This window comes from Physcomitrium patens, chromosome 25 (assembly GCF_059467195.1).
Source record: "Physcomitrium patens ecotype Gransden chromosome 25, ASM5946719v1, whole genome shotgun sequence".
In the NCBI taxonomy this organism is placed as follows: domain Eukaryota; kingdom Viridiplantae; phylum Streptophyta; class Bryopsida; order Funariales; family Funariaceae; genus Physcomitrium; species Physcomitrium patens.
The window spans coordinates 11,853,634-11,925,722 of NC_143434.1; positions in this window are offsets into that span (position 1 = coordinate 11,853,634).

A 72,089-nucleotide genomic window follows, 5' to 3' on the forward strand; every position below is an offset into this window, starting at 1 on the left:
ATCTTCTATTGGCATTATTGGTTTTTGTCCATATATTGATTCAGAAGGTATATAATATGTTATTGAACTATGAGTTGTATGATCTGTCCATAGTGCAAATAATAGTAGTCTAGGCCATTCATGTGCTTTGCCATTGCATGCTTTTATTTATGCCTTAACAATAGGTAAATGTCCATGTTTACTTTTACTATTACTTTTTGAATTTATGTTGTTATTAAAGAAAGTTTAATTCCTATTCTACTAAGGAATTTTCATACTTCTTTTGTATCCAATTCATTCCTATCCGTTATAATTTTTTCAATATATCTATAGTAATAAATAACATCTTCTAATAGAAATCTACATATTCCTTTAATATTTTTTGTTCTTAATGCTTGTCTTTTAACCATATTTGATAAATCTTCTCATGCAAGTACCAAATATTTTATTTATCCAAGTCCTATAGACATTGCATATCCTCTACTTCTGAATGTATGTATTGAAGAGATGTTGGTATTGCCATTGAATTAGAGTAATGTTGAGGTCTACTTGTATGGTTTTCAAATCAAAATTTAAAAAGACGATTGTCGCACTTCACAGCAAATTCAATTGCTTGACTCAATGTTTGAAGATCAGATAAGTTGAGTATTAATTTTTTTACCTCATATTGTAATCCATAGAGAAATTGGCTAATAAGTAGAGCATCATTATACTTGATATCAGTTGCAAGTTATCAAAATTGTGAAGCATATAATATTATTGATCAATTATCTTGTCGTAAAATACGGATCTTATTGGTTGCAATACGAATTACATCATATTCTTCATACATGGATCAAAACTTTGCCAAAAAAACCTCTAGATTATCCAATATTGGATCTTGTTGTTCAAAAAAACATGTAAACCATGATAATACTGAACCTGAAAGAAGCATATCAATGAATCTAACTTGCGATCCTGGAATTGCATAGCTTTAGGATTGAAGTTCAATCACATGTTGTACTTGATTGATAAATCCTCTAATGTTTGATCTGGTACCATCAAACTTCCTGGGTAGAGTAATTTTTGGTTCTATAACATTGGAAGGGTGTTCCATTATAAGAGAAGGGACTTGATTTGATGTAGATGTTGAAGTAGCTCCAATCATTTCTATATCTTCACTTCTTGCCAATCTTGTTGCTCCTTGTGGTAGTAAATTGAATTGATGCATTACAAGTATTAATTCCCTCAATTTTTTTTGCATTTGTGCCATTACACTCTTCATTTCAACAAGTTCTGCCATGTTAATACTTAAAAAAAAGAAGATGTCTAATATTGCTCAAGACAAATAGAAGAGAAGACTTGAGTACAAAAAAGATACTAAGAATAATATCAATTTAGAAGAAGGTAATTTATAATTTGTAATATGTTTATAGCTTATCAAGAGAAAGGGATAATCCACTCTTAATCAAGATTAGACAAAGCTCTGATATTGTAAGTGCACTCTTATCAATCTTTCAAGGACAAAAACTTGATAGAAATAAATAAACAAGTGAGACTTTTTTCAAAGAAAGATGACAAAATAGAAATAATTAAATATATATTTTAAGAAGGAAACTGGAATGGCTATTGTCAAAAGACAAAAAAACTAAAGATCCTTGAAACTAGATTAGAAGCAAGAAAAGAGTTGACAAGAGTGAAAAAGACTTCACTCTTGCCTCTATATATACTATTTACTTAGGAGCTACATGGCAACACTCTATACGACCTCCAAAAATATGTTGACTTTACACAACATATATCTTAATTTACAAGGCAAGTTTTCTATGTGGGTACCTTATAGTTAGCTTGTTAGCTTGTTCCGCAAGCTACCAATGTGTGTAGCATGTGGTTAATTTGTTGACCAAGTTTCTATCCTACCAATTAAGTATAAATACATGTAAAGTCAAAGCAGAATCTATGAAGCTTCTAAAAAGCTTCTTTAGAAGATATTATGAAATTAATCGACTTATATCTATTTCTACCTATTCATATCACTTAGGTAACAATTATAGTAAATATATGTCCGTAACACTTTATAGTTGTCAAAACTTTACTTTGCATTGCCAATTGAAATTGATCATATCCTGAATAAAAATCATCAATTGAATAGATTGCTCTTCTAGCAAATGCTACTGTAAATTCATTTAGAATTTGACTCGAATCCATATTTTTAATAGTCACTTTTTTCATACGTTGCATGTCTTATATAAATCTCTTTGTTTCATTTTTCTTCAGCACTATAAACCATTGATTAAAATAAGGTACCATAGATGCTTCTAAAATTCTCATTTTTATCGTTTCATTGAATAAATCTATTAATTTAGATAAATTTGCTCTTGATATTGGTATTGGTTGCAAATTCCATGGTTCATGAAGAATAGTATAAATAACCATAGGTGCTATAATACTTGGATCAATACACCCAATTTTATATGCTTCAAATGCAAAAGCCTTTCTATGACGTGAAAGCATATCTCAAAAATATTTTTCTTTACATTTTAGTTGATGTTTTACTTATTCTATAAATTTCTTTCAAATTAAACCTATAGAAGGAGATTTAAACATAGGAAAAGACTAACGGCATGAACTTATACAATTAATCATACTCCAAACTATTAAAATACCAAAGAATACTATAATATTTTTTTTTACTAATAATACTCCTTCATCAATTAATAACAATAATGTACAATCCTACATTTTCAAAAGACTGCTCAAAACACAAAAATTCAATCCAACACAAGAAATAATAGTCTTCTATTTCAACCAATCATGCTTTACACAATTTTTGTAATCACAAACTTCTTCTATCAAATTACATACAATTGTCAATTAACAACAATCATAATCTTCTATCTAGAATCAATCTTTCATAGAATCAGATAACAAATTTTCAATATCTTTTCATAATAATTCAAACACATAGTACTCTAATTACATATCTAATATCTCATAAATCAATCTTTGATTTATTCCACAGATTCACTTCAAAATATTCAAAAACTATCCATTACTCTTTATTACAAAGAAAACAAAGAGAACAAAGAAGTAGCACCAAGCTTACTTTGGCTCATGACTATCACAGTCTAACTTCTCCAATATCTTCTTTAATTTACTTATGTTTTATTTTTGAAATTCTAGATTCTAACCATTATTTTTTATTTAACTATTTTTTACACTAATTCAATCATCCAACCTACTGAATTGACAATCCTAGGACTGATTAATCTACTTTATTCATATCTTACAAAAACAAAATTATCCATTCTACATAGCTCAATTCTTAACTAAACAGTGTCTTTCTAAACATAGAATTGATACATATTTTTTTTAAAAAAAAAACTACTTAACAAAATTCTACAAAATTATTATTCCTCTAGTCCATCCAATTGTTCAACTTCCGCATTATCCATTGTTGGTTCTACCAATTTTGGTCTCAAATACAAACCTTTATCTTCCTCTATTCCTTCCATTGCCTCCTTCCTCAACTAAGCTAAAAGATCTTCATTGTACTCTTCTAATTTATGGACTTGAACCTCTAATTTTAAAATTTGGACATCTTTCAATTCCAACTCGTGCTGATACTGACTCATCCTTTTAGGAACTTCAAAAATTAGTAATATTAATATTTGTGACTAACTATTATTGACTAAACCATTTGTCAATTTTATCACATCAACGTTTAAGGCCTTAACTTTAACCCTCAACTGCTTCATTTCACATCTGTATTAGTCACTCAATATCGCTTATTTTTGGACTAATAACTCTACCTTTTTCATGTTGTTTGCAACTCGCACTTGACTTTCTTCTATTTCAAATTTCATATCTAGCAATTTTGGAGCAATTCTTTAAATTGACCTTCTATGATCTCTAAGATGCATTCTTTACATTCGTCCAAACTTCCTATTTCTGTAAAAATCCCCACTCTAATATCAATTTGGACTTTGCATTCTCTTAGATGATCCATTCTTTCTATCCAATTCTTTGGTTTTGCTTTGATATCACCTTTTTACTTACCTCCAATTTCCATTTTACAATGCCTTCTACATCTTATATTCATACCATGTAATAAATTTACAAAATATACTTCAATAAAGCATTCTTAAGGTATACGTTGTCGTGATGTAATACAACTATATAATAAAATTATAATCAAAATTAAATTTCTAATTAATATCTAAATATATTAATTTAATTATAATTTGAAGTATCTAGACATGGCTTTTATAAAAGCCTCTTAGATTATTTTTTTATCTTAATAGTTCCTAAGTTGAAGGTTAGTTAGTAATTTTACCTTCTAGGTTGTAGAGACTCTTCTACTACCTTAAAAAGACCATAAATTGATAAAATCAAGTTAGAAGAGGTAAATAATTAATATAATTGATATTAGGATTAAATTGAGAGTAGAATTGGGCTAAGAAATCCTTAGGATAGGTTAGATTGATATCCGAGGGTCGACTGTTTGTGACACACAGTCGAAATCAAATCTTTGGCCACTAAAATGATCGCCTAGAGCAAAATAGGAATTCATTCAAAGATCAAAGGATAAGATTTGAGAGCTAGCTTGAAGTTCTTTTCAAAGACATAATGATTTTTTTTGGAGGATTCTTGAAGACTTAGAAATTATTATTCAAATTTAGAATTTGTATTAGTGATTTGGGTTTTATATAATATAATTAGGGCTAGCAATTTTAACTAATTCATGTAATTGGTATAACATCTATATTTAAAAATTGGAAACTATTTGGAATATTAGATGTGCTAAGTGTATACAAAATTTTATAATAATCTAACTATGTAGTTTAGAGGTATCTGGTTTTTATCACAAGAGGGTTTTGAAAGTTGGAAGTTTGAGGTTGGGTAGGATTTCTATGATATCTAGAGATCAACTAGTTGGATCAAGGTGAAATTTAATATGGTGTTGAAGGACTTGAAGATCAAGCTGCACACCAATTTTGAGTCAAAGTTAATAGTTGAAAAGGGAGAAATCATTGTTGGAATTTCTACCTCACTTTTCAAGTTACTGGCCGAGTGAAATCAGTGTAATTTTTGGAGGTTTTCTCACAATTTATAAGTTGGATTGGGCTAAAAATTCTTGAGCACATAGAAGACTTACATTTACAATTGCATGCAAAATTTTATATCAAGTGCGTGGTCAGATTGGATGTTACAACTTGTTAAAGCTCACTGATTAGGATTGGGACTTATAAGAAAAAACTAAATTACTTAAATATGAAAGTAAGAAGGTAATTGGGATTTATGTATGATTAAGGCTACTAAAAAGAGTATTTTTAGTACTTTTGAATCGAAATTCAGATTATATTCTTCTTCTATAAGTGAAACCTATTAGGATTTCTTGAATATTTGTGAAACACATCTTTACCTTCCACAGCTAGATATCCAATGCATTCCCGAGCAAGATAATACGTAATATGACATAAGTAGTGAATCCGACGTGAAAGTTTGGAGTGGAAGGAATTCAATTATATTTGTGGTTATTTGGAATTGATGGCTTAAGAAGGCAAGCAGGTTGAATTAGGACTTTTTGATGGAGCTTTGGATGGAGCTTCAAGTGGATGTTTAAGTACAACTTCAAATGGATCTTCAAGTGTAACTTCAAGTAGAATTTCTATTAGTGAACAACATATGTATTTTGATCCAAACATTGCAAAAATATTTCAAGCGTTTATATTATTTATGCAATAGCAAGAAGGCAATGATTGCAAAGAGGCTTCGGCAATCAAAGCATTGCAAGCAGTAGTTAGCAAGGTTGATCAATTTGATGGGAGGGATATTTTCAAAAATTTAAGATGTTATTTCAGGGAAATGAAATTGAATTGTATTTTTGAGAAGGAGATGATTCAATTTTTTGAGCTTGCTATGGTATAAGAGATAAGAGAGCATAAAAGGACTAATATAGGACAATTTAGAAGTTCATAGGAGGTATTTTCAAATGCATTGAAAGATGAGTATGCTTTAGAGGATATTGATCGAGTTACTCAGAAATCATTCTTGAAATGGATTGAATAAATTTACAAAAATTTGCAATGAATAAAATTATAAAGATAATTTAAAAAGAAATTTTTTCAATTATCAAAAATAAAAAAGTAAAGTAGAAATCTCAACAATGAGTTCTTCCTTTTCAACTGTTAACTTTGACTCAAAAATAGTGTACAGTTTGATCTTTAAGACTTTCAATACCTTGCCAAATTTCACCTTGATCCGACTAATTGATCTCTAGATATCATAGAAATCCTACCTAACCTCAAACTACCAACTTCTAAAATTCTCTTGTGCTAAAAATTAGATATCTCTAAACCAAATAGTTAGATTATTATAAAATTTTGTATACACTTAGCACATCTAATATTCCAAATAGTGTCAAATTTTTAAATATAGATGTTACACCAATTACATGAACTAGTTTAAACTGCTAAGCCTAAATTATATTATACAAAATCCAAATCACCAATACAAATTCTAACTTTGAATAACAATTTTTAAGACTTCAAGAATCTTCCAAAAATAATCATTATGCCTTTGAAAAGAACTTCAAGCTAGCTCTCAAATCTTATTCTTTGATCTTTGAATGAATTCTTGTTTTGCTCTCGGCGGTCATTTTAGTCACCAAAGGTCTGATTTCGATTGTGTCTCATAAACGGTCGACCCTCGGGTATCAATCTAACCTATCCTAAGAATTTTTTAGTCCAATCCTACTCTCAATTTAATCTTAGTATCAATTATACTAATTATTTACTTCTTCTAATTTGATTTTATCAATTTATGGTCTTTTTAAGGTAGTAGAAGAGTCTCTACAACCTAGAAGGTAAAATTACTAACTAACCTTTAACCTACAAACTATTAAGATAAGAAAATAATCTAAGAGGCTTTTATAAAAGCCATGTTGTGATTGTCATTTTAATTATTCTACAATTCCTTCCAGAATAAACATGTATAGGAGAATTTGAATACAGGAAAAGTCTAAGCGCATGAGTTTCACTTGTTAGGCTCATACAATTAACTGTATTCCGAACCACTAAAACTCTAAGAAATACTATAATGCTTCCTCCCAATAATAATACTCCTTCATCAACCAATAACCACAATGTGCAACCTTGCACTCTCAAAAGACCACTCAAAACTCAATAATTCCATCCAATACCAAATATATCAGACTTTACTCCAACCAATCTGAATTCACAGAATTCCTGTAATCATAGACTTCCTCTATCAAAATACATACATACAACTACCAATAAATAACAATCATAATCTTCCATCCATAATCAATCTTTCAATAACTTCTCATATAATTCAATCACTCAGTACTCCAATTACATCATCAATAACTCATAAATCAATCTCTGATTTATTCCACAGATTCACTTCTCAGTATTCAAAAACTATCCATTACTCTTCAACAACAAAGAAAATAGAAGAAACAAAGAGGAAGCACCAAGCTTAACCCCGGCTCATGACTATCACAGTCTGGCACCCCGACAAACTTCTACAACTCCTATATAATTACTATTGATTTCCAGATTCTAACCGTAATCCTATAATAACCGCTTTTAATAATTGAATCAATCATCTGCCCTCCTTAACTGATTATTCTATGGACTCTTAATCTATTTTACTAATACCTTACAAAAATAAACTAATATCTATTCTACATAGCCCCACTCCTATCTGTGCAGCGTCCTCGCAAACACACAATTGATTCCTATGAAAAAACAACTTAATAAAACTCTACAAAATTACTAATTCCTTTGGTCCACCTAATTAATCATTTGTTGCATTATCGAATGTAGGTTCCATCGATTCTGGTTCTAAATTCAAATTTTTCTCTTCCTCCAATCTGTCCATCGACTCTTTCTTCAACTGGTTTGATAGATCTTCATTATACTCACCTAATTCACGGACTTGAGCCTCCAATTTTAAGATCTGGGCATCACGGAGTTCCAACTGATGCTGCTGCTGACTCATCTATTCTGAAACATCTTCAATTGATACTTATGACTAGCTTCTCATTGTTAATTCTTTCGTCAATTTTGTCACCTCAGCTTGTAAAACTTCGATTTTGGACCTCAACTTCTCCATTTCAAATGTAGATTGGTCATTCAATGCTTCTTTCTCTTTCGTCAATAACTCTACCTTGTCTCTTTCTGCATGCAACTAGCATTTGAGTTTCTCTCGTTCCAAATCCCATGTCTTCTGATTTTGGATCAATTCGTCCCATTGTCCTTCCACAATCCATAAGATGTATTCTTTTTCTTTTGTCCAAGACTCATATTGGTGAATCCAGTTCCGCTCCAATACCAGCTTGGATTTTCCAATTTTGTTTATCATCTGTTCTTGCTCTTCAATTCTTCAATTTTGCTCTGATATCATCTTTTGATTGTCCTCTAAATCCCGTTTGCTACTACCTTCTACATCCAATGCTCGCACCATACAATATATTTGTGAAATGTACTTCAATAAAGCATTCTTAAGAGATATTCTTTTGGGCAATCGACCTTGTGGAAATGCCAAATGATTAATATCCATCAAAATTGGGATTTCATTCTCTTCTTCTACCACTAAACAAATTAGAATCTGTTCTGATTTAATAATTGGAACGACCCCTTGTGCCACTATACAACTTAACTCTTCACTTTCGTGTATTACATCCATTGTATTGACATTTTGTGCCAACAAATTTCGTTCTTCCTACGGAGGTACTAGCACTGGTACAGGACTTTCCTTTACTGGCTTTGTTTCATACAATGTGTGTGCAATCATAGCATACACATTATTGGAACAAAATAAATAAGTAAATTTTTCCAATTTCTACTTGGCTCCTATCTCCACATGAATACGAGTGGCTACATATGCTGCCTAGTTGAACACCATCCCTTCTAATGCCCCTATCGCTACAAACAATAATCGTTTGGACATATATGTAGGGTGTCGGTACAATCCTAACCGCCTCACCACAAAATGGAACCATTCCACGAGTTTTGGTGAAATAGCCTCAACAATCCGCCAACCTTGGGTCTTCTCAAAGGCCGACATACCTCCTGTGATTGTCGTTTTACTTACTCTAACTAATCTAATCAGAGTAAACCTGTATAGGGGGATTCGAACACAAGGAAAGAATACCGCATGAGCTTACACGTTAGGGTCACACAATTAACTATATTCCGCACTACATAAAACACCCAAAAAATACTACAATGCTTTCCACTTCCTAATAATACTCCACCATAACTGATAACAACAACAAGTAATCTCGCACTATCCTAAATGACAGGACATAATCATACTATAATCCAAACTCTAGAGTTCTTCACCATTAACTGCCTTCACATTACAGTGTTTCACACAAACACAGACTCATTCTCTCTGCTGAACTACAATCAGATTTCAGCATTCAATCTTTCTTCTTCCCATTTAATAACAATCATACTTCCATTCCATAATTCACTTTCACAATATTCAGAAACTCTTAATCTTCTTATTCAAAGAAAATAACAAACAAAAGAAAAGAGGTAGCACCAAGCTTACCCCGACTCACACTATCACAATCTGGTCCCTACTTCCTCTCTTCCATCCTCCTTATGCTACCACGAGATACCAACTGCTATATCTCTAATGAAAACTACTTTTCTTAACTATTTATCCATTTTACCTACTGAACTATCTTTTCAACAGTCATTTATCCCTGTTTACACTATAAACTAAGTATCTACAATTCAGCAAATAACTACTTATTCTACATAGCCCCACTCCCATCTGTGCAGCGTCCTCGCAAACATAGAACCGATACATAACTAAAAAAAACTTCTCCAAAATTTCTATTTATCTGATACACCCAATTGATCAATTACTTCATTATCCGTTATTGGTTCCACCGATTTTGGCTCTAGTGGTACGTCTTCATCCTCTTCCAATATTTCAAGCGACTTCTTTCTCAACTGGGCTGAAAGATCTTCATTGTATTCTCCCAATTCCCGGACCTGAGCTTTCAGTTTTAGGATCTGGGCATCGCGAAGTTCCAACTGATGTTGTTGCGGACTCATCACTTCTGGGACATCTTCAATCGACACTTGAGATTGGCTCCTCACAGTTAACTCTTTCGTCAGTTTTGACACCTCATTTTGTAAAATTTCAATTTCAGATCTCATTTTCTCCGTTTCACATCTCAATTGGTCACACAATAACGCTTTCTCTGTCGCCAATAACTCTGTCTTGTCCACTTCCGCTTGTAACTGGCATTTGAACTTCTCCCGTTCCAAATTCCATGACTTCCTATTCTGAATCAATTCGTCCCGTTGTCCTTCCACAATCCGTGAAATCTATTTTTTTTCTTTTGTCCAAGCCTCATATTGGAGAACCACTTTCTGCTCCAAGACCAACTTGGCTTCTTCAATTTCTTGAATCCTCAGTTCTTGCTTCCTAATTTTTCGATTTTGATCCGATATCTTTTTTTTATTGTCCTCCCAATCCCGTTTACTTTTGTCTTCTACATCCAATGCTCGTACCATATAATATATTTGCGAAATGTGCTTCAATACGGCATTTTTAAGAGATACTCCTTCAGGTAATCGACCTTCTGGAAACGCCAACTGGTTGATATCTATCAATAATGGGACTTCATTCTCCTCTTCCACCGCAACACCACTTAGAATCCGTCCCGCTTCGATAACCGAAACTACCCCTTGAACCACTGTACGACTTGATTCTCCGATTTCGTGTATTACATCCGCTGCATTGTGATTCTGTGCCAACAAATTTTGTTCTCTCTGCAAAGGTGCTGACACTAGTATAGGGTTTTCCTCTTCTGACGATGGTTGACGCAATGTGTGTGCAATGACAGCATACACATAATTTGAACAAAGCAAGGATGTGAACTTCTCCAATTTGAACTTGGCTCCTATCTCCGCATGAATACGAGTAGCTACATAAGCCGCCCAGTTGAACACCATCCCTTCAAACGCTGTCGGGGTAGAGAGAGTTTGCCTCAAGAAAGCGCTGGGCTTCTGGCTATCACTAAATACTCAATCAAGTTTGAAATATAAGGGTAACAATTTTATATATATAAACTCCTCTCCTTTGGAGCAATTACATCAATATACAAGCCTTAAAATCCAAAGAACACCAAAATACTTGATAAGGTGTTATAAAAAACTTATATATCCTTATGAGGAATTTTTCCCGAAGTTCAACAGCTCATAACTTACGATCTAACCGTCTAAACAACTCCAAATTTTACATGGAGTATTGATATATCTTTAAAAACTACCACACCAAAATTCAACCGTAAATTCGTCTTGGATCTTGTGATATCTTGAAAACCCTAACTGTAGCTTCAAACCCTAGCTTTTTTACACCCGTATACAACTTTCTTCATATCTCACAAAGTAATTATTTAAATATTATGAAACTTTGATCTAAAGCTTCTTAACCCAATTACACACACTTATGGAAATTTTGAGCCAAAAATTCGTCCAGAAACTCAAGATATGGCTTCACCCATAACTAGCAACAAAACGATATACTTACTGCCTTCAAATTACAAGTGCTATCTTCAACGCCTCATAACTCCTTCACCCAATCTTAGAATTCACTATACAGTAAGTAGAATGTGTAGCCGAGAAAATGCTCCCTCCAAATCCAGTCGCCGATCTTCCATTTCTCTCCGTATTCGTATGTGATGCCCAAAAGAAGTGACAGTAGGTATGAAATTGACACCTTATCTTTGAACATTCATATCTTTTCCATAAAAACTCGAAATCACACAAAATCTTCACCCAAATTATACCCAAAACCCTAAACCTTCTGACCCTAGCCTCAAAAGCTCGAATGGCCTCGAAAGAGGAACCCTAATTCCTAATATGGCCTCGGGCAGCCTCCTCAAAGCCCATTGGGCATGGTATTCGACCAATAGGGATGAAGTTCTTCACCCCTTGCCTTCATCCAACCATGCCTTACTTTCATCCTTCCCAATAAGCCTCCTTCTAGTTATATTTTCATCTTTTAACTCCTCCCTTCCCTTAATCTTTATACTAACTATCTAAATCCTATATAATATAAACTCTATGATCAAACTAGATTAACTTCCAAATAATTTTTCTTATTTCAATTCATTTTAAATTAACATACTAACTATTCTAACTCACATTAAGACTTATAAACATATTACATGTTTTTACTAATTTTTACATACTGTAAGTAATTACAGTACGACATCTACCCCCTCCAAACCTGCACATCCTCCGGTATGTGCCACATACTACTCTTCTTCATCCTCTTGAGACTTCTTGGAATCACTCATAGAGTTTTCTTCTTCATGTTCTTGGTCCAAATATTGAGGTAAGAATTCTTCAAGATCTTCTATTTGAAACCGCCTATCTCTTCTTTTGAAAGCCTTCACACTCTTCCCTGCTATTGGAATTCTAATGATAGCTCCATCTAACTCACGTAAGGTATATGTGGCATTATCATGGACTATAACCACCACATATGGTCCAAACCATTTTTTTGCAAATTTCTTTGCAGTACTATGTTGATGCTCAAGGCTGCTATCATAAACTAAAACCCAATCTCCAATCTCTATAGGTTTAGGCCTTAACCTATGAGATTTATCAAACCTCTCTTTATTTTTCAATCTTGCTTCCTTTAACCTCTCAGCTGCAATTTGTAGGTCCTCAGGTAATCTTCTTAACTGTTGGATTCAAAGCTCTAATAACCTTTCTCTATTAATGTTATCTTTCCAAGATAAAAACATCCATATAGGATAGGTTGCTTCAGCAGGCATTATAGGTTTTTGTCCTAGCATTAATTCCATAGGCATATAACCAGTGACAGTACTATGAGTAGTTCTATCAGCCCATAAAGCAAATGGAAGCAGTTTAGGCCATTGAATTGATTTACCCTTACATGCCTTAACCAATGTATAAATGATTGGAGAATGACCTCTTTCACTCTTTTTTGTCTTCAGGATTATAAGAAGTAGTCAACTTCAATTGAACTCCGTACCTTTTGAAAAAATCTCTTGCTTCTATGGCATCCAATTCTCCTCTATCAGCTCTCATCCTCCCAATATAGCCATATCTGCTGAAGATGTCTTCTAATATAAACCTGCATATTGCTTCCGTGGTCTTGGTTCTCAAAGCCCTTCCTTCAACATAGTTTGATAACTCTTCTCTTGCTAAAACCAAATATTTCATATCCCATAATCCTGAAGGCATAGCTATCAAATCAATTACCCATTGAAAATGTATAGAAGGTGGATAAGTAGGATGTAATCCATCTCAATACCTAACCTTAGATTGTAGTTGGCACTCTGTGCATGAACTCACAAAGTCTTCTACATCTTTGTATAAACCCTTCCACCAATACCTTTCTTTGATCTTAGTATATGTGGCCCAAACTCCTCTATGTCCTGCCCAAAGTGTATCATGATATTCTCTTAAAACCTTAATTTTAGTTTCAAGATCTCTTATAACTCTCAATGGGATTTTGTCACCTCTTTTTGGCCTCTTCTATAGAAATCCATCCCTGAGTATATAACCATAGGATTGGTGTCTAATATCTTTGAAGGTTTTGTCCATCCACCCTTCTTGTTTTTTCATTGTGCTTAAATAAATTCCAATATCCTTCAACTTGCCTTCATACGTACCTTCATAGAAATTTTGAACCTTGTCACCAAAATCCATTCCACCAGTAGCAAATGAACTTCTATAATTCTTCTCTTCTTCATCTTCACCTCTTTCATATGCCATCATCTCTTCTTCAAATGTATATCTAGCTCTGGACAACATATCTGCCACGAAGTTCTCTTTACCAATAATATGTACCAAAACAGGGTTTAATGTCCTTATATAGGCTATCCATCTTAGCATGGCAATATTTGGAGTAGTACAGTTAATTATCATTCTAAGTAATGGCAAACAATCTGTTTCCAAAACCATACTTGCTCCAATCAAATAATTTCTCTCAGTCTTTAATGCTGTAAGCGCTCCCTAAAGCTCTCTTTTAACTTGTGGATAAGCCCTTTGTCTCTTTGTAAGAACCCTAGCTCTAAACCTTATAGCAAATCTTCTTCCCTCTACATCATTTTGTCCAATAGCCCATCCAATTGCTATAGGGCTTGTATCCACTGTTACAACTACTGGTCTTTCACATTGATAATCCACTTGTTTAAGCACAGGTGATGAACTCAACATTTTTTTTAGATTTTCCATAGCTGTTTCTTGTTCTTCTTCCCATACAAATTTCTTACCCTTCCTTAATAACTTATATAGTGGCTCTGAGATATGGGCAAAGTGTGGCACCCAAATGTGATAGAATACACATGCTCCTAAAAACCTTCTGGCTTCTGTAACATTTTTACAAGCCTTAATTCTAGATATAGCATCAATCTTATCAAGGTTTGGTTTCCTACCATACCTGCCACACATGTGCCCCACCACTAGAATCTCATCAATTCCAAAGCTTGATTTCTCCAAAGATAACGTGAGATTAACTGACTCCAATCTCTCTAATATCTGAGCCACATCTTCAATATGTTTCTTCACAAACTTTCTACAATCTTCAACCTCCATAGTCTCATCTTTGTCTTCTTCTTTTTCTCCTTTTATAGGTATATCATCTAGAAATGGAATGGTTTTCTCAGGTACAAATTCTTTTAATATTTGGTTCATAGCATTTTGCATATGAGCCACTGAGTTGGTTGCACCTTGAGGTAGCGTACACATCCTCATTAAATCCAAAGGAGTCTTTATGGTAGTTAAATCTCTACTCTCTTTAGCCAATTAAAATTGGTCATATCCAGAATATAAGTCTCCAATAGAATAAATGGCATGACCTGCAAATTGTTCAGCCACTTCATCTACTATGGGACCTGATCCCATATTTCGAATAGTCACCCTGTTTGCAGGTTGCATATCCTGAATAAACCTTAATGTCCCTAACTTCTTGGGTACTGTGAACCATCTATTAGAATAGGGAACAATTGAAGGTTCCAAAATACCCATCTTCACCTTCTCTTTTAATAATTCTATCAATTTTGGAAGTAAAGCTCTAGGCACAGGTATAGGCTTTAAATCCCATGGAACATGTGGCACTGTAAAGATTACCATAGGTACTATAATACTAGGATCCACACATCCGATTTCATCAGGAGTTAAGGCAAATGCCTTACCATGTCTAATAAGCATTTCTTGAAACATATCTTCCTCCGTTGATGTTAAGAAGTCACCCCCTCCAATCTTCAACTTAGCTAATGATTCTTGTGTAAATTGATGTCCAATTCGACGCCTCTCTCTTAGACTTGGCTCCATAACTGCTTATTTAATATGCTCCATATTATCAACTGGTAATTGTGTAGCTACAGGCTTTACCTTTCTTGCCACAGTTTTATATTTAGTTTCTACTCTAGCCTCATGCTTCAACCCATAATTTGTAGTAAGTCCACCATTTGCTACCATCCTTTCTAATCCTTCATAAGTCCTTCTTGAATATATTTCTACTATAGCATCTCCATCTATGTTTATAGCCAGATTTTCCAAAACCTTTATCAAATCATCTTCCAAACCTATTTCTTCTATTACTCCAACTATGGCTTCATCACTTGAAACTAAATCCACTCTTTTTAAGTTCTTCTCTTATTTCTTTACCCTTTTTTTATTTATAGAATCTAAATCTTTAACCTTTTGAACACTCACAAATCCATTACTAGATAAGTTCAAAAATCCAAAACTCATATCATCTACACTGGGGTTTGTAGATGATTCATTTGCACCCATGTGCCCCCATCTTACAAGGGTGTTTTTTAGAAATCCACAAAGTTATTTCCTGGCTCCAAGGGCATCCCTCTTAATTGTTCTCTGTGTCTCTCATGGATAGGTTTCACAGTAATAAATTGCACAGCTTTCTTCCCATCCCAACTCCAAATTCTGGCATAATGTGAACCATCATTCAAGACTCTAGTCTCCATTCTAGCAGCTGTAATATAAGGTTGACCAAGTATTACCGGATATGTAGCAGAGTTTTGCACAAAGAAATTTTGCTCCACTTCTACATCTCCAATTCTAGTCTTTACAGCTGGACAAGCTCCATATAAATCACCTTGTTGATTGTTTGCAGCTCTGATTACCCAACCATGGTTGATATCAATTGGCCACTTATTCTTCTCATATATCTTCCTTGACATGATGTTGATTTCAGATCCATGTTCAACCAAGGCCAAAATTGGATCTTTAAAGTCCCCCAATCTCACATATGTTTCTGTAGTAGCTCTAGTCCAATAAGGAACTGAATAACTACTACTCTCTATTCCCTCATTTTTACATTTGGAGCAAGTATTAACACTTGCTTCTTGTGCATCCTTCCTTATCCCTGTAAATCCCAAAGGTGTGCATTCCACTTGATGCTCTCTTTTACCTTCAACATATTTAAATGAAACCTTGTTTTCCATATCAATCTTATTTCTAGTTTTAGACATTGCAAATTGTGCAAATACTTGTCCTATCTCTTCTTCTTCATCCACAGTTACCTGAGTATTCAATGCCTCTACCATAATAGCTTCTGCTGTCATTTGCCTCTTCCTCTTTATGACATTGATGATTAATTCATGAAAATCCTTCTTGGCTATACCTAGAGCCTCTCTTAGAGTGAATTCAATCTTTGCATCTAAGATCTTCTCCTCTAAAATACTCTTCATATCTGTAGATGATTCAATCTCAGATTGAAGTTTATAAGCAGGAGTTTTACCTTTAGGTTTGCTTGTATCTTCTTTCTCCTTTTCTTTGCCCTTCTCCCACCACTCTTTTGGTAATGGTGCACTACCAGGATGAGTAGAAGAAGATACCTTCTCAGTTTTTTGCTCCTTAGAAGCTTCTTTATTTCTTGGAGACCTCTTGTTGTTTTCAGGCTCAATAACATCCTCTTCATGAATAGTTCTACCTCTTTTTTCCTCAACCATAGCATCATGCATATCATCATCATGCTTGTCTCCACATAAATATGCTTTAATGCTAATAGCATCAACTAGATCATTCCACCCAGTTTTCTTTCTGATAGCTTCAGCTCCTCTCATCATGACTCCTTTAGTTGGCAAAGAAACAGCCTTAACTCCCTTTTGTTCAACTGTAATAGAATAAGACTCAGCTCCTTCTTCTTTTATGGCACTATTCTTTGATGTTTGCTCCTCTACTAATTTTTTCATGCCACCCTTCCCAAAATTAGTCTTTAGAGGCTCATCTGACCCTGTGAGTCTTATCCTGCCCTCTTTGAAATACACAATACCATCCTTGATTGCAGCCTTACAGCTATCACACTCACCACGCTTATGGTTTGGATTGTCACACCACATACATCTTTCTATAAATCCCTTTGAGCCTTCAATTGTCTTTGATGAACTTGCCATCTGGGATTTCTTCAATTCAGTCATTTCCACCTTCAAGTCTTGTATGCCCTTAATTAGTTCTTCAAGAGTACCATCCTTAACAGTCTTGATTCCGTTTTGAGGTGGCATTAGATTTTGAGATGCAGACATTGGCTCCAACCTTGGTAATAATCCACGAGTCTTAATCTTTTGTGGCCTAGCCAAAAGCCCCATTGTCTCTTTTACTAGCTTCCAAACATTAGTAAAACCACTCTCAGATGACTTGTCTGCTAGATAAAAGAGTAGCTTATCCTCCAAATGTTCATCAGCTGCTTGTAAAAATAATCCAGTCTTCCTTGTTTCCAAAAGCTGCCTCTCTTGTCGTGGTAATTGTCCAAACTTAGCCTCAAATTCCCTGATTAATTCATTGGGAGCCATTTGATTCCCTGGCCTTTGCTCAATCCAATCCAAAAAAGTTTGTTTTGTCATTCTTTCTGAATCCTCCTCAAAAAACTCATCTTTCAAGAGTTCTTCAAATTTCTTCCATGATATAGTCTCAGTATGCAACTCTTGCACCCTCTCTCTGATTTCTGGTACCACTGCCAAATCAAAGGTAGAAATCATCTTTACTTCTGAAACCTGATGCACTTCTATTTCACATGTATAAACCCTGAGGAACTTAGTGATGTTCCTCCCATCAAACCTCCCAACCTTATCCACCACTACTTGTAAAGCTTTGGTGGTATTCTTATCCTCCCCATGCACCTGTTGCCTTTCTTCCATAAATTGAGCAAATGCCCTGAATAAATCATGAGCACCTACTCCACTTGGTAATCCAAACCCTGGAACTTGATCTCCCATTCTAACTTATTGAGAATTTTAGTGCCTTAAGGCTCTCTCAGTGGAAGCACCAAATATGTCGGGGTAGAGAGAGTTTGCCTCAAGAAAGCGCTGGGCTTCTGGCTATCACTAAATACTCAATCAAGTTTGAAATATAAGGGTAACAATTTTATATATATAAACTCCTCTCCTTTGGAGCAATTACATCAATATACAAGCCTTAAAATCCAAAGAACACCAAAATACTTGATAAGGTGTTATAAAAAACTTATATATCCTTATGAGGAATTTTTCCCGAAGTTCAACAGCTCATAACTTACGATCTAACCGTCTAAACAACTCCAAATTTTACATCGAGTATTGATATATCTTTAAAAACTATCACACCAAAATTCAACCGTAAATTCGTCTTGGATCTTGTGATATCTTGAAAACCCTAACTGTAGCTTCAAACCCTAGCTTTTTTACACCCGTATACAACTTTCTTCATATCTCACAAAGTAATTATTTAAATATTATGAAACTTTGATCTAAAGCTTCTTAACCCAATTACACACACTTATGGAAATTTTGAGCCAAAAATTCGTCCAGAAACTCAAGATATGGCTTCACCCATAACTAGCAACAAAACGATATACTTACTGCCTTCAAATTACAAGTGCTATCTTCAACGCCTCATAACTCCTTCACCCAATCTTAGAATTCACTATACAGTAAGTAGAATGTGTAGCCGAGAAAATGCTCCCTCCAAATCCAGTCGCCGATCTTCCATTTCTCTCCGTATTCGTATGTGATGCCCAAAAGAAGTGACAGTAGGTATGAAATTGACACCTTATCTTTGAACATTCATATCTTTTCCATAAAAACTCGAAATCACACAAAATCTTCACCCAAATTATACCCAAAACCCTAAACCTTCTGACCCTAGCCTCAAAAGCTCGAATGGCCTCGAAAGAGGAACCCTAATTCCTAATATGGCCTCGGGCAGCCTCCTCAAAGCCCATTGGGCATGGTATTCGACCAATAGGGATGAAGTTCTTCACCCCTTGCCTTCATCCAACCATGCCTTACTTTCATCCTTCCCAATAAGCCTCCTTCTAGTTATATTTTCATCTTTTAACTCCTCCCTTCCCTTAATCTTTATACTAACTATCTAAATCCTATATAATATAAACTCTATGATCAAACTAGATTAACTTCCAAATAATTTTTCTTATTTCAATTCATTTTAAATTAACATACTAACTATTCTAACTCACATTAAGACTTATAAACATATTACATGTTTTTACTAATTTTTACATACTGTAAGTAATTACAGTACGACAACGCTCCTACTGCTGCATACAATAATCGTTTTAACACATAAGTGGGGTGTCGGTACAATCCTAACCGCCTCAGCACGAACCGCAACCATTCCACATATTCTGGTGTAATCGCCTCCTGAGTTCGCCATCCTTGGCTCCTTTCAAAGGATGACATTCCTCCCTTGAAATATCTACCTGGGCTGAAATCGCTTGACTCATGAGTCCCTACTACCATCTCTCCAATGGGAAGAAACAACACCTTTTCTAGGATTGTTTCATCAATCTCAATAATTCGCCCTTGAACGACACTCGATCCATCCTCGGGGTCATAATTCTTAATGTATTCCTCCACTAATGACACATTGATTGATGGTAAATGCTCTGAATGGTGCAAAAATTGGAACAGCTTCGTAGTCCAAAAATCCCTTATTTTTCTCTGCGTCCAACAGATTTCTAACTTCATCGGCTCCATATTGGTAATGATTATCACAGACGGTGGTTTTGCTATGCGTTTAGCTCTCACATTCCGGCCACTTTCATCTCTGTCTACAACTCTCTTGGTACTTTCAATCGCCATGACTCAAACGCTTATAGGTCCTAACCGTCAATGCGACTCTCCAGTATGCCCGAAACACTAAAATGAAACACAAATAAGCAATAATAGAATATAACACCACTGAATAAACCTTAATAGGAGCCCCACTCCTATTCTATTACCTAGTGATGAGAACGACAACATGGTACCCATACTGTCCATTTCTCACTTCCTTCGCATCTGACACAATAGTGATTTCTAAATATCCTTGCAGCCGCCTCTACGCCTTATACCATAATTAGGTCCCTCCTAAGTCCATTCGAAGTTTCCTCCCCTCAAATGAAATAAAATCCATCTCGGGTTTTAGGTATTATATAACCATAAACGATTCCCATTAATACGGATATTGAAACGATGACCCGTGAAATCCTCCAATAGAACAGACCCATTGGAAAATCCTTCAATTACGCGATATGGCCCATGCCAGCGAACTTGAAATTTTCCCGGAAAATGATTGAATCGGCTGTCATACAGCAATTCCAAATCATTGGACATAAAACACTTTGGCCGCAGTTTACTATCATAGTAACTCTTCTTCCATTTTTGAGTGGCTTCCATGTGAAATAGAGCGACAACCCGTATTTCATCCAATTCCTCTAATTTCATCAACCGAGAGTGTAATGACTCGGTGTCACTGAGGCGTTCGTCTAAGGTAATACGTAAACTGGGAACCTCCAATTCGATAGGTAAAATTGCCTCTTGACAGTAAACTAATTGAAACGGAGTAGAGTGGGTAGTTACTTTATAGGCGGTATGATAAGCCCACAAAGCTGCAAAGAGTTTGGTCTCCCAATCAGTACTGGCCCTTAAAATTGTCTTAGTCAAGACTTTGCACAAAATGTTGTTGGTCTTTTCCGTTTGCCCATTGGCGCGAGGATGATAGGGAGTGGTCTTACGATGCTTGATCTCATATGTGGTCGTCAAGGCGGCGATGGTAGCATTGATGAAATGGGTGCCTCGATTGCTGACCAATTCCTTGGGACACCCAAAGCGAGTGATAATATTCTCATACAGAAAAGTTGCCACCGTACTGGCATTATCGGTGCGGGTAGCAATCGCCTCTGCCCATTTGGTGACATAATCTGTGGCGACTAAGATATACCGCTTTTGACCAGGTTTTGATGTAAGTGCAATGGGACCAACAAAATCAATATCCCATTTTTTAAACGGGACCTGGGCCAAGATTGGGACTAACGCCATGGCGGAAGTACCCGTAGGTCGACCAATTCGTTGACAAGGATCACAACGACGAACGAACTGGCGGGCATCAGAAAACATTATAGGCCAACAATATCCGGCCATTAAAGCCTTGCGAGCAGTGTTGTCTCCCGCGAAATGACCACCACAACTATCCAAATGACAACTAATAAGTATCGACTGTACTTCACTGCGAAAGATACAGCGTCGTAAAAGACCATCTCGGCCTTGTTTATACAAAGCATCACGAATCATCGTGTATGGGGCACTCTTCAGAATAAGGCGCTTCTTAAGCTTATCAGTGAAAGTCGGCGAAAAAGTATGGAAGGTCAGAAACTGAATAATTTTGCTATACTCGGGGGATATCACATCCACCACAAATAATGCGGCGTCGGAAAGATCATCGGGAACAGGCTTGTTGCCGAGAATATTAGACAACCAGGATAAATGATCCGCTGTCGTGTTGTAACACGAGTATACAGTGAAAATAAAAAGAAAGGGGAATTTTATTAATATTCAATTACCTCGAATATTGGGATCAACGACCAACTCCTGTACAAATACTGAGTGGCTAGGTTCAGTCACCCCGTTACAGTCAGCCGGAGCATACTGAAATGCTCCGTTCAATTCTAATAACAGGAGTCAGTATGAAGAGAAGGACCAATTCACACGACGGGTTCGAAGAGCCAATTGGATCCAATTTCGAGAATCCAATCTAGGTTACTACTGGACTCTTATCCAATATGAGATTTGAATTGGCCGGTCAACCCAATGCAATCAAATTACGGGAAATCCAGGTCTTAGTACGGGTCTTAGCTAATCTGACGTGAGGACCAATTTGACCCAATTATGTGAACATCTAGGTTACTATGGGCATCTTTCCCAATATGGGACCTGAATTGGTCGGGCGACTCAATGAGGACCCGAGTACGGGGTTTCAATTTTGTTTCAGGCTGTCTTGTTTTCTATGCCGTTTCAGGGAACGTTATTTGTGATAAATGGATCTCTTAAAGGTAAAAACGGAGGAGAAGGCCTTGGTGACGTGAGCCAATTTCAGATCTAAGCTCTGACGGCGAGAGCCAATTTCAGATCCAAGACGAAAGATTGAAGGAATTCAAGAGGATAAGGTTAGGGGGAGAATAAGTTTGAAGGGGAATCACGGGAGCGGCAGAAAGCTTTTGCAAGGTTACTAGTTCGGTTTTCATTGGAGGTTTTTTGGAGATCAAGGAGATTAGAGAGAGGAGCTTCATGCTTCGGGTTGGGGAAGGAAAGACATAGAATTTGGATTTTTTTCTTCGTAGAGTTTTAGGAAGACTGAGGCAATCGCTGCTGAAGTCAGTATTGTAATGGTGAATCGGGATTTTTATTGAAGTGGGTTTGAATACTCTTGACTGTTTTGTGAAATCGAGTTACGTCTATGATTGAAGGATTAAAAGGGTGTCTATAGGATTGAGTATGCGGAGTGAATGAAATTTATTGGGTTAATCTAACAAGACAGTCAGTGGATACAAGATCGTAAGTACAAAGCGGTATTGAAGATTAACAGTTTGGGTTGTTCATGGTTCTCTGTAACATCTACAGACCTATCGGCTGGGACAAAAAGGACTTCGACAAGCAGTCGAAGAGCACCCGTATAGATTTACGGTACATTGTTGCAGTCGTTTATATTCCAGCAGTCAAAAACTGATAGACTGCTTGACTATCAGCGAATCTCCATACTACCTTCTATAGCCAGATACCCGACGCGTTCTCGAGCAGGAAAGCACGTAATACGACAAAAAGTGGTGAACCCGACGTGAAAGCTTGAGGTGGAAGGTATTGGATTTCGGTTGATTTTATCTTTATTTTTATGAAAAACGAAAATAAAAATTTTTAAGGATTTTTGGGAGGAGTTTCTGGTGGGGAGTCTTCTAAAGGACAAGATATGCACATAGATCCGTCTATTGCTAGTTTATTTCAAGCCTTCTCATTTTCAATGCAGCAACAGCAAAGCAATGATCGAAAGGAAGCTTTGGCAACCAAAGCATTGCAAGCAGTGGTCAATAAAATTGATCAATTTGATGGGAGGAATATTTCAAGGTATTTAAGATGTTATGTGCGTGAAATGGAATTAAATCGAGTTTCTGAGAAGAAAATGGTTGCACTATTTCGACTTGCCACGATACCAAAGATAAGGGACCACATTACATCGATTACGGATCGTTATGGAAATTCATGGGAGGATTTTTCACATGCATTGAAAGACGAATATTTCTTGGAAGATGCTGATTGCGTTACTAAGAAGCTATTTCTGGGATGGATTGAACGGCCCAATAAGAATTTGCAAGCAACAGAGCTACTAAGAGAATTTGAGAGGCAATACTCTCAATTATCGAAGGTAGAAAAATTGACATTGGAGCCGAACAAAGTTGATCTATTTCTTCAAGCTGCTGATAGAGAATTGCAAGAGAAATTAGAATCCCTTCATGAAGACAAAGAAGAAGATGAAGGATTGACAACGAAGTGGAAGAACATTGAAGATGCGGTGAGGTTGCTTACAAAAAAAGAAAGGAGGAAGGATAGGAGTAATATTCCGAAAACAGTACAAGCACCCAAAGCTCCAGTACGTACAACACCACCAACAATGCCTACACTTCAACCTTCGACATCCTTGTCAAAGAAAGCAGATATGGGTATGGAAGAAATTATAAGAAGAATGTGAGATCTTCAAATCAAATTAGCAAGACTTGAAGAGAATACTTCTATAAACAATTCGAAGAATGTTTCAAAACAAGGATTTGTACAAAGATGCATTTGGTGTGATGATGCTTCACACACTAGAAAAGATTGCAATGAATTTAATAATATGATACTGCAGGGAATTATTTGCTAGAAAGATGGGAAGATAGCATTGAAAAATAGAGAGGATCTTCTTCAAACCAATTTTGGCAAGGGAGGAATGAGAGCATTGGTTCAAGATTACTTAAAAGAGCATGAAACAGTAGCACGAGAAAGTGCAAGTTATGGTGCTAGAGTAGATGATAAAATTGGTGGAAGTACGGAAACTAGTGAGTTTTGGGCTTCTGCCGTTTCTACAATGCAAGAAGGGAAATTACCTCGAGAAGCGCTATTGAGAACTGCAGCTACAATACGAGGTAGAACAGGTTGGGAGGATCTTGTTGAGTCTCTTTCAGTTCATGCATATATTGCTAAGAGCCAACATGAAGCTTTGATGGAAGAAAAAAGACGAGGAAATTTTGATGATACGAGAGAAGGAAATTCTTTTAAGAGGAAAACTCGAGGAGACAAGGCTCGGGAGGCAGCTTCACAAGAATTGCCTGTAAAAGATACCTTAGTATCATTGAGAGAAAAAACAGCGGAGACAAAAGATAAAGGCAAATCAATTGCTTATAAGCTACTTTCTGACATTGAAGCGGCAACAAATTTGAAAGGGGTGTTGGAAGAACGTATATTAAACGCTAAGGTGGAATTCACATTGAAAGAAGTCTTGGGAATTGCAAAGAAGGAGTTTCATGATGTTATCATTGACAGCATTAAGCGAAAGAGGCAATTAATGGGTGAAACTGGAATGAGTCATGCTATTGATGCAAGAATATGTAGAGATGAAGAAAAGGTTGATATTGGTTACAAGCAACCAACAAATGAAAAGAATGGGTATAATCAGCGAGTACATTTCGAAGATTCTAGTGACAAGGAAATGGAAACTTTGAGCCATTATACTCGAAAGCATTGGGCAAAGGCAACTCCTGAGGTATTGGTGAAGGTAGGAGATATAGAAGAACCAATAGTCGCTTTGGTCGACCATGGTTCTGAAATAAATCTCATGTCTAAAGATCTTTATAAGAAGCAAAAATGGCCAATTGATATGGAACATGGATGGGCAATACGAGCAGCTAATAACACACGGGGCAAATTATATGGAGCTTGTCCAGATGTCAAAATTCGGATTGGGGATGTTGCGACGGAGCAACTTTTCTTCGTTCAAGATACAACGTCTTATCCGTTGATTTTAGGACAACCTTATATCACAACAACACGGATGGAAACAAAAGTACTTGACGATGGTCTGCTTATACAAGGATACAGAGCGAAGATGGAAAGAAAGCTGTACAATTTCTAATAGTACCTCTTAACCATGAACGGAATCGAGATAGGTTGAGGGAGAAACCATTGCCAAAGATTGTTAAAGGATTTAAGGATTTTGGGGAGGTACCACTATAAAGCGAGATTATGGAGGTACAAAAGAAGAGGTACTCTCGCGAGATGAAGGTGCCTTTGATGTGAGTTTTATTACTATATTGGAGAATGGAAATATTATGTATAAGAAAGTTGATGATTTTAAAAGAAAAGAAAGAAAAAGATTATATGATATTGAAGGAGAATTATGCAAGATAGGTACATTGCAAGATGATGAGAGGATTTTGGGTGTTTATGAAGAAAATGGACTGGAAGATTCATTGGAATTGATTACATCTATTGGGTTAGGGGATAATGATAAGATTGTTGAGATTCATTCAAGAGAGGTTTATACCATGCTTGAATCTTTTCAAGCACCAGAAGTCACAATAGAGACGAGATATAAAACGGTAGATAAAAAGGTAAAGCCTGTTGCCGGACCATTACCAGAGGATTCTAAAGAACAAATGGGAGAAGCATCAAAAGAAGCAAGTTTAAGAGATCCAATGAGTATTGGACATCAGTTTACTGAAGAGACTTTTGAAGAATTGAAGATTGGTTCTGATGGTTCTTTATTGCCAGAGGAAATTACTTGCTTCAAAAAGATGTTGGCTAAACAAGGTAGATCGTTTTCCTTCGAATGTCATGAAATTGGGTGTATGGATCCAAATATTATAACACCTATGGTTATCTTCACTGTACAGCATGTACCTTGGAATCTAAGACTGATTCCAGTACCGAGGGCACATTTACCTAAATTGGTGGAACTATTGAAAGAAAAGATAAAGATGAAAATATTGAAACCTTCATTTGCGCCGTATTCTAGTCGATGGTTTACGGTACCTAAGAAGAATGGGTCACTACGGTTTATTCAAGATATGCAGCCGGTGAATGCTATAACTGTCAGGAATGCAGGAATTGGACCTATTGTGGATAAATTTGCTGAGGCGTTTGCTGGAAGGGCGATCTATTCAATGGGTGACTTGTATTCAGGTTATGATCAATTTCAACTTGCCAAAAGAAGTAGAGATATGACAACGATGAGGACACCGCTTGGATTGGTTAGAATGTGCACTCTTCCTCAAGGCGCGACCAACTCAGTTGCGCATATGATGAATGGGATGAATAAGGTATTAAGAGATTTTATTCCGGAAAAGACTATGCCTTTTCTGGATGATGTTCTTATAAAAGGGTGCAGAGAAGGAGACAAGGATGAAACTTTAGATACGAGGGGGTGTCGCAGATATGTTGTTGATCATATACAAGATTGTGAAAAGATTTTAACTCGGCTTGGAGAAGTTCATCTTACATTATCGGGTATGAAGTCTGTATTTGGGATACGAGAGGTTGTGATTGTTGGACATTTATGTGGATCTTACGGAAGAAAACCAGATCTGACTAAAGTTGATGCAATTGGAAGGATGAAAGAGGATTGTGATTCTTTAACAGAGGTTTGCAGGTTTTTAGGTGCATGTGTATTTTATCGAATCTGGATCCCTCATTTTGCTCACATAGCGGATCCATTACATGAACTGTTACGCAAGGGTTACCGATTTAAATGGAAAAAAAGGCATATTCAGGCAATACAAAGATTGAAGAAATTATTCATGTCACCTCCAATATTGAGTAAGGTTGATTATAAGTGCAATAGACCAGTGATTCTTACTGTAGACGCTAATCCAATTGCCATTAGATGGGCTGTGGGTCAAGATGATTCAAATGGGAGTAGATTTGCAGTTCGATTTGGGGCTAAAGTTTTAAGTATTCGTCAGCGTGCATATTCGCAAGTCAAAAGAGAACTTTGGGGAGTCGTTTCGGCTATGAAAGCTGAAAAGGACTATTTGATTGGGGCAGTAGTAGTAATTGAAACAAATTGCTTGCCATTGCTTGGAATGATTACTAATTGTTCAACGCCAGATATTGCAATGTTGAAATGGATTGCTTATATTAAGTCATTAAATCCAGAATTTAAGCATATCACTGAAAAGGACAATTTAGTAGCAGACATGCTATTCCGAGCAAGATACGAGACGGAGGACGAAACGGTTGAAGACATTGATGATGTCGGATTGAAATTCTATTCAATATCAAATCTCACCAAAGAAGACAAGCTATTTCTTGAAGAATCTTATGAAGGAGAATTATTGGATATTGGTCATTATTTGAATACCTTGACTAAGTAGGAGAATTGGTCTACAGAAAAATTCAAACAAATAAGAAAAAAAGCATATGGATTTTTACTTCGAGATGGATTCTTATGGAAGAGACCGAAGAAAGGAATTGGGATGCCACAACGAGTGATAGGCAAAAGGGAAGAAAAACTAAAATTATTAAAGGAGTTTCATGATAGTTTATGGCCAGGGCATAGAGGAATCTGGGCTACTTTTGCTAAACTCAAGGAACGATATTGGTGGAAAAATATGTATCGAGATGTGCTCTCATTTGTAGAGTCATGTGAAATCTGTCAATCGTATTCTAATATCCGACATCGAGATGGTCTTCATCCTACGTATCCTCTGGCTATTCATTTTAAATGGGTTGTTGATTTGGTTATTATGTCGGTTGGGTTATGGCAGATGAGATATTTGGTTTTAGCTCGTGAAGATTTATCAAATCAAGTAGAAGGAAGAGCATTGAGGACAAAATCTACAGAGGGGATTTGTAGGTTTTTGCTTGAAGATGTCATTTGCCGTTACGGGTGCGTAGGAAAAATCACTGCAGATCGTGGAGAATTAAATGCACAAGAAGCTCGTAAGTTCTTTGAAAAATGTGGAGTTAAACTATCACTGACTACTGCTTATAATCCGGAAGGGAATGCAAAAAGCGAACGCGGTCACCCGCCGATTGTGAAAGCATTGGTTAAAGCTTGTAATGGGAAAGTTAAAGAGTGGCCACGGCTTTTGTTATTTGCATTATGGGCTGATCGAACAACACATAGCTCGTTGACAGGATATATGCCAGTAGAACTTATGACAGGTCAAAAACCAATTATGCCAATTGAAGAAAAGGTACTTACTTGGAGTATGCTACCATGGGAAGATGGATTGACAAGAGAAGAACTTCTGGCTATTAGGATTCGACAATTGGAGCAAAGAACGGAAGATGTCCAGATAGCATTGGAAAGGTTAAAAAGAGCAAGGTTACAAAACAAGGCGCGATTCGATAAGCAACATCGATTGAGACCAAAAGCAATCGAGGAAGGTGACTGGGTACTTGTTTATGATAATAGTCTGGATAATCAACATAGTACTTTGCGGAAATTTTCAAAACGTTGGTTTGGACCATATGTTGTAACAACTGTTCATGATAATGCGACTTACTCATTACGGAAGTTAGATGGTACAAAATTGAAAATACCAATTGCAGGGAAGAGAGTAAAAATATTTAAACGAAGACACTCAGAGATGGATATGGAAGACCTTAATGAAGATACAGAGATTCCGCAGCAAGAAGATGAAAGTGATATGGATAATGAAGGTGACGAAGACGAACTGGACAAAGACGTAGGGGATATATTCTGAATCAAACAGCAATTGGGTAAATTGGTGCATACCGGAGGATGCACAGGTTCAGAGGGGGTGGATGTCGTGTTGTAACACGAGTATACAGTGAAAATAAAAAGAAAGGAGAATTTTATTAATATTCAGTTACCTCGAATATTGGGAGCATCGACCAACTCCAGTACAAATACTGAGTGGTCAGGTTCAGTGACTCCGTTACAGTCAGCCGGGGCATACTGGAATGCCCCGTTCGATTCCAATAACGGGAGTCAGCAGGAAGAGAAGGACCAATTCACACGACGGGTTCGAGGAGCCAATTGGATCCAATTTTGATAATCCAATCCGGGTCCTCTTACCCAATATGAGACTTGTATTGGTGGGGCAACCCAATGCAGTCTAGTTACGGGGAATCCAGGTCTTACTACGGGTCTTAGCCAATCTGACGCGAGGACCAATTGGACCCAATTACGGGAACATCCAGGTTACTACGGGCATCCTTCCCAATATAGGACCTGAATTGGTCAGGCGACTCAATGTGGTCCCGATTACGGGGTTCGATTTTGTTTCAGGCTGTCCTGTTCTCTGTGCCGTCTCAGGGAACGTTGTTTTCGGTAAATGGATTTCTTAAAGATAAAAACGGAGGAGAAAGCTTGGCTGCGAGAGCCAATTTCGAATCTAAGTTGAGGTGAGAGCCAATTTCGGATCCAAGCTTGAGGGGGGAGCCAATTCCGGATCTAAATCGGAAGATTGAAGAAATTCAGAGGATAAGGTTAGGGGGGATATAGTTTTGGAGTGGTGGGGGTTTTTTTTTTTTTTTTTAAAGGGGAAATCGGGGGGGGAAGCAAGTTTTTTTTTTTCAAGCTTCTGCAAGGTTACCAGTTCGGGTTTCATTGGGGGTTTTTTTTGAAGATCAAGGGAATTAGAGAGAGGAGCTTCATGCTTCGGGTCGGGGAAGGAAAGACATAGAATTTGGATTTTTCTTCTTCATAGAGTTTTGGGAAGACTGAGGCAATCGCGGCTGAAGTCAGTGTTGTAATGGTGAATCGGGATTTTTAAATAAAGTGGGTTTGAATACTCTTGACTGTTTTGTAAAATCAAGTTACGTCTGTGATTGAAGGATTAAAGGGGTGTCTATAGGATTGAGTATGCGGAGTGAATGAAATTTATTGGGTTAATCTAACAGGACAGTCAGTGGATACAAGATCGTAAGTACAAAGGGGTATTGAAGATTAACAGTTTGGGTTGTTCGGAGTTCTCTGTAACGTCTAGAGACCTATCGGTTGGGGAAAAAAAAAAAAAAAAAAAAAAGACTTCGACAAGCAGTCGAAGAGCATCCGTATAGATTTACGATACATTGTTGCAGTCGTTTATATTCCAGCAGTCAAAAACTGATAGACTGCTTGACTATCGGCGAATCTCCATACTACCTTCTACAGCCAGACGCCCGACGCATTTTCGAGCAGGAAAGTACGTAATACGACAACGCCAGAGATCAGAACACCATCAATCGAAACATCAATGGTTGGTGCACCTGGATCAGGGTTCAAATTAACTTCACAAACTTTCATATTACGATGCTGATGTCTTATTAGGGATGAATTCAAGGTGGAACGACACTGTGGTGCAACTGCTAGAAGTTGCTTTATAGAAATTGAAGGCCGAATAGCGTCAAAATCCTTTAAAATATCATAGGATTCCATATTTAGGATAATTTCTAATGCCCTCTTCCATTTCATGGGTTTGAGTTTAACTCCGTGAGGTAAATTATTTTGCCGCCGTGGCCTTGGAATTGGAACAGCAGCTTGAGCTTCCTTGGGACTACCTTTCCCATGGGGATCTTTCGACGGGTATGATGCTTCTTGGAACTGTGGTAGGAACAAACCGGTTCGAGACGGAACTGAAAACTCCGTAATTGGGACCTCATTGGGCTTCGCAACCAAATCAGGGCTTAGGACTTTTCCAGTGTCAGGACCTGAATGGGATGGATCCATAATTGGGTGTGATTGGCCCTTCGCTTTAAGATCTTCCAAATGTTTAATTGAGCCTTTTTCTTTTTGCTGACTCCTACTAAGAACGGTATGGACACATTCCACCCGATTTACTGGAGAGTCTTGAGGACCTCGATTTATCCCCTCCATTTTTTCTGGACTTTGGATCTGCTGATCCCGATTATTGAAATTGAATGGAGCATTAGATTGCTGATACGTATGCCCTGACTGCTTGCAATTCCCACAAACTGGCGCATAATCGTCACTGGCTCTTGGATTGGGACATTCATTGACATAATGACCAATCTGTCTACAACGGAAACAACGCAATGGCCTTTTTGTACCCCCATCAGGCATATTGGGTGTCTCCACCGGTATATACCTACTAGGTTTGTTCCATGTAGGTTGAGAAAATGATCCTGGTTGTCTCGGTTGTATTTGGTTCAATGGCATCGATGGAACATATGGCTGATATACATGCTGCTCCTTACCATAGTTCTGAGGATTTGATACAAACCCCTGATTATAAGTAGAATTCTGAAAATGATTGAGTGCTCGATTTTATCGGTTAGATCGATTTCCATGCCATCCAAACGTATTTCCTGTTTCAACTTGATTGACATCCCATGGAGTTGGTGGAATCATGGTCGGATTACTGAATTGTTGTTGTCTTTGTAAATTCCAACAATTAGCGGTTAAGTGCTTGCCTCCACAAAATGTACATTTACCCAACACTTGTGAAGGTGACGGGCATTTCGTAACCAAATGACCGTGGCCTTGACAATTACTGTACCATACATTGGTCCTAGTATTGGTTGGCTTTTGCCTCTTCTCTTTATCTTTGGCCATATTAATGGCTATTTCTTCCATTTTCTTCGTCAAGTTCAATAACAAGGCTTCATTGGAATCTTTTGAAGCTGGTATTATTTGTTTTTTTGCCAAAGTTGACTCTTGTGTTTGATATGGAAAATATGGAGCATACGTTGTTGTGACTTGCGGTGGTAAAGCTTGCAATGGGGTAACATTAATTGGCCCCTAAGTATTGGCACTTGAATGGGCCACTGTTTTGATCATCTGTGGATAACTACCCACTGATCCGTTCAAAGCCGGATATTGATAATTGCTTTGAACTGGTATCATCGTGGCACTCGCAGTTAAAAACTGATCATAATGGCATTCCTCCCAAACCTTCGCTCTATCAAGGGATGTAGATACCATAACTGGTTGAGCTTCTTTTACAAATATTTTTAGCTCTGGTGGGTGCAAACCATTTATTAATATAGATAATATAAATACCTCTGGCATTTGGTGGTTCTGCCACTTACTAAGTATATCAGCCACTCGGCCATAGTACGATTCTACCGCCTCTCCTAGGATCATTTTGCTGTTCATTAATCTTCCTCCAAGACGGTCTTCAAAACCAATTGGTCGAGAATGGGTCAAAAATGCATTCTTCAATGCTTCCCAGTTCGAAAATTGACCAACTGGTTGACGGTTATATCATTCAAATGCCGTATCCTTTAAAGTTGCTGACAACCATCGTAACCAAATATCCTCGGTTCTCCCATTATTGGTGACACATGCTGTCAAAAACTGCGACAAATGTTGATCTGGATCCGCACCTGGAAAGCCCCTAAAGGTAGGTAATGGAGCCACACTAGTTGTGCGATCACTCACAGTACCCATTTGTATTGCTATGGGAACCGCTGGACCTCCCATCATCATTGAATTTGACAACGTGACACTTAATCATTTGTTAATATAGTCTGCGTCTCTCCCAAATATATTTTCCAAACTTTCCACCCTGCTCAATTTATTATTATTATCCTTGAACAAGTTTATTGGTTGAATAGGAGGTGAGAATGACGGATTTTGAAACACATTGAATTGGCCCTTATTGACCAATAATTTATGCCACTCTATGGAACCAGTTTTGATGGAATCGACAGTTTCCGCTATTGGAAACGTACCCAATGGAGTACCCAACTCTTCTGTGATTTCCCCACTCTCAGTTAACGGTCTCAGAAGAAACCCTGGCCTATTGACCAAATTTTCCGCAAGTGCTCTTGGCAATTTCTCTAACGGTATATACTTTTGAAATATTAGATGTCGATTAGTCTCTAGGTATGCTCGAATATGACGACAGGCATGCAACCATGGCTTAATCCAGCTTTGTCTATGATTCCTTTTTAACTTTCTTTGTTACTCATTTCGCAACAAATTTCTTGCTTGCGATCTCTCTATTCTTTCTCTTGACTGCCGTATTTTCTTTACTGTTAAGTTCTCATTCTTAATAACCATACTCTTTCATTATATTCTTCTGCGACTGCTACCTATTTTCCATCTACTTCAACCGACAGTTAATACCTAACACTCCATGCTATTATCAATTTCTCTAGCAGCGGCGCCAAAATGTGATTGTCGTTTTACTTACTCTAACTAATCTAATCAGAGTAAACCTGTATAGGGGGATTCGAACACAAGGAAAGAATACCGCATGAGCTTACACGTTAGGGTCACACAATTAACTATAATCCGCACTATTTAAAACACCCAGAAAATACTACAATGCTTTCCACTTCCTAATAATACTCCACCATCACTGATAACAACAACAAGTAATCCTACTCTATCCTAAATGACAGGACATAATCATACTATAATCCAAACTCTAGAGTTCTTCACCATTAACTGCCTTCACATTACAGTATTTCACACAAATACAGACTCATTCTCTCTGCTGAACTACAATCAGATTTCAGCATTCAATCTTTCTTCTTCCCATTTAATAACAATCATACTTCCATTCCATAATTCACTTTCACAATATTTAGAAACTCTTAATCTTCTTATTCAAAGAAAATAACAAACAAAAGAAAAGAGGTAGCACCAAGCTTACCCCGGCTCACACTATCACAATCTGGCCCCTACTTCCTCTCTCCCATCCTCCTTATGCTACCACGAGATACCAACTGCTACATCTCTAATGAAAACTGCTTTTCCTAACTATTCATCCATTTTACCTACTGAACTACTTTTTCAACAGTCATTTATCCCTGTTTATACTATAAACTAAGTATCTACAATTCAGCAAATAACTACTTATTCTACACTTCCCTTAAAATATCTTCATGGATTGAAGTCGCTTGAGTCATCAACTCCTACCACAATTTCTACAATGGGAAGACACAACATCTTTTCCAAGATTGTTCTATCAATCCCGATAATTTGTCCTTATACCACACTCGATCTATCCTCCGGGTCGTAGTTCACGATATATTCCTCGACTAATCACACATTAATTGATAGTAAGCAATTTGATAGGTATAAAAATTGGAACAATTGTACATTTTAAAAGTCTTTGATTCTTTTCAGCGTTTAGTAGATATCCAACTTCATCGGCTCTATATTGATAACAATTATCACAGAAGGTGGTTTTGATGCACGTCTACCTCTCACATTTTAGCCACTGTCCTCTTTGTATGTAGCTCGCTTTACACTTTCAATTGCCATGATGCTCCCTCTCTCAAACTCTTAATTGGAACTACTACGCTAAAAAATATAAGAAATACTAGAAATAGCAATCTCAAAAAACAACCAAGAACTACAACACAAAATCACCTCTAATTGGTGCCCCACTCCTATTCTCTTACTACCGGTGATCATGACAACATGTTACCCATACTGTCCATTTTTCACCTCCATCCCATCTAACACATTAATAATTAATAACTATCTTTTCAGCCGCCTCTACACCGTAATGCACTTATATCATATTTAGGTCTACCTTGTGTCCATTCGAAGTCACCCCTCCAAAAAAATGAAAACCCGTCTCGAGTTTTATATATTATATAACCGTAATCGGTTCCCATTAATGCGGATACTGAAGCAATAGCCTATGAAATCCTCCAATTGAATAGACTCATTGGAAAAACCTTCAATCACCTAATATGGTCTATGCCAACGAACTTGAAATTTTTCCAAAAAATAATTAAATCGGCTATCATATAGTAATACCAAATCATTGGGCATAAAAATCTTCAGATGCAGTTTACTATCATAGTAACTCTTCTTCCGTTTTTGAGTTGCTTCCATGTAAAAAAGAGCTGTAGCCCATATTTCATCCAATTCTTCCAATTTCACCAACCAAGAATGTAATGACTCTTTGTCACTCAATCGTTCATCTAAGATAATCCGTAAATTTTGAACCTCCAACTCAATGGATAAAATTACCTCTTGACCATAAACTAATTGAAATGGAATAGAGTTGATAGTTACTTTATATGCAGTGCAATATGCCTACAAAGCTGCAAAGAGTTTAGTCTTCCAATCGGTACTCGCCCCCAAAATTATCTTAGTCAAGACCTTGCACAAAATTTTGCTGGACTTTTTCGTTTTTTCATTAGCACGAGGATGATATGGAGTGGTTTTCTGATGCTTAATCTCATATGTGTTCATTAAGACAGCTATGGTACCATTTAGGAAATGGGTGCGACAATTGCTAACCAATTCCTTCGGACACCCAAATCGAGTTATAATATTCTCATATAGAAAAGTAGCCACCATATTGGTATTATCATGGTGGGTAGCAATAGCCTGTGTCTATTTTGTTACATAATCCGTGGTGACTAAAATATATCATTTTTGGCCAAGTTTTGACGCTAGTGTGATGGGACCGATAAAATCAATATCCTATTTTTTGAATAGTGCTTGTGCCAAGATTGGAATTAACGGCATGGCAGAAGTACCTGTGGGTTGATCCATTCATTGACAGGGATCACAACAACGAACAAATTGATGCGCATCAGAAAATATTGTAGGCCACCAATATTCGACCATTAAAGCTTTGCGAGCAATAATATCTCCCCCAAAATGACCACCACAAGTATCCAAATGGCAACCTTTGAGGATCGATCGTACTTCACTTGGAAAGATACAGTGGCATAAAATGCCATCTTTGCCTTATTTATACAAAGCATTGCGAATCATTCTGTACTGGGCACTCTTCAGAATGAGTCGTTTCTTAAGCTTCTCGGTGAAAGTCGGCGGAAAGATGTAGAAGGTGAAAAATTGAATGATTTCACTATACTTAGAAGAAATCACATCCACCACAAATAATTTGGCATTAGAATTTGCATCCAGGACATGCTCGTTGCCGAGAATATTAGACAATCGAGATAAATAATCAATATTGGCATGTTTCTTCCCAGGTCGTACGACAATTGTAAAATTGAATTCTTATAAGAATAAGATCCATCGGGTAATGCGCCCACTCAATTAAGCCTTATTAATCATGTATTTGAAGGCATCATGATCCACATAAAAAATAAATGGATATCCAAGCAAATAGTACCAAAATTTTTGAATCGAGTATATCATATCCAACGCTTCTTGTTTAGTAGTAATATAATTGCGTTCGGCAGCCACCAATTGCTGACTAGCATAATAGATAGAATGATCCAGATCCTTGTCATTTTTCTGACTTAACACTGATCCAAGAGCCACATTGGATGCATCAACGTACACATGAAAGGGCTCCGTCCAACGAGGAGCCACCAATATTGGTATAGAGATCAATTTTGACTTCAACGCTTCAAAGGCCACGATACACTCCATAGTCCAGTTGGGACTAATTCCATCTAACGGAGGTTTTTCTAGTAAGTTTGTTAAAGATTGACAAATAACTATGAACGAATGAATAAATCTTCGATAATAACTGTCATGGCCCACAAATCTATGAACACTGCAGACCGTCTCTGGGCAAGGCAAGTTCATTATATTCTGTACTTTGTTAGGATCTGTAGCAATACCACGGCTGGAGACGATATGTCCCAATAATTTACTGGACATAATACCAAATTCATACTTCTCTGAATTCAATGATATTCCAAACTTAACGCACCAAGCCAAACATTTGTCCAGACAATTAAGATGATCATATTTTATACTGAATGCACAAAAGTCATCTAAAAAGATCTCCATAAATAGCAAGAGATAGTCTTGGAATGCCTGAGTCATCATTCTCTGAAACATGGCTGGGACATTATATAATCCAAAAGGCATCACGCGATAAGCAAATGTGCCCCATCCATACTAAAGGTCATCTTAAGCTGGTCTTCCATTGCAATTTGAACTTGATTATATCCAAAAAATCCATCGAGGAACAAATAACATTCTTGATCAACGATGGCATCCAATATACTATCTGTAAAAGGCAATGGAAAGTAATCCTTCTCGGTGGCCTCATTAAGTTTTTGGAAATCCTGATAAATGTGGATTTTTCCATTCTTTTTCGGCACCATGACGATTGGAGAAACCCACTTGCTATTTGGCATCCAATAAATGAAACCAATCGCAAGAAGCTTGTCCAATTCTTCTTTCACCATGAGGGAATATTTAAGATTAAGGCAACGTTGCCTTTGCCGTATCGATTTAGCATTCTCCTCTACAATGATACGATGCTCACAGACGTCAACGAAAATATCCTTTAAATCAGCATAAGTTCAAGCAAAAGCGGACTTATGATGTAAGAAAAATTCTATCCAATAGGTCAACTCTTGGTCTTTAATATCTTCATAGATCTTAATTTTCCGTGGCTCTGCTGTGGTCACCAAGTTAATAGTTTGATATAAAGGTGCAACGGCGATGTTCAGTTTCAACCTCCATGCTAGTTGAAAATCAGTCGGTAAGTCTGACATGTACGAAGTACTAAATCTTGTGTCCAAGATACTAACATGGTGTACATTATATTTGGTCATCTAATCAATACTAACATATTCAAAGTTTTCTGAATCCGTCGGATATATCAAGATCTCCCTCGGACCTCCTCATTGGTATACCACTCCAAAGTGTTGCACTGCTTCCACGGATGCCTCCGTAATCAGTGTGACTACGTCATCATCGGAGCTAAGCTCATCGTCTAATGTCAATTTAGATGTTGACAATTGAGACTCTCCGTGATAGCGTATTGGGTACATTTGTAATACCATTTTGTCGCCACCCTTGCTAATTATCAAAGTACCTTGATCCCAATCATTCTTGGCCTTCGCTTGATAAAGTCAAGATTGTTCTAATAAAATTGGATATAATAAAGTCAAACGTTGTAGCCAAAAGATGATATAGTCAATTGCATATGTAATACTAGCAATTATAGCTTGAAGACTCCATAAAATATCCATTGGTTTAACCTGGCTATGATCTACCATCCGTAATATCAATGTCGTGGGTACTAAGTGTTCTAAATCTAAAGCATCTATTGTATCAGCGTTCATTAAATTGACACTAGAACCACCATCCACTTGAACACTCGAGATCATAACACCGCCAATTGAAACATCGATGGTTGGTGCACCTGGGTCAGGGTTCAAATTGACATCACAAACTTCCTTATTACGTTGCTTGTGCCATGTTAATGATGAATTCAATATAGAATAATACTCTGGTGCAACCATTAGAAGTTGTATTGTAGAAATAGAAGGCCAAATAGCATCCAGATCCTTCAAAATATCATAAGATTTCATATTTAGGATAATGCCCAATGCCCTCTTTCTTTTCATTGGTTGGAATTTAACTCCTTCAGGTAAGATATTCTTCTGCCCTGGATTCGGAATTGGAACAGCAGTCGGGACTTCCTTGGAATTCCTGCCTTCGAGAGGATCTTTCAATGGATAGGACGTTTCTCAAAACTGCGTAGAAATTGGAACTATTTGGAATGGAATCAAAGCCTCCGAAATTGGGACCTCATTGAGTTGTACCATCGAGTCAAGTTTCATACTGGATACAAAGTCCGTAACAGGACCTAGATTGGATGGTCCCCTAATTAGGTCAAATTGGTCTTTCGCATCGAGATTATCCAAATGTTGAATTAGTCCTTTTCTCTTTTGCTGACTCCGGGTAAGAATGGCTTAGACACATTCCACCCGATTTACCGGAGAATCTTGAGGCCCTTGATTTATCTCCTCCATTTTTCCTTGATTTTGGATCTGTTTATCCCGATTATTGAAATTGAACAAAGCATTACATTGCTAATAAGTATACCCCGACTCCTTCCAATTCTCACAAATTAGTGCATAATCGTCACTGGCTCTGGGATTGGAACATTCACTAGCATAATGGTCAATCTATTTGCAACGGAAATAAAAAAGTGGTCTTCTTATACCTCCATCAGGCATATTGGGTGTCTCCATCCGTATATACCTACTAGGCTTGTTCCATGTAGGGTTAGAAAATGATCCTGGTTGTCCCGTTGGTATTGAGGAAACTTGGTTTGATGATGTCGGTAGAGCATATTGCTGATACCTTTACTGTTTCTGACCGTAGTTTTGGAGGTTTGATGCAGATCCCTAATTAAAATTGGAACTTAGAAAGTTATTGAATGCTCGATTTTATCGATTAAATTGATTTCTATTCCATCCAAACATATTTCTCGTTTGCACTTAATTGACGTTCCACTGGATTGGTGGGATCATGGTCTGATTACTAAATTATTGTTGTCTTTGCCAATTCCAACAATTTGCTGTTAGGTGCTTTCCTCCGCAAAATGTACATTGACCCATTATTTGTAAAGGTGAGGGCCATTCTGTTACAGAATAACCGTGGCCCTTATAATTACTGCACCATACATTGGTCCTAGTATTGGTAGGCTTTTTCTTCTTTTCCTTATCCTTGGCCATATTCACGGCCATTTCCTCCATTTTCTTGATCAGGTTCAACAACAAGGCTTCATTGAAATCTTTTGGGACTGGTATTACTGATAACTTTGCCACAGTTAACGCTTGTTGTTGATATGGAAAATAGATAGCATATGCTGTTGTCACATTTGGTGGTATAGCTTGTAATGGGGTGACATTAATTGGCCCCTGAATATTGGCACAGGAATTGGCCTTTGTATCTAACATCCGTAGATAAACACCCACTGATCCGTTCCAAGTCAGATTTTGATAACTACCTTGAACTGGAATCAACGTAGCTCCCACAATTAAAAATTAATCATAATGGCATTCCTTCCAAACCTTGGCTCTATTAAGGGATGCAGACATCGTAATGGCTTGAGCTTCCTTCACAAAATTTTTTAACTCTGGTCGTTGTAAACCATTGATTAATATGGATAAGATAAATGCCTTCGACATTTGGTGATTTGGCCACTTACTGAGTATATCAGCTACCCAACCATAATACGATTTCACTGCTTCTCCTAAGATCATTTTGCCGTTCATTAACCTCTCTCGAAGACGATCCTCAAAACCTATTCACTAAAAATGGGTTAAAAATGCATTCTTCATTGCTTCCCAATTCAAAAATTGACCCACTAGTTGGTGGTTGTACCATTCAAATGCCATGTCCTTTAAAGTTGCTGGCAACCATCGTAACCAAATAACTTCGATTACTAAGCTAGCTCTCTGACCCTTGAAACCTTGATTCTCTCCCTTCTTTATTTCTTAACCTATCCTCCCCTTTAACCTTAATTCTCCCTTCTTTCAAATCCTAGCCTCTGAATTTTTTCAATCTTTCGTCTTAGATCTGGAATTGGCTCCGTCGTTAGAGCTTTCTCCTCCATTTTTTGCCTTTTAAAAGGTTCTTTTTCCGGAAACAACGTTCCCTGAAACGGCACAGAGAACAGGACAGCCTGAAACAGAATCGAAACCCCTGTAATTGGGACCACATTGAGTCGCCCGACCAATTCAAGTCTCATATTGGCAAAGAGGCCCGTAGTAAGACCTGGATGTTCCCATAATTGGATCAAATTGGTCCTTCGCATCAGGCTCGCTCAATCATCGATTTAATCCTTTCGATTCTGTTGACTCCCACTATTGGACTCGAACGGAGCATTTCGTTATTGGTAAGTATGGCCTGACCAATTGTGACGGGGTGTCTGAACTGGCCCCTAAATATTGGCACTGGAATCGGTCGTTGCTCCCAATATTCGAGATAACTGAACATTAATAAAAGTCCTCTTTCTTTATATTTTCATGGTATACTCGTGTTACAACACGACACTGTCCTCCTAAACTGATTATTCTATGGACTCTTAATCTATTTTATCAATATCTTACAAAAATAAATTAATATCTATTCTATACATGTTTAAATACTTCAAATTATAATTAAATTAAGATATTTAGATATTAATTAGAAATTTAATTTTGTTTATAATTTTACTATATAGTCATATTACATCACGACATCCACCCTCTCTTAACCTATGCATCCTCCGACATGTGCCAAATGAACCATATGTCATAATTGGCATCACACAATTTCTTTATTTTCTTTATGAAATCCTTCATTTCTATTTTCACCATCCTCTTCAAAATAATTATCTTCATAAAAAATATGGATATCTTTAGCCTAATCCTCTATATTGATTTCTCTATCTAATCTTTTAAAAATCTTCACTTGCTTGTCAACAATAGGTATTTTAAACCTCGTACTATCAAACTCTCTTAATGAATATATTGTATTATCTATTATGGATATATATATTTATCTCAATAGTTACTTATATGATTATGTAGAAGTAAGTAAATATAGAATAATTTCATAAAGTCTTATAAATAAGCTTCTTAGAAGCTTCATAGATGCAATGCCGGGGTAGAGAGAGTTTGCCTTAAGAAAACGCTGGGCTTCTAGGTGTCACTAATTATTCAATCAAGCTTGAAAATAAGGGAAGCCCTAAGTTTATATATAAATTTTTCCTTTTTGAGAAATTACATCAAATACACAAGCCTCAAGTAACCAACAACATCCAAAATATGATAAAATCCTCTAAAACCTAATATATTCTTATGTGGAGATTTTTCCAAACTTCAAAACCTCATATCTCCTAATCCGATCATCCAAAAAAACTCAAATTTTACATGAGGTACTGATGTATTTTTATTAACTTCTACAACAATTTTTAATTACAAATTCATTGCGGATCCTGAGATATCTTGAAAATCCTAACAATCACTTCAAACCCTTGTCTTTATATACCCGCATGCAATTTTCTTCATATCTCACAAAATATAAGCTCAAATGACACGAAATTTATATGTATAGCTTTTAAACTCAAAAATTTACATTCTCTATAAGGTTTGAGCTAAAAATTCGTCCAAATACTCAAGTTATGGCTCCAATCATTACTACAACCAAAACCGCTTACTTATTGCCTTTGATTTGAAAGCACCATCTTCAATTCCTTATAACTCTTTTATATGAACTCCAAAAGCAATAATTCTTTTGTGAAAGATGTAGGCTTTATAATAGCCGTTCTATTCACACCTTCCGATCTTCAAAAGCTATTGTAAAATTCCTCGTATCTTCAAAAGAGTAACAATATGTCTTAAATTAACACCTTAACTTCAAACGGCTATAACTTCTTCATCCTAATTCCAAATCTTCTAATTTTGGACACAAATTGTACTCCAAATCCTAAAATTTAAAATCCTAGCTTATTATCTCTAAATGCCTTCGAAAGAGGAACTCTAATCCCTAGTAAGGCCTCGGACAACCTCCTTGAAGTCCATTGGGCATAGCCTTCGACCAATAGGAATGAAGTTTTCTATTCCTTGCCTTCATCCAACCATGTCTTGCTTTCATCCCTCCCAATTAGCCTCCTAATAGTTTAGATTTTCATCCTTAAGCTTCCACCTTCTCCCAAGGCTTTATACTAAATATTTAGGTCTTATATATTTTTTTTAATGTCAAAATCAAAACAAGTAAAGAAACAAAGTAAAGTTTCTTATACCAACTCCCTTTAATTTAATCTACTAGCCACTCTAACACACATCTAGATTTATTAACATATAATATGTTTTAATTAATTTTTACATATTGTAAGCATTTAAAGTACAACAATGGTTTTTACTTTAGATGTATTTATAGGTTAGAAACTTGGCCAAAAAGCTAACCATGTATTGATAGCTTGTAGAAGAAGCCAACTACGTGGTGCATACATAGAAAACTTGCCTTACAAAATGAGACATGTGGCTAACAAAGTCAACACATGTTGGAGGTCTTATAGGACATCGCCACGTAGTTCTTAGTAGATAGTATATATGGAGGCAAGAGTGAAGCCTTCTTCATTCTTGTCAATGCCTTTCTAGTCTTAGTCTTGTTTCAAGACTTTCTAGTCTTCTTATTTTTGGCAATTGCCATTTTAGTTAATATTACATCACCTTTTGAGTGACTTTTTAGTTCTCTTTAGTGATAACAAAGTGTATTGAGGATTTTCTTTTTTCGAGATTCATGTCTTTGATAATTTGACATGAGTGCTAACATATTATTTCTATCTTGTTTAGAAGTGAGTAGATTACCCCACTTCTATTGTTGTGTTTTGAATGTTGTAAACTACCCACCTTTAAACAAAAAATCTTGTTTTCTAATACTTATATTTTTCTTAAAAAGAGTAGATTATCCCTCTTTGTGAGATGTTTTTTTAGAGGTTGCAGATTACCCTCCTCTAATTTAACTTTTGAATTCATTTGAGTTTTCTATAGAAGGAAAGATTATGAATGCTACTTTCAACGGAAGTGAGAATTGATTTGTAACTATGGCAAATCTTCATGAACTTGTGAACACTTTAAGAGTGGAAATTTCATGTATTTTCAATGTGAATCATGGAAGTACCATGCCTATGCCTATAGAAGAAGTTCAGAGTCTGCGACAAGAAGTTTTGCAATTGAAAGAAGCAAGTAGATCATCATCACAACCAAATCCAAGGAATTTTGCTTCTACAAGTATGATGGGGACAAGGATTAGTATGCTTGAGAAGTTTGATAGAACAAGATCAAAATTTTGAGGATTTTTGCAACAAGTCAAACTCTATCTAAGGTTGCACCCTTTCTAATATCTTGATGGATTTATCCAAGTCAGATTTACAGGCACACTACTATCAGGAAGTGCTCTTTCTTGATTTGCACCTTTAATAGTAAAAGATTTACAACTCTTTTATGATTTGAATTCATTTCTAGAAGTGTTGACAACCACATTTGGATAAAGTGATTGAGAACGAGTAGCAGAGACCAAGCTTTTATCCATATAGCAAGGATCACGATCAGCCACTACATATGCTGCCAAATTCCAAAATCTTTCTTGTGACATGCATTGGAACGACAAAGCACTTATCAATCAATTTTGATATGGATCGAAGGATTCCATCAAAGATTTATTATTAATAATGCCGAAAGTAGAATCTTTTGAATAATTTATTACTTAAGCCATTGCATGCGACAATCGCTTATTTGAAAGGCATCAAGAACAAAGATTTGATTGGAGAGGATCAAGTCAAGTAATAGCAGAACCTCCCAAATTTTTTGAAACATATTCGTCAAAGCCAAAACCAATGCAAATTGATATGATCATTATTAATCTCTCATGAAGCAGAAAAAGACTCGACGTTGCCAAGAGAGTTTATATTTATATTGTGGAAAAGCTAAGCACACTACTTAATATTGTCCAATGAAGCAACACAATTACAAAATGAAGAACACAATTACCAAAAAAGATAATGTGTCAAAAAACAAGTTTCTCCAACTACAATAGGGATCGTGCAGCTAGAATCATGTACAACACCTAGTAAAGGTCCTATCTTCTCCTCATATCCCTCACCTTGTTTTATAATAGAAGTATATTTAGGACCTAATAATCACAAAGTCTTTGTCTTATTAGATTCAAGAGCCTTAGCATGTTTTATAGAAAAAGATTTTGCCAAAAATCAAAAAATACTTTTAGTAAAGAAAGTTAAATTCATACATGTAGAAGTCATAGATGGTTGTTCATTGTCTTCTGGGAATGTTACCTATGAAACTATTCCTTTAGATATAGCAATTAAAGATCATAATAGCGTAGTAGTATTTAATGTAATAAAATCTCCCTCTAATTTGGTTATTTTAGAATTATCATAGCTAGAAAAATATAACCCTCAAATAGATTGGATTTCTCGTAACCTTAACTTTTTTGATAATATAATCTAAGATCGTATTAGCAAAGTAGAAGTACATAAGTCCAATACATCCAAACTTTTACTAGTAGGTGCAAAAGCTTTCATGCATGTTACAAAACAATGATCATCTTTTGCTATATAAGCTACACCTATTTTAAATGGTGAAACAACGCCAAGTGGTATTCCTAAGCAATATCAAGAATTCTAAGATATTTTTGAAAAGAAAAATGTAAATATTCTCCCTAAGCATTGACCTTATGATTGTTCAATTGATTTGCAAGAAGGAGCTCAACCACCATTTGGACCAATCTATAGCATATTAAAAAATGAGTTGGTTACATGAAAGGAGTAAATTGATGAAAATTTGGCAAAGAACTTTATACACCATTCTAAATCTCAAGCCAGGACTCCTATCTTATTTATGAAGAAGAAAGACGGATCTCTGCAAATGTGTGTGGATTATCGAAGATTCAACAAGATCATCATCAAAAATATGTATCCTTTGCCTTTGATTTCAAGACTTCTTGATCAATTCAATCAAGCAAAGATATATTCTAAAATAGTTCTATGAAGAGCATACAACTTAGTTCTTATCAAAGAAGAAAATGAATAAAAAACTACTTTTCAAACTAGATATGGATATTTTGAATATAATGTCATGCCTTTTGGACTCACAAAGGCACCAGCCGCTTTTCAACATCTTATGAATGATGTTTTTTGTGAGTTTTTAGATGAATTTATTGTTTGCTATTTAGACGACATTCTAATCTACTCTAAGAACATAGAAGAACATGAGCTTCATGTCGTCGCATGTTATAGAAACTTAGAGATGCAGGATTATATGCCGAGTTAGAAAGTGTGTATTCTACACTACTCAAGTTGACTTTTTAAGGTATATCATTTTCAACGAAGGCCTTATGATGGATCTTTAGAAGATTCAAACTGTCATAGATTAGAAGATTTCAAGAACAGTATGAGATGTGCAATGCTTTTTGGACTTTGCTAATTACTACCAAATCTTCATCAAGAATTTTTCTCAAGTTACAGCTTCACTTATATGTTTGACTTGTAAAGACAAACTTCAGTGGAATAAAGAAGCAAAAGCATCATTTGATGATTTAAAGAAGGAATTTATTTTTCCTCCAATCTTATATTCCGTTGACTTCTCTAAAGTATTTTTTATAGAAATAGATGCTTCAGATTTTGCTGTAGGTTCCATTGTCATATTATAATTGCTTATAGTATATAAAAATTAATTAAAACATATAATATATTTGTAAGACTTGATGTAGATTAGAGTGGTTAGTAAATAAATTTAAAGAGAATTGATACAAGAAAATTTATTTGGAGATTTATCTATTTTGATTATAGTATTTATATTATGTAGGATTTAGATATTTTGTATAAAGCTTAAGAGAAGGTTGGTGTCTAAAAAAGAAAATCTTAACTAATATGAGTCTTATTGAAAGGGATGAATGTAAGGCATGGTTGGATGAAGGCAAGGAATAGAAAACTTCATTCCTATTGATCGAAGGCCATACCCAATGGGCTTCAAGGAGGCTGCTTGAGGCCTTATTAGGGATTATGGTTTTTCTTTCGAATTCATTTGAGCTTTGGAGGCTAAGGTCAGAAAGTTAAGGATTTTGGGTATAATTTGGATGAAGAATTTGTATAATTTCGAGTTTTTTTGAAGGAGATATAGGTGTTCAAAGTTAAGGTGTCAAATTTATACCTACTGTCACTCTTTGAAGCATAACATATGCGTACGGAGAGCAATAAAAGATCGGCAACTAGAGTTGAAGAGGACACTTTCTTAGCTATACTTAATATATATTTTTTGATGAATTTCAAGTCTAGATGAAGGAGTTATAGACATTTGAAGACAACACATGTAATTCAAAGGCAATAAATGAGTTATTTTATTGATAGTAATGCTTGGAGCTCTATCTTGAGTTTTTGGGCGAATTTTTGGCTTAAAATTTCTAGAAGTGTGAATTATTAAATTAAAAAGCTATAGAGTAAAGTTTTATTGTATTTGAATACTTATTTTGTGAGATATGAAGAAATAAGCACATGGGTGTATGTAAGCTAGGATTGAAAGCTACTGAGTTTTAGCAATATCTCAAGATCCGTGATGAATTTTTAGTTAAATTCTTTTTTGCAACTTTTTGAAAGTATATCTTTACTTTATGTAAAATTTATAATTTTTTGGACAGTCTGATCATGAGATATGAGCTCTTGAAGTTTGAATAACATCTTTCATAAAGATATATAACGTTTTAAGATCTTTATCATACATTTGGATGTTTTCTTGGTACTTGGGCTTGTGTTTTGATGTAATTGCCCTAAAAAGAAAAATATTATATGTATTAATTTGGTTTTTTATATCTTAGACTTGATTGAGTATTTAGTGGTAGCTAGAAGCCCTGCGCTTTCTTAAGGCAAATTCTCTCTATCCCAACACAGTGTCGTCACAAATAGGAACAGATGACTAACTCCACCCAATAGCTTTTCATTCAAGGAAATTTTCAACAGCCAAGATTAATTATGAGATCCATGATAAAGAGCTCCTTACAATTGTGGATTCATTTCAAGAATAGCAACATTATCTAAAAGGCACCTCAAGTCCAGTTATCATGTATTCAAACCATAAGAACCTCGAGTACTTCATATCAACACATATCATGAATCAACGTCAAACTCGTTGGAGCATGTCTTTATCTAGATTTAATTTCAAGATCACTTTTTAACTCAAAAAATAACATTGTCTATCGGATGTTTTTTCTAGACGTTCTTATCTTGTACCAATAGAAGGAGATGCATCTTTTGATCAACAAAGATCAATTCTCTTGAAGTCCAAGCATTTTTATCTTTGAGCTATAAAATCAACAATGACTATTGATTCAATATTGGTGAAGCAAATTCAATCAAGCATGTCCTTTGATCCTCTTATTTAGGATATCAAGGATACTTCCTCTAAGTCTCATGGTACTTCCAAGTTTGAATTCAAGAATAATCTATTATATTTCAAAAGACACCTATGTGTTTCAAAAGGTGAAACTCGATTACATTGTCATGTTGTTATTTATTCATAATATAAAAATAATGGTTATTATATTGATGTTATTTAATAATGACCTTAGAAAATAATGAGTTATTTTCTATAGAATTTCATAGTTTATAGAAATCTTAAATAATTTGTGTAAGTTTTATAAATAAAAGTAGAAGTATTAGGGTATTTGATATGGAAGATGTAGAAAGATATGCATATTGATATTATAGAATTGTAGCCTTAGGCCATCTGCATGGATAGATAAGGTAAGGTTAAGAGGATCTTCACTCTCATTGGCTATAAGACATGACCAATGAGCTTCAATAGGCTGTCTGAGAGAAAACCGAAGGAGAGGCCACTTCTTCGGGAGATTTTTAAGGATTTAAAGGAGAGATTCAGAAAGCTTGTATTTTGGACTATAATTTTGGTCTATAAAGTTTGTTATTTGAGTTTTTTATAAAGAAGTTAAGGTTGGTTGAAAATAGGGTGTGAATTGTTTACCGACTGTCACTCTTTTAAGCATAATGAAAGTTGTAGAAGGTTTTCTAGAAAACAAAAGGTGTTATTAGAAAGCTTGTTTGAAAGACTAAAAGTTTTGTAAAAGGGTTGTTAACTTTGATTCTACAATGAGAGAGTTATGTCTATTTATATCTAGATGTGAAATTTGTACCTACTGTCACTCTTTCAAGTATAAAAAGAGTTGTAGAAAGTTATTTAATAATCAAAAGGTGGATTTGAAAATTTGACTTAAAGGGCTTCAATTATTGTATAAGATTTGATGAAATCAGATTTGAAGTGAGAAAGAAAAGGCTAGTCAAAGTCAGAGCTTACAAATTAAGAAAGTAAGTGAACAAAATTATTGATGGTTATGTTTTGAGCCATTTTTTTTAAGCATTTTGAATGAATTTTGGCTCAAACTTGCCAAAGGTTTAGTAGTTATAATATTGAGAAGCTACACAAAAAAAAAAAAATCATATTATTTGACTGTTGGATTTGTAAGAAATTACAAAATTAATATATAAGTGTTTGTAAGTCAACATGTAAAGGCCGTTCTACTAAAATTTTGTTATCTAGAGTTTTGTAAAGAATCAACGGTTGAAATTTGGATATAAAAGAGTTAGGGGTACTACCTTCTCAGATAATTTGAGCTCAATCTAACGATTGGATAGAGATTATCAAATTTTAAAGTTTAGTGCATTAAAGGAATTCAGAATTGAAGGAATTTTTGTATTACAAGAATTTTACTACCACAAAAAGGGTTTTGGAAATTACAAAAGATTTAAAAATTATTGATTGATTTTACTATTATTGGAGGTTTAGTAATTTTTATTTATTGCTATAACTTTTACTATTACTAGAAGTCTAATAATTATTATTTATTGCAATAACTTTTACAATTATTAGAGGCTTAGTAATTATTATTTATTGCTATAATTTTTATTATTATTGGAGGTCTGATAATTATTATTTACTACTATAAATTTTATTATTACTAGAGGCTTGGCATTTGATGTTTATTTCTACTATGTTTAATATCATGGAAAGGAATAAAAATAAAATTATAAATAAACTTGGAGTATTTTTCATCTTATGATTAATTGAGAATTTAGTATCAGTCAAAAGCCCAACGCTTTCTCAAGGCAAACTTTCTTTTCCCTGATAACATGTTCTTCAAGCTCGTCATGATTTTCTAGCAGTAGGACATTTTGGGTACAATAAAACTTTGGAACTAATTTCCAAGGATTTTTGGTGGCTGCAAATGTAGAAAGAAGAGAAAGATTTTTTACAATCTTGTGATATTTTCTCAAGATCAAAAACTCCTCATCATCAACCTTACAAACTTCTTCAGCCGTTACTTATTCCAGAACAACCATGGTCTTCTATTTCTATGGATTTTTTCATGGATCTTCCAATCTCACGTTCTTATGACTTTATATTCGTGATAGTAGATCGTTTTATCAAGATGACACATTTTGTACTACGTACAAAATCTATCACAGGTGAAGAAACAACTAAGCTTTTTATTGATAATATCTATCGCTATCATAGATTACCAAAGGATATTATATCGGATAGGGGGATTCAATTTGTATCAAGATTTTGGAGAACCTTATTCAAATTTTTAAAGGTGGATATAAAGCTTTCTTCAGCTTTTCATCCTCAAATTAATGGACAAACAGAACAGATAAATCAAGTACTAGAATAGTATTTGAGATGTACCATCAACTATCATCAAGATGATTGGACAATTCTTTTATCATTGGTAAAGTTTGCATGTAATAATTTGGTATATTCTTCCACTCAAAAAATACCTTTCTTTGCCAATTATGGTTATCATCTATGTCTTGATACTTTTAACTTTTCAAAAGTTGATAATCCTATGGTGGAAGATTTAGCAAATTTCTTATGAGAGGTACATACAACAATGAAGATATAATTAAAAGAAGCTCAAGAATGACAAAAAACCAATGTAGATATCTATCGCAAAGAGCAACTACAAAATAATATGGGTGACAAGATATAATTACTTCATCATAATATCAAGACTACTTGTCCTTGTGATAAATTAGATTATCATAAAGTGGGACCTTTTCTTATTTGTGAAGAAATCAATCTTGTTACCTATCAATTACATCTACCGGAGTTTATGAAGATCCACTTTGTATTTCATGTATCTCTTTTGGAGCTATATAAGATAGTGAATATCTTGAGAAGAAAACAAATGCCACCTTCTCTTATAGAAGTGGATTATAACCAAGAATTTGAGGTGGAAGAATTCTTAGATTGAAGGTGGCACTGAAATAGGTTGAAATATCTTGTTCATTGGAGCGGATATGATATTAGTGAATATACATGGGAGCCATCAAAGAATTTTATAAATATAGCAAGGAAGTTGAAGTCTTTCATCAATGACATCCATCAAAACCAAGATGAAGAATAGCAAACCTTTGCTATAAAAGAAACAAGATCAAAAAAAAATAACATTCTACCATCTATCTTTCATTGTAGGTTCTGTATATTTGTGATGAGATGGAGTTCCAACAACCAACAGATTCAACTCAAGAGCTTTCATTTGTAGACTTACTAGACGAGACATTGTGATTGTCACAACCTTCATGATGACGAAATCAAGATGAAGATCTTCAAGAACGACATATCTTTCTTTGAATAGATGGTGAGATACAACGTGTTTGGTATCATGACCTTGGAAGAAACTCCCAATGTTTAGTGATTTTATTAGAGGTAGGAACAACTATCGACGGTGTTCTAAATGTTTTATTTGAAAGAAGTTATGAAGGCGTCAACAATGACCAGATAACAGAGTGATCTTCTCGTCTTGGTATGGGATACTATAGATGGTTGAGAGGACCTATCAACTATCTTCAAAGAGAGCAAAGATCGGAGAATGTAGCAAATACAATTTGCCGTATCTTGGACTTTCTCAACATATGAAGACTGCACCTCGTAGAACTCATATCTAAAAAGAGGGGTAATATCATAGACATATATATTTACCTCAATAGTTACTTAGATGATTAAATAAAAGTAGGTAAATATAAAATAATTTCATAAAGTCTTCTAGAGAACCTTCATAGAAGCTTCATAGACACGGTTTTGACTTTAGATGTGTTTGTAAGTTAGAATCTTCACCAAAAAGCTAACCATGTATTGGTAGCTTGTAGAATAAGTTATCTCCATGTAATACCTTGTGGAACAAGCCAACTATGTGGCGCACACATAGATAACTTGCCTTATAAGATAAGACATATAGCTAGCAAAGTCAACACATATTGGAGGTCCTATAAGACATTGCCACGTTGTCAAGATAGAGAGAATTTGCCTCAAGAAAATACTGGGCTTCTGGTCGTCATTAATCATTCAATCAAGCTTCAAAATAAAGGAAGTCCTAAATTTATATATAAATTTTCTTTTTTGAGCAATTATACCAAATACATAAGCCTCAAGTAACCATCAACATCCAAAATATGATAAAATCCTCTAAAACCTTGTATATCCTTATGTAGAAATTTTTTCAAACTTCAACACCTCATATCTCTTAATCCGACCGTCCAAACAAACTCAAATTTTATATGAGGTACTGATGTATTCTTATTAACTTCTACAACAATTTTCAACTACAAATTCGTTGTGGATCTTGAGGTATCTTGAAAACCCTAAAAATCTCTTCAAACCCTTGTCTTTATACTCCCGTGTGTAATTTTCTTCATATCTCACAAAATATAAGTTCAAATGCCACGAAATTTGTATATATAGCTTCTTAATACAAAATTTTATATTTTCTAAGAAATGTTTGAACCAAATTTTTGTCTGAAAATTATAGTTATGGCTCCAACCATTACTATAAACAAAACCGCTCACTTATTGCCTTTGATTTGGAAGTGCTACCTTCAATTCCTTATAACTCCTTTATTTGAACTCCAAAAGTAATAATTCTTTTATAAAAGATGTAGGCCTTAAAATTGTCATTCTAGTTGCACCTTTCGATCTTCAAAAGCTATTGTACAACTCCTTGTATTCTCAAAAGAGTAATAATATGTCTTAAATTAATACCTTAACTTTGAATACCTATGTCTCCTTCAAAAAAACTCGAAATCACACAAATTCTTCACTAAAATTCTATCCAAAACCCTGAACTTGCTGACCCTAGCCTCAAAAGCTCAAATGGCTTCAAAAGAGAAACCCTAATCTCTAATAAGGCCTCGGGCAGCCTCCTTGAAGCCCATTGGACATGGCCTTCGACTAATAGGAATGAAGTTTCCCATTCCTTCCCTTCATCCAACCATGCCTTTCTTTCATCCTTCCTAATAAGCCTCCTATTAGTTAAGATTTTCTTCTTTAGGCTCTTATCTCCTCTCAAGGCTTTATACTAAACATTTACATCTTACAATTATTTTAAATGCTATAATCAAAAAAGATAAAATTCAAAATAAAGTTTCTTAAATCCACTCTCTTTAAATAAATCTATTAAATATTCTAACATATATCTAGATTTATTAACATATAATGTATTTTAACTAATTTTTACATATTGTAAGCTTTTACAATATGACAACGTAGCCTTAGCACATAGTATATATGGAGGCAAGAGTGAAGCCTTCTTCATTCTTGTCAATTCCTTTCTTGTCTTAGTCTTGTTTCAAGACTTTCTAGTCTTCTTATTTTTGGCAATAGCCATTCTAGTTAATATTACATCACTTTTTTAGTGACTTTCTAATTTTCTTCAATGATAGCAAAGTATATTGAGGATTCTCTTTCTTCGAGATTCATCTCCTTGATATTATCATGAACTGTTATTATTATATATGGTCCAAACCAACATTTTAAAAACTTCTACAAAGTACTATGTTGGTAATCTAGACTACTATCATAAACAAGTACTCAATCACCTTCTTCAATTGCTCTAGGCTTCAATCGATGTTGCTTATCCTAACCTTGGCTTTTTGAATATTTTTAATGCTAGTTCTACATCTTTGAATTTTTGTTCAAGTTGCCAAATTCTAATGGCTAACAATTCCTTCCTTGTCAACCCATCTTTCTATGGTAGCATACTTCAAGTTGGCGCATTTTCTTCAATTGGCATAATTGATTTTTGACCTATCATAAGTTCCACTAGCATATATTTTGTCACAAAACTATATGTTGTTCAATCAACTCATAATGCGTAAAGTAGAAGTCGAGACCATTCTCTCACTCATCTATTGTAAGCTTTAACTAAGGCTTTTATAATTGGTGGATGCCTATGTTCATTCTTTGTATTCTCCTCTAGTTTATAAGTATTAGTCAATTATAATTTGATCTTGTATCTCTTAAAAAAATCACGAGCTTCATGTGCATTCAATTCTCTACGATCTGCAATAATCTTTTTCACACATCCATAGAGACAGATAAATTTTTGAAGTAAAAACCTACAAATTTACTTTGTGGACTTTGTTCTTAGAGCCTTATCTTTTATTTGGTTTGATAAATCTTCACGAGCCAAAATTAAAATCTCATTTGCCATAGTTCCATCGATGTAATAACCAAATCCACAATCCATTTAAAATGAATAGCCAAAGGATATGTTGGATGTAATCCATCTCGATGTCGTATATTTGAATACATCTGATAAGTTACACAAGATTTTACAAATAAAGTTACATTTTGATATATATTCTTCCACCAATATCGTTCCTTCATTTTAACAAAAGTAGCTCAAACTCTTCTATATCCTATCCATAGACTCTCATGAAATTCCTTGAATTGTCTTCTTTCATCTTCTTTGGTACCTACTACTCATCTTTGCATTTTAATTCCTTTCTTTGGTCTCTTCCATAAAAACCCTTCTTCAAGCAAAAATCCATAAGCCTTTTTTCTTATTTGATTAAATTTTTTTATTGATCGATTCTCTTGTTTAGTGAAGGTATTCAAATAAAGATCAATTTCTAGTAATTCTTCTTCAAAATGTTCTTTAAAAAAAATCTTGTCTTCTTTATTAAAATTTGATACTAAATAGAATTTTATTCCAATATCATCAATATCTTCAACCATCTCATCTTTTCTTTTCAGCTCGAGATAATATATCTGCTACTGGATTATCTTTCTCCATAATATGCCTAAATTCTATATTTAGTAATTTGATATAAGTTATCTATGTCAACATCGCAATATTTGGTATTGTACAATTGTAAGTTCTAAGTAAATACAAATAGTCTGTTTCAATTACTACTATAGTTCCAATCAAATAATCTTTTACAACTTTCATAGCTAAAACAACTCCCCATAGTTCTCTTTTTACCTGTGATTATATATGTTGGCGAGTACTTAAAATCTAAGCTCCAAATTGTATTGCAAATCTATGCCCATTCGAATCATCTTGATCTACAACTCATCCAATGGCAATTAGACTAATATCCATAGTAAGAATCATTAGTCTATTGTACTTATAATCAACTTTTCTCAACATCGAAGGTGATATCAATAATTTCTTCAATCTTTGGACTACTTTAACATGCTTTTCTTTCCATTTAAATTGATAGCCCTTGTGTAACAATTCATACAATGGATATGCTATATGAGCATAATGAGGAATTCAAATACGATAAAATATATATGTACCTAAAAACCTACGAATCTCTGTTAAAGAACTATAATCCTCTTTCATTCTTCCAATTACATCAATCTTAGTTGGATCTGGTTTTCTCCCATAAAATCCACATAGATATCTAATAATCACAACTTCTTGTACTCCAAATGTAGATTTTGTATGCAATAATGTAAGATGAACTTCTCCAAGCTAAATTAATATTTTTTTGTAAACTTATATACGATCAATAATATACTTGCGACACCCCTTCTTATCTAAAGCTTCATCCTTATCTTCTTCTTTGTACCTCTTTATAAGAACATCATCTAAAAAAGGCATAGTCTTTTTAAGAATAAAATATCTCAATACCTTATTCATCTCATTCATCATATGTACAACTGAGTTGATTATGCCTTCAGGAAGAATATACATTCTAAGTAATCTAAGTGGTGTTCTCATTGTTGTCATATCTCTACTTCCTTTTGCAAGTTGAAATTGGTCATAGCCCAAATATAAATCACCCATTGAATAGATTTTCTTTCTTACAAACGCCTCAGCAAATTCATCTAGTATAGATCCAATTCCTACATTCTTGATAGTTACCGTATTTACTAGTTGTATATCTTAAATAAAACGTAATAACCCATTTTTCTTAGGCATTATAAACCATCGACTAGAATATGGTACAAAAGAAGGCTCCAAAATCTTCATTTTCATCTTTTCTCTTAATAAATCCACCAAGCTTGGTAAATATGCCTTTGGTATTAAAATTGGCCTTAGATTCCAAGGTACATGTAGTACAATAAAAATAACCATAGGTATTACAATAATTGGATCTACACATCCAATTTCATAAGATTCAAAGGCAAATGATCTACCTTGTTTTGCCAACATCTTTTTGAAGAAGGTAATTTCCTTTGGCAGTAAAGAACCATCAGAATCAATCTTCAATTCTTCAAAAGTTTTTTTAGTAAACTTGTCACTAATATTCTTTGGATCCTTCAAGCTCCTTTCTCTTGATGCTTCTCCCATTTATTCTTTAAAATCTTTCTATAAAGGTCCAACAACTAGTTTAACTTTTTTATCTAATATCTTGTATTTTGTCTCAATTATAACTTCTGATGCTTGAAAAGATTCAATCATATCATAAACTTTTTTTGAATGAATTGATGTAACTTTATCATTATTACTTAATCCAATTGATGCAATTAATTCCAAAGGTTCTTCCAGTTCATTCTCTTCATAAATATTAATCATCTTTTCATTATTTTCTAATATTTTTAATCTATATAATTTTTTTTCAATAGCACTTAATTCCTTTCTTTCTTTTCTTTTTAAATCACCAATCTTCTTATATATAATGCTTCTATTTTTAAAAATATTAATAAATCTTCTATTAAAATTATTTATATCTTGCAAGAATACTTCTCTTTTTATACCTCTATAATCTCACTCAATAGTGATACGTCCAAAAAATCCTTGAATTCTTCAACAACCTTTGGCAATGGATTTTTTCTCAATTTGTCTCGATTTTACTCATGACGTAGAGGCATAGTCAAAAACTGTACTATCTTCTTCCCATCTCCACTACGAATTCATTCATAAGCTGAACCATCATCAAGTACCTTTTTTTCCATCTGAGTTGCAATAATATATGGTTAACCCAAAATAAGAGGATAAGATGTTGCATCTTGATCAAATTTTTTTTGTTCCATTGCAACATCACCAATCCAAATTTTTACATTTGGGTAAGCACCATATAACTCTCCTTGTATATTATTAGTTGCCCATATCACCCATCCATGTTCCATATCAATTGGCCACCTTTGCTTCATATAAAGATCTTTAAACATAAGATTTATTTCTAAACCATGGTCAATTAAAGCAACAACCAGCTCATCCATATCTCCAATCTTTACTAATGCCTCTGTAATTACTCTAATCCAATGCTTCCAAGTATAATGACTTGAAACCTCTCTATCTTTATTACCTTGATCATCAAAATGTATCCTTTGATTATGACTCCTTCCTTCATTTGCTGATTGTTTGTAACAATTATCAAATACATCTTCTTCACCTTTATATATGTATGTATCAATAGTATAATTTGATCTAGCTTCTCTCATTAATTGCTTCTTTTATTTAATACTGTCAATAATGACATCATAGAATTCTTTCTTGGCAATTTCTAAATTTTTTTTCAATATAAACTCAACTTTAGCATTGAGCATACGTTCTTCAAGCACTCCCTTTAAATTTGTTGGTACTTCAATATCAAAGAGTAGCTTATAAGTTATCAATTTACCTTTATTTTTTATCTCCTTTCTTTTTTCTTCTGATATTATTGAAATATCCTTTGTAGGTAATTCTTGTGAAGCCAATGCATGAGCCTTATCTCCTAGAGTTTGCCTTTTAGAAGAATTTCCTTCTCTTGATCATCAAAATTTCTTCTCCTCTTTTCTTCCATTAAAGCTTCATGTTGGCTTTTAGCAATATATGCATGTACTGACAAAGCTTCTACAGGATCCTCTCAACCCGTAGCACTACGAATTGTTGCAGCAGTTCTCAATAAAGCTTCTCGTGGCATCTTCTCTTTTTGCATTGTAGAAATAGTAGAAGACCAAAGTCTACTTGGTTGAACATTTCTAACAAAATTCTGTCTGTGATCATTATCCACTCTAGTTCTATAACTTGCAGCTTCTATTGCTGCAATTCCATGTATTGTCAAATAATCTTTAATAAATGCTTTCATGCCTCTTTTACCAAAGTTGGTTTGGAAAAGATCACCAATATCTTTCAATACAACCTTCCCATCTTTCCAATAAACAATGCCTTGTTGAACCATCTCATCAAATTCACTACAATCTTTTTCAGAATGAGAATCATCATCACACCAAATGCATCTTTGTACATACCCTTGTTTAAAAGTAGCTTTTGAACTTATTATAAAAGTCTTTTTTTAAGCCTTGCAGATTTTATTTGAAGATCTTGCATCTTTTGTACAATCTCTTCAAGTCTCATATCTTCTTTCTTTGGCATAGTTAATGGAGGTTGGACAATAGGCATAGTCAATCGAATAATAGGCATTGGGATCTTTGATACTTGTACCACTCTTCGAGTACTAAACCTATCCTTTCTTCTTTTCTTTTTGGTATGTAATCCAATAGCATCTTCAAGAGCTCTCCACTTTGTTGTCAATCCTTCATCTTCTTCTTTGTTTTGAAGAAGTACGTCTAACCTTTCTTGTAATTCTCCATCAACAGCTCGAAGAAACAATTCAACCTTATTTGGTCCCAATGTTAATATTTCCATTTTTTATAATTAAAAAAAATCTTTTTTAAATTTTCTTAATAATTTTGTTACTTACAAATTTTTGTTAAGTTATTCAATCCATTTTAAGAATGATTTCTTGATAACTCAATCAATATCTTTCAAAAAATACTCATCCTTCAATATATTTAAAAATACCTCCTATGAACTTTCAAATTGCTCCATAATAGACTTTATATGCTCTTTCATCTCTGGTATCATAGCAAGCTCAAATAATTAAATCATGTCCTTCTCAAAAATGTAATTTAATTCCATTTCCCTCAAATAACATCTTAAATATTTGAAAATATCCCTCCCATCAAATTGGTCAACCTTGTTAACTAATGCTTATAATGCTTTGGTTGCCGAAGCCTCTTTGAGATCATTGCCTTGTTGCTGTTACATAAATAATATAAATTCTTGAAAAAAATTTGCAGTATTTGGATCAAGGTACATACCTTGTTCACTAGTAGAAATTCCACTTCAAGATCCACTTCAAGCTCCATCCAAAGCTCCATCAAAAAGTCCTAATTCAACCTTCTTGCCTTCTTAAGCCATCAATTCTAAATAACCACAAATATAATCTAATTCCTTCCACTCCAAACGTTTACGTCGGATTCACCACTTATGTCGTATTATGTATTATCTTTCTCGGAAATGTATTGGGTATCTAGCTATGGAAGATAAAGATGTGTTTCACAAATATCTAAGAAATCCTAATAGGTTTTACTTATAGAAGAAGAATATAATCTGAATTTCAATTCAAAAGTGCTAAAAACACTCTTTTTAGTAGCTTTAATCATACATAAATCCCAATTACCTTCTTACTTTCATATTTAAGCAATTTAGATTTTTCTTATAAGTCCCAAACCTAATCAATGAGCTTTAATAAGTTGTAACATCCAATCTGACCACGCACTTGATGTAAAATTTTGTATGCAATTGTAAATGTAAGTCTTCTATGTGCTCAAGAATTTTTAGCCTAATCCAACTTATAAATTGTGAGAAAACCTCCAAAAATTGCACTAATTTCACTCAGCCAGTAACTTGAAAAGTGAAGTAGAAATCCCAACAATGATTTCTCCCTTTTCAACTATTAACTTTGACTCAAAATTAGTATGCAGCTTGATCTTAAAGACTTTCAACACCATATTAAATTTCACCTTGATCCAACTAGTTGATCTCTAGATATCATAGAAATCCTATCCAACCTCAAACTTTCAACTTCCAAAACCCTCTTGTGCTAAAAACCAGATATCTCTAAACCACATAGTTAAATTATTATAAAATTTTGTATACACTTAGCACATCTAATATTCCAAATAATTTCAAATTTTCAAATATATATGTTACACCAATTGTACAAACTAGTTAAAACTTCTAGCCCTAATTATATTATATAAAATCCAAATCACCAATACAAATCCTAACTTTGAATAAAAATTTTTAAGTCTTCAAGAACCCTCCAAAAACAATTATTATGTCTTTGAAAAGAACTTCAAGCTAGCTCACAAATCTTATCCTTTGATCTTTGAATGAATTCCTATTTTGCTCTAGGTACTCATTTTTGTGGCCAAAGGTCTAATTTTGATCGTGTTTCACAAACGGTCAACCCTCGGATATCAATCTAACCTATCTTAAGGATTTTTTAATCCAATCCTTCTCTCAAATTAATTCTAGTACCAACTATACTAATTATTTACCTCTTCTAACCTGATTTTATCAATTTATGGTCTTTCTAAGGTAGTAGAAGAGTCTCTACAATTAGAAGGTAAAATTACTAACTAACCTTCAACTTAGGAACTATTAAGATAAGAAAATAACCTAAGAGGCTTTTATAAAAGCCATGTTTAGATACTTCAAATTATAATTGAAATAAGATAATAAAATATTAATTAGAAATTAAATTTTGATTATGATTTCACTATATAGTCATATTACATCACGATAGCATCTCTATCGCTACAAACAATAAGCATCTTGACATATACGTGGAGTATCGGTACAAGCCTATATGCCTTAGCATAAAGCATAACCATTCCATGAGCTTTGGTGTAATTGCCTCAACTGTCTGCCAACCTTGGTTCTTCTCAAACAATAGCATTCTACCTTTGAAAAAACCTTCTTGGATTGAAATTGCTTGATTTTTTGACCTCCACTGTAAACTCTTCAATTAAAAGATACAAAACTTTTTTTAAGAGCTTCTCAATAATACCAATAATATATCTTTATACTACGCTCGATCCATCCTATGGATCATAGTTTGCAATGTATTCTTCCATTAATGCCACATTAATTGAGGGCAAGCTATCTGACCTTCGCAAAAACTAAAACATAGGCACATTTCAAAAATCTTGTATTCTTCTTGGCATCTAGCAGATCTCTATTTTCATAGGCTCTATATTAGTAAAAATTATTACAAATAGTGGTTCCAAGTTGTATTTAGCTTTCACATTGTGGCTACTTTTTTCTTTGTTCATACTTCTCTTTGCACTCTCAATTGCCATGTTGCACACTCTTCTTAGCTTTAATTGTTAATATTACTCTCTAGTACTCCCAAAATATAAGAAATTATAATATAAAAAAACAACAATAAAATGTGACACTATAGAATCATCTTTAATAGATGTTCCATCCCTATTCCTGTACCTAGTGGTGATAACAATAATATGATACCCATAATGTCTATTTCTCCCACTATCCCATCTGACCTACTTATAATTACATTTTAACTATCTTTTTAGCCGCCTCTACATTCTAGTCCACCTAAAATAATACTTATAGTCTCAAAGAAAAATTGAAATCCATCTCGAGTTTTAAGTATAATATAGCCTTAAATGGTTCCTGTTAATATGTGTACTAAATTGATGGCCTATAAAATCTTCCAATTGGATTGACTCATTGGAAAATCCTTCAACCACTCAATTCAAACCATGCCATCAGACTTGAAATTTTTTAAAAAAATTATTAAAACAACAATCATAAAATAAGATCAAATCATTGGACATAGCACTTTTAGGTCTTAGTTTACTATCATAGTAACTCTTCCATCATTTTGGATAGCTACTATTATTAAAAGACCAATAGTCCAAATTTCATCTAATTCTTTTAATTTTGCCAACTAATAGTGTTCGAACTCTTTATCACTCAATCGTTCATCTAGTGTAATCCATAAACTCTAGACTTCTAATTCGATAGATAAGATCACTTCTTGTCCATAAACCAATTTGAACAAGGTAGAATTGGTTGTCACTTTATATGTTGTATGATATGGCATTTGTCAATTGTCATAAATCTTTAGATATTAGTTCTAAAATTTTATTGTATCCAAAATGTTAGGTTGCTAAAAAATCATGTCAAACTTAAAATACACGTAATCATGCTTGAAATATATATTTTTTTCTTAAACTAAAATACATTATTTTTAAACTTAAACTTGAAAGTATCATAAATCTTAAAAGAATTTTTCTTGATATTATAAACCAGATGATCAAAAGACATACTTGATTGAGTTTGCTTGACAAAAATTGAATCAATAGTCAATGTTGGTTTTATTATTGAAAGGTGAAAATACTCCAACTTGAAGAGAATAATTTCTTGTTGATTAAAAGCTATTTTTTTTTATTTGGTATAAAATAAGAATATTTAGAAAAGGCATCTAATAAAACTTATTATATTTCATGTCTATAGGTGATCTTAAAATCAAAACTTAATAAAAACATATTCTAATGGACTTGGTAATGATTCAAAACACATGTTGATATGAAGTACTTGAGATTCTTGTTATATGTATATATAATAATTAAATTAGAAGTACCTTCTAGATAATGATGCCATTCTTAAAATGAATCTATACTTTTAAGTAGTTCTTTATTATAGATCTTATAATTAACCTTAGTTATTAAAAATTTCTTGAAATGAAAAGCAATTAGGTGAAGCTTATCATCTACTCCCATTTGTGATAAAATAATATGCATAATAATGTCTAATGCATCTATTTTTATAAAGAACACATTAGAAAAATTGATACAATATAAAATTGGTGTAAAAATAAATACTCTCTTTAAGACTTTAATAGATATTTTTGCTTCTTTGCTCTACTCAAGTTTGTTTTTATATGTCAAATGTCTAAGAAGGATCACAACTTGAAAAAAGTTTTTAATGAAGATTCAATAATAATTGACAAATCTCAAAAAATATTGCACATCTTTGATTGTTTTTGGGACCCTCTAATCCATGATAGTCTAAACTTTCTTAGGATCCATCATTAATCCTTTTTTGGAAATGATAAATCCTAAAAAATCAACCTGAATAGAGTAGAATACAAACTTTTTTATCTTTGAATATAATCTTGCATCTATAAATTTTTGTAACATATGACATATATGAAGTTCATATTCTTCCATGTTCTTAGAATGTCATTTAAGTAGCAAACAATAAAATCATTAAGAAACTCAAAAAAAATATTATTTATGAGATATTGAAAGGTAATTGGCACATTTGTGAGTCCAAAAGGCATGACATTATATTCAAAATGTCCATACCTAGTTTAAAAATTAGTCTTTCGTTCATCTCCTTCTTTAATACAAACCATGTTGTATGCTCTTTGTAGATCTATTTTTGTGTAGATCTTTACTTGATTGAATTGGCCTAGAAGTTTTCAAATCAAAAGTACGGGATAGCTATTTTTGAAGGTAATCTTGTTAATTTTTTAATAATCTATACACATTTAAAGAGATTCATTTTTTTTCTTTACAAATAAGATAAGAGCTTTTGTTAGAGACTTCAAGTGGTGTATGAAATTCATAGCCAAGTTCTTGTCAATATATTCCTTTAATATAGCCAATTCATTTTACAATAAGCTGTAGATTGGTCTCAATGGTGGTTGAACTCCTTCTTGTAGATCAATTGAATAATCATAGGATTGATGCTCAAGAAGATTATGTACATTCTTCTTTTTAAAAACGTCCTAAAAATCTTGATACTAGCTAGAAATACTACTTTTTATCTTTCTACTATTAAAAAAGGATGTGGCATATAAAGGAGTTCTAATCATGATAATTCTAAAATAACTATATTCGAAGAAAATCTTATCACATTAAATATTATTACACTATGGTGATCTTTAATTGTTACATTCAAAGGAATAGTTTTTTTAGTAACATTTTCAAAACACAAAAAATAACCATCTTTGACTTCTATATGTATGAATTTAGTTTTGTTGATTAAAGATATTTCTTATTTCTTAACAAAGTCTTTCTCTATAAAATAAGTTAAGGTACTTGAATCTAATAATGTAAAAACCTTGTGATTTTTAAGTCCTAAATATATATCTATTGTAAAACAAAGTGAAGGATCTAAGTAGAGAATATAACTTTTACTAAGTGTTGCACATGATTCCAATTGCATAATCTCTATTGTAGCTAAAAAATATTATTTTTCAACATATTATCTTATTTAGCAATTATGCTCCTCATTTTGTGATTATATTGCCTCTTTAAATAATATTGAGTAGTTTACTATGCTTCTCTATAATATAAGCACAAATCCTCTTGATGTCAAGGATATGAATCTTAAAGAAAGAAAATCCTCAATACACTCTTGTGTCATTGAAATGAACTAAAAAGTCACTCAAAGATAATATAATATTAAATTAGAATGGATCCTGCTAAAAATAAAAAGACTAGAAAGCCTTGAAATAAGACTAACAACTAAAAAGGCATTGATAAGAGTAAAATAGGCTTCACTCTTGCTTCCATATATATTCTTAATTAGGAGCTATATAGCAATGTCCTATAGGATCTCTAAAATCTGTTGACTTTGTAAGATACGTATCTTAACTTGCAAAGCATGTTTTTATATGTGCGCCACATAATTAGCTTGTTTTGTAAGCTATCAATATGTAGTTAATATGTTAACTAAGTTTCTAACCTATCAATCAATTACAAATACATATAAAGTCAAAGGAACATCTATAAAGCTTCAAAGAAGCTTCTCTAGAAGTTATTATGAAATTAATCTTCTTTTATTTATTTTTACTTACTTCTATTTAATCAAATAGATATTTATTAGAATACCTATATATATTTGTGACATTACTCCTCCTTCTAGGAACAAGTTTTATGACAAGTAGTCTTCATATGTTGAAAAAATTTAAGATGTAGCAAATTGTATTTATTACTATGATTGTCATTTTATTTATTCTATAATTCCTTTTGGAATAAACTTGAATAGGAAAATTTGAACACAGGAAAAGACTAAGTGCATGAGTTTTATTTGTTAGGGTCGCACAATTAATTGTATTCCGAACCACTAAAATACTAAGAAATACTACAATGCTTTCTCTCAGTAAAAATACTCCTTCATCAACTGATAACAACAATGTACAACCCTGCACTCTTAAAAGACCCCTCAAAATACAATAATATCCATCCAACATCAAAAATAATAGACTTCACTCCAACAATCTAAATTCACATAATTTCTATAATAACAGACTTTCTCTGTTCAAAACACACACAGCTCTCAATAAATAATAATCATGATCTTCCTATAACTCTTCATATAATTCAATCACTTAGTATTCCAATTACATAATCAATAACTCATAAATCAATCTCTGATTTATTCCACAGACTTACTTCTCAGTATTCAAAAACTATCCATTACTCTTCAATAATAAAGAAACAAAGAAAACAAAGAGGCAAAGAGGTAGCACCAAACTTATCCCGGCTCATGACTATCATAGTCTAGTCTCCCAAGAAACTTCTATAGCTCCTATATAATTACTCTTAATTTCTAGATTCTAACCGAAATCATGTAATTAATCACTTTCAATAACTAAATTAATCATCAGTCCTCCTGAATTGACTATTCTATGGACTATTAGTCTATTTTATCAATATCTTATAGAAATGAACTAATATCTATTCTACATAGCCCTACTCCTAACTGTACAGCGTCCTTGCAAACATACAATTGTTACCTTCTTAAAAACTATTTAACAAAACTCTACAAAGTTACTATTTCCTTTAGTCCACCCAATTAATCATTTGATGCATTATCCAATGTAGGTCCAATCGAATCTGGTTCTAAATTCAAATCTTCTTCCTCCTCCAATCCGTCCATCGACTCCTTCCTCAACTGGTTTAAGAGATCTTTATTATACTCTCTCAATTCATGGACTTGAGCCTCCAATTTCAAGATCTGGGTATCATAGAGTTCCAATTGATACTGCTGTTGACTCATCCATTCTGGAACATCTTCAATCAACACTTGTGACTGGCTCTTCATTGTTAACTCTTAACTGGAACTACTACTCTTGAATACCAAGAAACACAAGAAAATGGCACTCCAACCAATTTAAAACAATACCACAGAATGATTTTAACTAGTGCCCCACTCTTATGCTTTTACTACCTAGTGATAATGACAATATGTTATCCATACTGTCCATGGAAGGTAATGGAAAGTAATCTTTCTTAGTGGCTGCATTAAGTTTTCAGAAATCTTGACAAATTTGGATTTTTTTGTTCTTTTTTGGCACCATGACGATTGGAGAAACCCACTCACTATTCAGTACCGGATAAATAAAACCAACCGCAAGAAGCTTGTCTAATTCTTCCTTTACCATGAGGGAATATTTAGGATTAAGGTGATGTTGGCTCTGCCGTACCAGTTTAATGTTGTCGGGATAGAGAGAATTTGCCTCAAAGAAACGCTATGCTTTTGGCTGTCACTAATTATTCAATCAAGCTTGAAAATAAGGAAAGCCCTAAGTTTATATATAAATTTTTCTTTTTTGAATAATTACACCAAATACACAATCCTCAAGTAACCCACAACTTCCAAAATATGATAAAATCTTCTAAAACCTTGTTTATTCTTATGTGGAGATTTTTGCGAACTTCAACACCTTATATCTTCTAATCCGACCGTCCAAACAAACTCAAATTTTACATGAGGTACTGATGTATTCTTATTAACTTCTACAACAATTTTCAACTACAAATTCATTGCGGATCTTGAGATATCTTGAAAACCCTAACAGTTGCTTCAAACCCTTGTCTTTAAACATTTACGTGCAATTTTCTTCATATCTCACAAAATATAAGCTCAAATGCCACGAAATTTATATTTATACATTTTTAACACAAAATTTTACATTCTTCAAAAAGTTTGAGCCAAAAATTCATCCGAAAACTCAAGTTATGGCTCCAACCATTACTACAAACAAATCCGCTTACTTACTGCTTTTGATTTGGAAGCGCCGCCTTCAACTCCTTACAACTCCTTCATAAGAACTCCAAAAGCAATAATTCTTTCATAAAAAATGTAAGCCTTAAAATCGCCATTCCAATCGCACCTTCCGGTCTTCAAAATCTGCTATAAAACTCCTCATATCTTCAAAAGAGTAACAGTATGTCTTAAATAAATATCTTAACTTCAAATGGCTATAATTTCTTCACCCTCATTCCAAATTCTCTAATTTTTGTACAAAAATTGTACCCCAAATCCTAAACTTTATAACTCTAGCTTCTAATCTCCAAATGCTCTCTTTGAAGTTACCAAAACCCTTCTTAAGTTCGCGGGCAGCCTTCTCAAAGCCCATTGAGCATGGTATTCGACCAATAGGGATGAAGTTCTCCATTCCTTGCCTTCATCCGACCATGCCTTGCTTTCATCCCTCCCAATTAGCATCCTAATAGTTTAGATTTTCATCCTTAGGTTTCCGCCTTCTCCCAAGGCTTCATACTAAATATTTAGGTCATATATATATATATATATATATATATATATATTTTAATGTCAAAATCAAAAGAAGTAAAGAAACAAAGTAAAGTTTCTTATACCAACTCCTTTTAATTTAATCTACTAGCCATTCTAACACACATCTAGATTTATCAACATATAATATATTTTAACTATTTTTTACATATTGTAAGCATTTACAGTATGACAACGTTCTCCTCTAAAATGATACAATGCTCACAAACTTTAGTGGAGATACCTTTTAGATCATCATAAGTCCAAAAAAAAGCTCATTTATGATACAAATTTTTTTTTGTCTAGTAGATTAACTCTTGTTCCTTAATACCTTCATAGACCTTAATTGTTCAAGAATATATGGTAGTCGCCAAGTTGATAGTTTGACATAAAGGTGCAGTGGCTATGTTATGTTTCAACCCCCACATTAGTTTAAAATTAGTCGATAAGTCCGACATGTACGAAGTACTAAATCCTCTGTCCAAGGCACTCATATGGTACACATCATACTTAGTTATCCAATCAATACTAACATAATCAAATTTTTTTGAATCCGTCAGGTATATCAAGTAGTCATCCGAACCTCCACATTGGTACACTACTCTAGGATATTGCGCTGCCTCCATGAGTGCCTCCGTTATCGGTGTAACTGCATCATCATTGGAGCTAAGCTCATCATCTGACGTCAATTTTGATGCTGGTAATTGAAACTCCCTATGATAATATATTGGATACATTTGTAACACCATTTTGTCTCCATCCTTGCCAATTATCAAAGTACCCCAATCCTAATCGTTCTTGGTCTTTGTTCTATAAAGCCAGAGTCGACCCAATAAAATTGAATATGATAAAGTTGAATGTTGTAGCCGAAAGATGATATAGTCAATTTCATATGCAATACCAATAATTTTAGTTTGAATACTCCATAAAATATCCATTGGTTTAACCTAGCTATGATCTTCTATCTGTAATACCAATGTCGTGGGTACTAAGTATTTGAAATCTAAAGCATCCATTGTATCAACATTCATTAAATTGACGCTGGAACCACCATCCACCTAAACACCCGAGTTCATAACATTGTGAATCAAAACATCGATGGTTGGTGTACTTAGGTCAGGGTTCAAACTGACTTCACAAACTTCTTTATTAACTTGCTTATGCCATATTAACAATGAATTTAATGTAGAATGACACTTTGATGCGATTGCTAGAAGTTGCTTCATAGAAATAGAGGGCCGAATAGCATCCAGATCCTTCAAAATGTCATAGGATTCCATATTTAAGGTAATTCCCAATGCCCTCTTTCTTTTCATTAGGTTGAATTTAACTTCGAGAGGTAAGATATTCTTTTGTCTTGGACTTAGAATTGAAATAATACCTAAACTTCATTGGAATTCACACCCCTAAGATTATCTTTCAATACATAAGATGTTTTTTAAAACTATGTAGAGAACGGAACAGCTTGAAATGTTATCAAAGCCTCTGTAATCGAGACCTCATTGGATTGCTATAGAATAGGCAAATAAACTTTGTATTAAGTTAGTGGTTTGTTATTGACAACCTTGAAAATTAGACTTATGATTAGGCAGTTTAGTTAGTAACAGTAGGTTGTTAGTAGAATAAATAGTTAAGAATTTAGAGGGCCATAACCTTTAGAATGTGCTAGCTAACGGTCCATCTTTTGGTAGGATAAAGAAGTTGAGGAAAGGGAGATCAGGGCCAGACTATGAGAGTCGTAAGCCAAGGGGCCAGACTGTGAGAGTTATAAGCCAAGGGACCAGATTGTGATAGTTGTAAGCCAAGGGGCCAGACTATGAGAGTCATAAGCCGGGGCAAGTTTGGTACTACCTCTTTTTGTTTCTTTGTTGCTAACGAGTAATGGATAGTTTTTGAATACTAAAAAATTAGTTTGGAGTGTCATACTATGAGAGTCGTAATTCTATGTGATGAATTAAAAAAATAAATATAATAGGTAAGTTGGAGATCAGTAATTAAATATATATAAACTACAAAGAGAATAAGTGGGTGATGAATGGATAATAATAAGGAAGTATTGTTAAATTGATAGTCATAGAATGGATTATGTATTGAATTAAGATAGAAGTAGTAAGCCTTGGTGTTTTGTAGTTTGATAATTGATTTTAAATAGCTAGAGTACAGTCAATTATGACACTAACAGATCCAATTTATATAACCAGTCTTTCTCCATGTTTGAATCCACCTCTATTAGTTGAATTGCTTTAGTATATTGAAGCTTAAACACATTGAGAACAACATTTTGGCACCGCTGTCGGAAAAATGATAACAATATGAAAAATTAGAAATTGATTATATAGGAGATGGAATTATATGTTGAATGAGAATGTGAGTAGAATCAATTTTAGGGTTACAAATATGTGAGTTATAATTCAAGGCAGTATTAATTTTGTAAAGAAGAATGAAAGATTATGAGTGATAATTATGAAAGGAAGGATTATCAAAAAATTAATTAATAAGCAAAAGAAAGAAAAGAGCGATTACACATAAGAAATCTCCTACGAGAACGATAAAAAGAAATTGTAGATCCAAGTAAAATCAAAAGAAGAAAAATTTAAATTTAAATAGTAAAGAGACCAATGATAACACCAATGGCCGCATAAGTACCAGAAGTACCAATTGTAGTACAAATGAGAGCAGTAAGAGATCGAACTACAAGTGTGGCATCATTACCTACTTTTAGTAGTTGGCGAGGCTCTGATTTTGATCACCATATATCTCAATTCTTGACAACCAGCGTAGCTAATAATGGTAGAACTGAAGACATTTGGTTGAGATGGTTATCAACAACTTTAAAAGATATAGCTTTTCGATGGTATAATTGGCAATTAGTGGATAGATTTTTCAATTGGAAGGCCTTGAAGAATACCTTCCTATCCCATTTAAGACCAATTGGATTTAAAGATTGGCTTAGAGAAAGTTTTATAAATAGTAGGATGTTTTCGAAAGAATCAGTAGAGTCCTATTATGGTCGGGTCATGGATATACTTTATAAATGGTCAAATAATCAAATACCAGAGGCGTTTATATTGTCGATATTAATCGATGGTTTGCATCCACCAAAATTAAAAATATTTGTAAAAGAGGCTTGACGAGTTACAAAAGAGGTATCGTTGACATGAATAAAGGTGTAGAAAGAATGTCATTATGATCAATTGTTAACAGTGGGGGCCACAATGATTCCAAGTTCAAGAAGCCAACAAATACAACCGGGAAATGTGTCGATGGGTAATTATCCACAAATGGCTGCATCCAACATGAAGAATGTTATGTTGCAAAAATCAATTAATGCTACACCACTCTAAGCTATAGCGCCAATAACAATGATACCTTATTTTACATCGCCAACCTATCAACAACCAAAGTTGCTTACAAATGCCACTGTTAAAGATTCAAATGAAGCCTTGTTATTAAATCTAACAAAGAAGATGGAAGAATTGGTCATGAATTTGGCTAAAGGCAAGGAGAAATGACATAAGCATTCTAATATGAGACCTAATTTATATTGTAATAATTATAAGGGACAAGGTCATTTTGATACAGAATGCCCATCACCCAGACAAACAGATGTTCAATGTACATTTTGTCGAGGAAAGCACCATTGTCGTATTATAATACGAGTATACCGTGAAAATATAAAGAAAGGGGACTTTTATTAATGTTCAGTTACCTCGAATATTGAGAGCAATGACCAATTCCAGTGCAAATACTGAGAGGTCAGGTTCAGTCACCCTGTTACAATCAACCGGTGTCGTGTTGTAACACGAGTATACCGTGAAAATATAAAGAAAGGGGACTTTTATTAATGTTCAGTTACCTCGAATATTGGGAGCAACGACCAACTCCAGTGCAAATACTGAGTGGCCAGGTTCAGTAACCCCGTTACAGTCAGCCGGAGCATACTGAAATGCTCTGTTTGATTCCAATAACGAAAGTCAGCAGGAAGGAAAAGGACCAATTCATACGATGGGTGAGCATGGTTCGAAGAGCCAATTGGATCCAATTTCAAGAATCCAATGTGGGTCTTCTTACCCAATATGAGATCTGAATTGGCCGGGCAACCCAATGCAGTCTAATTACAGGAAAATCGAAGTCTTACTACGGGCCTCAGCCAATTTGACATGAAGGACCAGTTTGATCCAATGACAGGGACATCCGGGTCATACTACTGGACTCTTAGCCAATATGAGACCTGAATTGGTCGGGCGACTCAATGTGGTCCCGATTACGGGGTTTTGATTTTGTTTCACGATGTCCTGTTCTCTGTGCTATTTCAGGGAACATTATTTTTGGTAAAAAGATCTCTTAAAGGTAAAAATTGGGGAGAAAGCTCTGACGGCAAGAGCCAATTTTGGATCCAAGCTCTAACGGTGGGAGCCAATTCCGGATCCAAGACGGAAGATTGAAGAAATTCAGAGGATAAAGTTAGGGGAGAGGAGAAGTTTTTGGGAAGTTTTTTGAAGAATCAGAGAGCTAGCTTCATGCTTCGGGCGAGGAAAGAAGATAGAGAATTGGGTTTTTTTTCTTCATAGGGTTTTGGGAAGACTGAGGCAATCGTTGCTGAAGTCACTGTTGTAATGGTGAATCGGGATTTTTAATGAAGTGGGTTTGATCACTCTTGACTGTTTTGTGAAATCGAGTTACGTCTGTGATGAAGAATTAAAAGAGTGTCTATAGGATTGAGTATGCAGAGTGAATGAAATTAATTGGGTTAATCTAACGAGACAGTCAGTGGATACAAGATCGTGAGTATAAAGCGATATCCAAGATTAGTAGTTTGGGTTATTCGGGGTTCTTTGTAACGTCTAGAGACCTACCGGCTGGGACAAAAAGGACTTTGACAAGCAGTCGAAGGGCATCTGTATAGATTTACGGTATATTCTTGTAGTTGTTTGTATTCCAACAGTCAAAATCCGATAAACTGCTTGAATATTGGGGAAT